Source organism: Beta vulgaris, chromosome 8, assembly GCF_026745355.1.
Source record: "Beta vulgaris subsp. vulgaris cultivar EL10 chromosome 8, EL10.2, whole genome shotgun sequence".
In the NCBI taxonomy this organism is placed as follows: domain Eukaryota; kingdom Viridiplantae; phylum Streptophyta; class Magnoliopsida; order Caryophyllales; family Amaranthaceae; genus Beta; species Beta vulgaris.
In genome coordinates this window covers 49,774,292-49,846,232 of record NC_079209.1, presented here as the reverse complement: position 1 = coordinate 49,846,232, position 71,941 = coordinate 49,774,292, and the positions used below count along the sequence as shown (strand labels likewise).

General features: G+C 35.3%; 5 protein-coding genes across 9 annotated transcripts; 3 read left to right on the top strand and 2 right to left on the bottom strand.

Annotated features, from left to right (window-relative positions):
• The first annotated feature begins 4,950 nt into the window (after positions 1-4,950).
• Positions 4,951-9,729, top strand: LOC104883960 (endochitinase). Its single transcript, XM_010668540.4, has 3 exons — positions 4,951-5,746; positions 8,287-8,443; positions 9,077-9,729. The coding sequence occupies exons 1-3, from the start codon at positions 5,005-5,007 to the stop codon at positions 9,495-9,497; spliced, it is 1,320 nt and encodes a 439-aa protein (XP_010666842.2). The 5' UTR covers positions 4,951-5,004; the 3' UTR covers positions 9,498-9,729.
• Positions 9,730-15,956: 6,227 nt separating this feature from the next.
• Positions 15,957-18,473, top strand: LOC104883961 (40S ribosomal protein S4-1). Its single transcript, XM_048634895.2, has 5 exons — positions 15,957-16,102; positions 17,082-17,159; positions 17,240-17,420; positions 17,685-17,782; positions 17,871-18,473. Exons 1-5 carry the CDS (start codon positions 16,100-16,102, stop codon positions 18,297-18,299), a joined length of 789 nt encoding a protein of 262 aa, XP_048490852.1. The 5' UTR covers positions 15,957-16,099; the 3' UTR covers positions 18,300-18,473.
• Positions 18,474-23,722: 5,249 nt separating this feature from the next.
• Positions 23,723-29,565, top strand: LOC104883962 (protein LAZ1 homolog 2). Of its 4 annotated transcripts, XM_010668542.4 has the most exons (9): positions 23,723-23,781; positions 25,250-25,473; positions 25,718-25,774; positions 26,169-26,277; positions 26,960-27,144; positions 27,217-27,305; positions 27,958-28,207; positions 28,946-29,182; positions 29,297-29,565. In XM_010668542.4, exons 2-9 carry the CDS (start codon positions 25,351-25,353, stop codon positions 29,519-29,521), a joined length of 1,275 nt encoding a protein of 424 aa, XP_010666844.2. In that variant the 5' UTR covers positions 23,723-23,781; positions 25,250-25,350; the 3' UTR covers positions 29,522-29,565. The 4 variants fall into 4 exon arrangements, with proteins under 4 accessions (XP_010666844.2, XP_048491058.1, XP_048491057.1 ...); XM_048635101.2 differs by lacking the exon at positions 25,250-25,473 and having other exon boundaries at positions 23,759-23,781; XM_048635100.2 differs by lacking the exons at positions 23,723-23,781; positions 25,250-25,473 and adding an exon at positions 25,563-25,606.
• A 1,498-nt stretch (positions 29,566-31,063) lies between these two features.
• LOC104883963 (uncharacterized) lies at positions 31,064-50,196 on the bottom strand. Its single transcript, XM_010668543.4, has 13 exons — positions 49,625-50,196; positions 46,381-46,530; positions 46,085-46,297; positions 45,917-46,006; positions 45,616-45,732; positions 44,986-45,255; positions 44,263-44,419; positions 43,088-43,165; positions 42,014-42,114; positions 40,999-41,169; positions 40,049-40,123; positions 32,554-32,658; positions 31,064-31,637 (listed from the first exon to the last, which is right to left on the bottom strand). The coding sequence occupies exons 1-13, from the start codon at positions 50,021-50,023 to the stop codon at positions 31,287-31,289; spliced, it is 2,277 nt and encodes a 758-aa protein (XP_010666845.2). The 5' UTR covers positions 50,024-50,196; the 3' UTR covers positions 31,064-31,286.
• A 5,981-nt stretch (positions 50,197-56,177) lies between these two features.
• On the bottom strand, positions 56,178-71,405 carry LOC104883965 (protein trichome birefringence-like 16). Of its 2 annotated transcripts, XM_010668544.4 has the most exons (6): positions 70,996-71,405; positions 69,135-69,365; positions 65,715-65,849; positions 59,738-59,860; positions 58,175-58,370; positions 56,178-57,769 (listed from the first exon to the last, which is right to left on the bottom strand). In XM_010668544.4, exons 2-6 carry the CDS (start codon positions 69,283-69,285, stop codon positions 56,929-56,931), a joined length of 1,446 nt encoding a protein of 481 aa, XP_010666846.2. In that variant the 5' UTR covers positions 69,286-69,365; positions 70,996-71,405; the 3' UTR covers positions 56,178-56,928. The 2 variants fall into 2 exon arrangements, with proteins under 2 accessions (XP_010666846.2, XP_057247375.1); XM_057391392.1 differs by lacking the exons at positions 69,135-69,365; positions 70,996-71,405 and adding an exon at positions 61,220-61,379 and having other exon boundaries at positions 65,715-65,842.
• Positions 71,406-71,941: the final 536 nt, after the last annotated feature.

Sequence of the window (71,941 nt, the reverse complement as noted above, 5' to 3'; positions counted from 1 at the left end):
TGAAACCAGACACCTCTGCAATTCTTCTAACCTCAACTGGATCCATACCAGTAGTATAGATCTCAGATTTGTTTTCATTGATTTCAAGCCCAGACACAGCAGAGAAATGCTTAAAACCTTGTAACATTATGTATGCTGATCTATATTCTCCTTTATAACACAAAATCACATCATCTGCAAAACACAAGTGGTTCAATTTCATCCCTTTGCACTTTGGGTGAAAATTGAATAGAGTATTGTCTCCCACCATTTTCAGTGTTCTTGTGAGGTACTCCATGCAGATCACAAAGAGAAGAGGGGACATGGGGTCACCCTGTCTAAGTCCTCTTTTGCCTGGGAAGAACCCACAGCTTCCACCATTCACAAGCAAGCTGAATCTTGGAGATGTAACACATTCCATCACCATCTGAACAAATTGATCTGGAAATGCTAAAGCTTTCAGCATACTTTCCATAAATTTCCAATCAATAGAGTCATATGCCTTCCTCATGTCCATTTCAATGATACACCCAGACTTAGAGTTTTTCCTTCCATAACCATGCACAATGTCTTGACAAACCATAATATTATGTCCAATGAATCTCCCTTGTATGAAGGCACCTTGATTCTCTGCTATTATATCAGGTAGTATCTTCCTCATTCTATTGCATATAACTTTAGTAATGCATTTATAGACCACGTTGCAGCATGCAATTATTCTATAGTCAGAAACATTACTTGGGCATTTAGACTTAGGCACCAAAGTCATCAAATTATTATTCATATCTTTCAACATCTTCCTATGAATAAAGAAATCCTTGATAGCAGTTATGATATCATTACCTATAATTTCCCATGCAGCTTTATAGAAAGTTGTACCAAAGCCATCAGGACCAGGTGACTTATCAGCTGGGATTAAAAAAAGAGCTTGATGAATCTCATCATCAGTGATTTCACTCATGAGCTCTTCTTGTTGTTCTGAGTTCAAACAAGGCCCCTGTGCAATTATTTCTGCACTAATCACACTGGAACCCTCTTTTGCTGTCCCTAGTAAGCCTTTGTAATATTCAATAAAGGCTTCAGCAACCTTTTCTCCTTCCACCCAAGTACCATGAATGTCATGTATGCCATAAATTGCATTTTGAGTCCTTCTCTTCCTTATTGCTCTATGAAATAAGGAAGTATTCTCATCACCCATTTTAAGCCAGTCATATTTTGACTTTTGTTGCAAGAATGATATGTAATGAGCATGTACTTTCCTATACTCACTTGCTGCCGCTTTTTCTATGAAATAAGTAAGTGTTCATAGGCTTTGCAATCAACAATTTGTATGTCTTTGAATCCCACTTTATTCAACTCTTGCATCTCAGCTTTAACTCTTTTTAATCTTTGCATCACACAAAACATAGGAGTTCCATTCACTGTACTACTCCAAGCTTCTCTTACTCTTCTCAGGAAATCAGGAGCTTCACACCACATTTTATAGAATCTAAATGGACTTGCACCCTTTCTTTGCACTTGGTGAGTCTGCAACAGCATAGGAGAATGATCAAAGAGGCCTTCAGGCAGGAATCTAGTCTCAGCTGTAGGAAATTCTTCACACCATCTCACATTACAAAGCACTCTATCCAATTTGCAAAACACTATGCTGCCTTCAGTTTGCTTATTATTCCATGTATAATAGCATCCTGAATACTTCATATCCTCCAGCTCACAATTTGTGACACATCTTCTAAAAGGGATCATATCATGATCTCTAACAGGACCCCCAATTTTCTCCTCCCTTTCTAAAACACAATTGAAATCACCTAACACCACCCAAGCCTCCTTCATGTTCCCTGCAATCATCTCCAAATCTTTCCATAGCTCCTTCCTCAATTCTGCTGAGTTAAAAGCATAGACAGAAGTACAATAAAACTCCTTTGTATTACTGATTGCCTGTACTTTGCAATGAATCATTTGAGAAGATATATAACATATATCCAACTTGAAAGAATCATCTTTCCAAGCCACAATAACTCTACCACCAGGATGATGAGAAGAGTTAGTGCACAAACACCAACCACTGAATATATTTTGATACATCCTACCCATTTTTGCTACCTTGACTTTAGTCTCAATGAGACTAACTAATCCCAGGGTCCTAGTACTAAGCAAATTCTTAACATCTTTTTGTTTGCTTATACTAGAGATTCCCCTGACATTCCAGCACATGATGTTATCCATGTTCCTTTTGAGGAGAATCCCTTCCCCTCTCTGCATCACCTATATTTCCATCAACTGTATACTGATTTTTCACTCCATCATCACCCATATCTCCCAACACCTCAAATGCATTCTTCAGTTCTGTATCTTCCACACTCTTCTCAGCCTCCTTTCTTCTATACTGCTGAGTAACTACAGTAAACTCCTTCTCTACACTTCCAGAAGCTACATTCACCTTAGTTACACCACCAGAATCAATATTCACCTTAACCACACTGTCCTCTTTCACTATATCTGCATTCTGTTGTGCAGTTTTTACAACCCATTTTTTACCCACCTCAACCTTCTTCTCCTGCTTCCTACACTCCTCAGATGGATGTCCCAAATTCTTACACACTTGGCAGAATTGTGGTTTCCATTCATAGTGTACTCCAGCCACCATTTCAACACCTTTCTCATTTATGAATGTGATTTGATCAGGAAATTCCTGATTCACACTCACTTCCACTAAAACGCAAGCAAATTGCAATCTATCACGTTTAGCTGTTGCTTGATCCATACGCACAAACTTTCCAACGGATTCCACAAGTTTCATCAAACACCTTTCATGCCAATATTTGAAGTCAATACTCAATTGGATCCATGTAGGAAGTATATTAAAATCTTCCTTCATCACATTCATCTCTGCATCCCATGGTTTCACTATAACAGGTTTATTATCAAAAAAATTTGAATTCCCCGCCAAAATTTTATCTCGCTGTTCCATTATTGCAAACCGCACAATATACACCCCTTTTTTAAGCACAGCTACCTTATCAACCCCCTTGTTCCTCCAGATTCTTCTTATGTAACCTTCCATCACCATAGGAGGTGGATTTGCTCCAACCACATAACAAACCACCGATGAACTCCAATAATCAACCTCAGGTTGAATATCCTCCATATATATCTTAACAATTCGTCGATTACTCAATTCACTATTATGATCATGATCAGAGTTAAGAGTGTGAGTAATTACCTCTTCATCTACATTTTCTTCATCTTCATCCGAGAATTGCAGAATTGGTACCGGATTAATCACACCACAACTTCTATCCACCCAACTAATTCGCTTCTCGCCACTATTTCTGCCGTCCTTAGTTACTGAATGAATAGATGACAACCATTCAGAGAAGATTCGATGCGTTTGCTGACTTTGTTTTAAGTCACGAAGGTCCTCCTCCTCAGTTCGTTCCACTGTCTCTACCTCCATAGCTGCTACACCAAGCAACTCCTCCATTGATTTTGTCTTCTTTGCATTTGAATCAGACGTCGGTCCTTTAGGCTTATTATTGTTTTTCCGATTCTTCGAAGTTCTTGCCATGGCAACGATTTTCATCGAGAGAACTTTTCTAGAGAGAGAAAAAACAACGCCATGTGACGGTTGGGGTGGGACAAGTTCGACCCGCTAATATTAATGGGCGGATATGGACAACTCTTGAACCCCTCCCTGGCACCTAGAGGTGGGTATGGGCCGGCCCGGCATGATTTGGGACCGCTCGAGGCCCGACCCGTTGTCCGCTACGTGGGCCGCGGGTCTGTCATGGTCAAGAAAATTTATTGAAACTAAATATTAAATTTATTTAACCGGTAATTAGTTAACCTGATCATTTTTTCCAAAATACCTCAAAATTATTGAAACTAAATATTAAATTTAAATTGAGAATGTTTTTGTCAAGAGAATCATAGTTAAAAGGAAAATTTGGCAAAAAATTTTTTTTTACGAGTTCATTTTTGTGAAAAAAAACCTTATAAAGCATTTTTTGCGAAAACAAACAAAAATCAAATTTTTTTTGGGAAAACAAACCAAAATCAAAATTATTTTTGCAAGATGAAACCTAACCACCACTACCATGCATCAATCCCCAACCCCTCCCTCCACCCCCTCGGGGGGCACCCACACCCCCCTTCGCCCCTACCCTATCTCCACTCTATTCTTCCCTCCTTCACGCCTCCTCTCTCTCCTCTCCCTTCGTCCAACCCCCCCCCCCCCCAACCGTTGTGCCACTCAGAACGCACCCCACCGCTGCGCCACTCAAAACCCCCAACCGTTGCGCCACCCAGAAACAATGGTTTTCGTTCTTCGATTTTTGATAGTTTCCGTTTCATTTGTGGTGGTAGTGGATAGTGGGCCGTGTTTCGTGGTGGTGGTGGGGGTTTCATGGTGTTATGGTCATGTGATGGTGGGGGTATCATGTTGTTATGGTCATGTGATCGTGGGTTGCGGAGGGGAAGCTGCGGAGGGGGTGGGGTGGACTGTGGTTGGGGGGGTGGACAAAAGGAGAGGAGAGGGGGGAGGGAGCTAGGGAAGAAGGGAGAGGAGAGAGAGTAGGGGTGAAGGGGGGTGGGGGACTACCGCCTGAGAAGGTGTAGGCAGGGGTTGGGGTTGCTGGTGGGGGTGGGTGGGGGTTGGGCGCAAGTGTTGGTAGTGGTGGCTAGAGGTGGTCAATGCCGGAAATTCTATGGTCAACGCCAGAAACGACACTAGATTTGTTTTCGAAAAAAAATTTGATCTTGATTTGTTTTTACAAAAAATAATTTATAAGATTTTTTTCGCAAAAGTGAACTCGTAAAAGTTTTTTTAAAACAAATTTTCCTAGTTAAAATGATTCTTTTCACTTTTTACTATGTTACATACATAAATTTTGATAGATATCTCTCTTAAATAAGCTTGTCATTTCTCCCTTATCCCAAAGACCCAAAGCCTCTATAAATTGGCTACAAACTCTCCTCACAGTCACACATGACACAACGCAAGTTTGAAAGGAAAAACAAGAGGTGATGAAAATAAAAACCTCTCCTAGTTTTCTACTAGGATTAATATGTTTAGCTCTAGTCCTCCTACTAGGAGAAGGTGTACAATGTGGGCGGCAATGCAACACAACCGATACTAATTGTCTTTCCGGTTGCTCAGTCGGCCGCCCATCACGTCCGACACCTCCTCGTCCTCCCACCCCGAGACCGCCACCTCCTCGTCCTCCCACCCCGAGACCGCCACCTCCTCGTCCTCCTACCCCGAGACCACCACCACCTACACCAAGACCACCACCTCCTCGTCCTCCTACCCCGAGACCACCACCACCTCCTACACCAAGACCACCACCTCCTCGTCCTCCTACCCCAAGACCGCCACCACCTCCTACACCAAGACCACCACCTCCTCCTACACCAAGACCACCACCTCCTAGTCCTCCTACCCCTAGACCACCACCACCACCACCTCCTAGTCCTCCTACCCCAAGCCCACCATCTCCTCCTAGCCCTGAACCACCAACTCCGCCCGAACCTACGCCACCAACTCCTACACCACCAACTCATCTTACTGACATAATCTCTGAAGAAATGTTTAATGAATTCCTCTTGAACCGCATTCAGCCACGTTGTCCTGGTAGATGGTTCTACACTTACCAGGCTTTCATTACTGCAGCTGAAACCTTCCCTGAGTTTGGTAATACTGGGAATGATGAAATTAGAAAGAGAGAAATTGCTGCTTTCTTTGGACAGACCTCTCATGAAACCTCTGGTTCATTCTTCTACTTCTCATTCTTCTTTACTTCCGTACTGCTTCACTTTACTAACATGCATGTTTTCATACTATATCGTATATTTATAGATGAACAAGTAGTACGTTATTATTTGCTAGTGCCTACTTCCTAGTGTTTATTCTTTGTCAATCTAATGATCTTTATAGTTTATGTTGGACACAATAAATTATATAATCTTAACGTTAAGTTTAGACGATATGAATTATTTTCTTTTTCACGTATCTACCCTAGTTATTATAGGTTGTTATTACCAGTTTTTTTACTTCTACTATTTTGACTTTTGACCATATTTTATTCTTTATGCATAAGGAAATATATAATTATATAAGATCTTGTTGTATTATTTACTTCGATATATATATTTTGTTGGATTATGCTCCAAAATTAGTCAAGTTTTCCTAATAGTTATGATTAGTTGCTAATAATTAGTTAGTGGGTTAACAAGTAGTGGTCTAGATAATGGTCTAGCTAGTGGGATAGCAAGTAAGTAGTAGGCTACATAGTGGACATGTTGTTAGTAGTGCTTTGTATGCCTATTTAAAGATGGTTTTGTTTATTCATAATGTGTACATGAAAAATATATAAAAAATGTAGTCTTTCTAATTCTCTTCAAGTTTCTCTTTCCTCCTCTAAAAATTCTACATGGTATCAGAGCTCCAGGTTAGATCCGGGAAAGGGAAAGAGATGAAGCAAAAAAAAGAAAAGAAAAAAAAGAGAGAGATAGAGAAAGAAAGAGAGTATTAAAAACAAAATTGAGTAAAAAGAAACAAGCAATGCAGCTTGATTTCATTGTTTGTGAGCAATTTTTTGTTTGAGTGAAATTTTTTGTGTTTAACCATGAAAGTAATGGTTGGGTGTGATGTGTTGTTGGGCTCCCTTTTAGCCCATGAAAATGGATTTTAATCCTGTGGAAAAAAGGGCATAAAAAATTGTTTGAGTTGAAGATCGAGTAATCTTTACGAGTGTGTGGAAGTCGTACTCAACGCAGAGACGATTTCCAAAGTTGTAGTAGTGGATGTGGTCAAATTTGCAAGACTACGTCAAATAGAGTTTATGGAAAGAAGTGCTCCATTTATTGAAGGTTGATGAGAAGTGCATCAATAAATTTAAAGTTGGTAATGAGAAGTGCATTACATTAGGAAAAGAAGTGCTTCCATGTTAATGGAGAGAAGTGTTCCATGAAGATAAAAAAATGAAGGTCCATCATGTGGGAAGAATTACCAAGAATCAAGATTGTGACATAATGTTTAATGTTGGCTCTTACAAATTTTGAAGCAAAGGGGTGTGTTGGATTATGCTCCAAAATTAGTCAAGTTTTCCTAATAGTTATGATTAGTTGCTAATAATTAGTTAGTGGGTTAACAAGTAGTGGTCTAGATAATGGTCTAGCTAGTGGGATAGCAAGTAGTAGTAGGCTACATAGTGGACATGTTGTTAGTAGTGCTTTGTATGCCTATTTAAAGATGGTTTTGTTTATTCATAATGTGTACATGAAAAATATATAAAAAATGTAGTCTTTCTAATTCTCTTCAAGTTTCTCTTTCCTCCTCTAAAAATTCTACATATTTCAAAAATATTATTAACTTTTTGTAATTTTTACTTTACCTAGCTAATTAAAGATATAATTGTATAAAGTTGTGCGTCAGCAAATGTGCAAAAAGTAAATGAGAGACAAAAACGGAGTACTACAATACTCCCCCCGTCTCATAATATAAGTCTTGATTTTGTGTTTACACGGAAATTAAGGTAAAGTGGCATCTTGTTTTATATGAATAAAAAGATTAATTTTTATTGAGAAACACCTACATTGTTTTTTTCTTTTTAACAAAAAAAAAATGAACATTAATGTTGCATGGTTTAATGTATAGAAGAGTTCAATGGGGTAAAAGATTCCATTTTATCATTAATAATGATGCATTAAAAGCTGAAATTATAAGGACTTTTTGATAATAAAATTATTTTCATGAGGATATTTTGGACATACATAATTATTAATTGAAAATAGAAACAAGATTTATATTTTGGGACAATTTAAAAAGAAAGGGGACTTATATTATGACACGGAGGGAGTATTATTTTTTGAGTTTTGTTTGTTTTGAGAGGAAAGACTTACCTTAGCTTTTATTCTAGATTGACTTTGTAAGTTAAACTTACCAAATCTTGATATATAGTAATTTACAAAGTATCTTATAAGCTAAGTCGTGATGTCTCCCTCCATCTTTTTTTTACTACTTGTTACATTTTTCTTAAATGAATGTCTCATTTTACACACTACATTGCTTTATTTGCATTGGTAACTATGACCCATCAAAAAATAACAATATTCCCCTTTATTTTTCTCATCTTCTTAACTTTAACTCTCAAATATTTGTTATTTTCAACAAAGTTAACTCTCAAATATTTGTCATAATAATGTGAAATACCTTCGGTTGATAAAGTGTCCAAAACAAAATGGTGTCATTTAAAAAGAAAAATGAGAGGACATATATACTAATGGATTTTTGAATTGACAATATAGGAGAACCGACCGCACAACATGGACCATTTACATGGGGGTATTGTTTCATAGAAGAAATTGGAGCCGGCCCTCTCAGCCAATATTGTGCACCCTCTGTAGAATGGCCTTGCATTCGTGGGAGGTTTTACTATGGTCGTGGACCAGTCCAACTTACCTGGTAAGTACTCCCTCCGTTCCAAAATATAGTTCTCATTTTCCTTTTTTCACAGTAATTTATGCAAGTAGAATATAAGAGGGATGGTAAAGATTTTTTTTTTATTTAAATAAATGTTGTATGGGAAAAGATGATTTTAGGAGAGAGAGTGGAGAATAATTAGTGAAAGAGCATTAATTGTAACATTTTGGTTGAATAAATAAAGGAAAAAACAAAATTCAAGAAGCAAATGAATGATGGGACACGGTTTTTCTAGACAAATTACGGAAAAATGTGGAACTAAATATGAAAATGGGAACTATATTTTGAGACACCCAAAATAAAAATGGGAACTATATTTTGGGACGGAGGGAGTATTATTATATTAGCTTACTCCTATTACTTGCATCGCATGTCCAAATTTTTATTGTTCATAGAAAAGTCATTTTCAAGAATTTTGCTATTCGACGTCTTAAAATTTTTTACTACGCTTTCTAATTACATATTTTTATAGTGTACTTATTTTATACCTTTCCATTTCTTCTCTTTTTCCTTCCTTTCCTTCACTTAAGTTTTAACTTGATACATATAGCTAGCAAAATTATCTTAGGTATTTTAGCTAATTTAAAATTTTTGGTAATGATAAATAATTTGCAGGAATTTCAACTATGGGAAAGCAGGTGAAGCACTAGGTTTGGACCTCCTATTCAACCCAGACATAGTAGCACATGACCCAGTTATTTCTTTCGAAACTGCAATTTGGTTTTGGATGACTCCTGAAGGAAACAAGCCTTCTTCCCATGAAGTCATAACTGGGCAATGGACACCAACTCCTGCAGACATAGCTCGCAACAGATTGCCTGGATATGGTTTAATCACAAATATTTTTAATGGTGCTTTAGAATGCGGCACTCATGGACCAGATAATAGAGGGGAAAATCGAATTCAGTTTTACAAGAGATACTGTGATCTTCTAGATGTTAGCTATGGAGATAACCTTGATTGCTACCGTCAAACTCCCTTTGATTGGGGTCTTAAAAAACTTCAGGGAGCTAGAGAATCATGGTCGTCGAGCTAAAATTATACGCATGCATGTAGTCTCTAAGTCCATACATTATTGTCTTCATGCGTGTATGATATTGAGTAAGTTGGTATGTTCAAAAATATGTGGTGTCTGAAAATATGCAAACAGAACCAGCAATAAGTAATAAGCAAGGTTTACTTGCACCAAATCTGGATCTGTTCTAGTGAAATTGTTGTATGTTCGTATTGTATGGTAATGAATAAAAGTTTGTGTTGTATTTGCATTATCGTCACCTTATTGATATTAATTTTTCATATTCAGGCGTTTACAATCATAAGGATTACTGTAGGACCATTGAACATGCAGTTGAAGTTAGTCTTTAATATGGTGTTCAAGAAGAGTATGGAAAATAGAAATGAGGAATGAACGTACTCTATATTATAAGAGACTACTAGTGTTGTTTAGTCAGTGCTATTGTTACACCTAAAAAAGACAATAAGATTACATTTACATTATGGTCAAAAGGTCTTATGTCTACCGTCTTATACCAGTCTCGCCGGTCGGCCCAAGCCCACTACACCACCAAGTGGGAAAAAACGGGCCAATAATGAAATTCATATGATAAACTCATATCCCAATCTTGGACACATCATTGGATGTGTTGGTTATTTTAGCAAAAGTTCTAATAATGGTAATCACTTTGTTAATAATCACAAAACTAAGATAATAATATGTTGTACATGTTATTTGATTTAAGCACACAAGTTTCATCTTTACATCATCTCCAGTCGTTACAGTATTATAATGAGACTATTGGTTGTATACTTTTAGTTGTAGTTCCCTCATGATTGCTTTAAAAGGGGTTTAGCAGACTACTTATACTAACAAGTAACAAACTACATCTTTATTTCAAAAGGCTCATTTTATAAGTTAATTGAAAGCTAAGCGTGCTTGAACTTGTGTTGATATGTAAAGATGAAAAAGGGGAAAAATAGGTCGTTGCTAATTCCCCTAAAATCAAATAAAAGTCCTAACTATCCACATAAACTAGTCAAGTGGTAAGCAAGGTTTGAACCACAATGATCAAAGGTCTCACCAAGGTATAGAGTCACTAAAAGTACGTGAAGTCAAAGAAAATTCAAATTTTTGGTTAAACTAAGGTCTAAACTGTTGAAATTCAAAATTAAGAAAAGTACTAGAAGTAGGAGAAACACCATAATTATGAAATACTCATATTCCGTATATTTTTGAATAATATTGGACGAGTTGGTTCTTTTAACATAGAGATCTAATAATGGTGATCACTTTATTAACAATCAAATTACTGAGATTATTATAAATATGTTGTACATATTATTTAATTTTGTCGTTTGAGCATTGTTTATGTCTTTTCTTGGAATAAACATACATGGTGATCAAAAGCAATAAATAAATTACCAAAACAACGAAATAAAGATTAAATATATGAAAATATGCAAAACCTCATGCGGGTATGAACATGTTAGAATATACAAGACATAGGAAAGAGTGGACAATATCAAGATCTACATAAATAAATGATTTTTAATAGGATCAATTATGCAAGGTATGTATCTCATCATCGGGTAATTAAGTGGAGAAACAACATTATGTTTCTACACTGACCTCACCAAGTAAGCACACAAGTTCCATCTTTACAACATCTATAGCCATTACAGTATTAAATGAGCCCATTGCTTGTTGTATACTTTAAGTTATAGTCCCTTCATGATTGTTTTAAAAGGGGTTCAACAAACTAATTATACTAACAAGATGCATCTTTCTTTTAGGTAGTTTTATTTGTTGATGTTTTATCCCATATCATCCTTGAGGATCACACCAACACACACACAAACAGAGGCAAAAAGAGGCAAACAGATGCAAAAGAGGCAAGGAAGCATAGAGGCAAACAGAGGCAAAAAGAGGCTAACAGAGGCAAAAAGAGGCTAACAGAGGCAAGGATGCATAAAACCAACTACCTAACACAGGCAAATAGAGGTAAACAGAGGCAAAAAGAGGCAAACAGAGCCAAGGAAGCATAAAACCAACTACCCAATACAGGCAAAGAGAGGCAAACAGATGCAAACATAGCCAAAAAAAAAAGGCAAACATAGGCAAAGAGAGCCAAAAAGAGGCAAATTGAAGTAAAATCAGCCAAATTAACTAAAATAACATGAGTATCAACTTTGTAAAGAACATGAAATCAGGTTACATGAACCAATATACGAACCCTAAGTCTCACCTATCAAGCCTCGGTCAACTTAAATCAACAAAATCAAGCCTCGGTCAACTTAAAACAACAAAATCGAGCTTCAGTCAACTTTAAACAACATAATCAAGCCTCAGTCAACTTAAAACAACATAATCAAACCTTAGTCAACTTAAATCAGCAAACTCAAGCCTCAGTCAACTTAAAACAACATAATCAAGCCTTAGTCAAACAAAGTCAAGCCTCAGTCAACTTAAATCAACAAAATAAAGCCTCGGTCAACTTAAAACAACAAAATCGAGCCTCAATCAACTTAAAACAACATAATCAAGCCTCAGTCAACTTAAAACAACATAATCAAACCTTAGTCAACTTATATCAACAAAATCAAGCCTCGGTCAACTCAAACAACATAATCAAGCCTCAGTTAACTTAAAACAACATAATCAAGCCTCAGTCAAACAAAATCAAGCCTTACTCAACTTAAAAAAATAAAATCAAGCCTTAGTCAACTTAAAACAACAAAATCAAGCCTCGGTAACTTAAAACAACATAATCAAGCCTCAATCAACTTAAAACAACAAAATCAAGCCTCAATCAAACAAAATCAAGCCTCAATTAAACAAAATCAAGCCTTAATCAACTTAAATCAACCAAATCAAGCCTCGGTCAACTTATATCAAGAAAATCAAGAGAAATTTGCATAAATCTAGTATAATCAACTTAAAACATCCAAACATAACGAAAATCCAGTTAAATCTCCTTAAATCAACCAAATAAATTAAACTCAAATCATAACCTTAAAACATGCAACCTAAAATGCAAACAAAATCAGGTTACATGAACCAAGATCTGAACCCTAAAGCAACAAAATCAAGCATCAGCTAACTTAAATCAAGCCTAATCAAGCTTTAATCAACAAAATAGAGCATCAGTCAACTTAAATCAACAAAATCCAGAGAAATTTGCTTAAATCTAGTATAATCAACGAAAATCATCCAAAAAGAACGAAAATCAAGCAAGATCTCCTTTTATCAACCAAAAAAATTAAACTGAAATCATAATCCTAAACATGCAACCTAAAACGCAAACAAAATCATGCTTCTAAACCAATCCCACATGTATTTCATTCAAAAATAACTTTTAAAAAATTTAAAATAGAGAATAAAGTTAAGGAGTGGATCATCTCCCGCAAAATCACTTAGGGGACGTTCAAAAACCATTTCTTGATGGTTTTTATACCACCGAAGGTAAGATCGCCATGAATCGAAGCCTTCTGGTGGGGGATCTTCATTTTTTCCAATTTGTTTTTTGCATTTTTAGACCACCAAACTCAAGATCTGGTGGTTTCTTTAAAGGAGAACCGCAAGACCAACAAAAATTCCCAAAATCGAGCACCTTTTTTGAAACCCTAGACTTTTCTGCCTCGGCATCAAACTCATCAAGCAAAGAAAAGAGACGTTTCTTCGAGTTTAGAGTTAACTCGTCCATGAAAAACCGAAGAATATAGGGGACTCAAAATCTAAACTCACTTAAAAAAAAGAAATTTTGGTTTCAGAATAATCGCAGGAAGGCGTAGATTATTAATCTACGTTTTTTTGAGAAATTTGAACAAACAAACCCTAGATCTGAGGGTTTGAGGAAGAAGCAGAGAGAGGAAAGTGAGAGTCAGAAGGAAACTGAGAGTCAAAAGCAGAGAGAGAGAAATGACGGTGAAAGGGTAATTAGGGTTTTGGAGGGAGTATTATAGGAGCGGTTGGGGAGGGTTAAATGGGGGAGGTGGGTAGTAAATGAGGTTAAGTGGGGATGTTTGATTTTAGTTGGGCTTATTATTTTATGGGTAGATGGTTTAGGAGTGGGTCCTTTTTACCATTTGTAGTATATTTTGCAAATGTAGTAACTACATGGGGACACAGCTAAATGGCAAAATGTAGCAACATTTGTGGGACGCATGGAGTATTTATTAATTACAACTAATTATTTAGGTGTAAAACATACTCTATAAAAAGAAAACGACAAATAGTTTTAAATTTGGCTAAGAGATATGGCAATAACGTCTCAAGCGAAAACAATAATATTGTTAAATAGAAAAACTAATCAAAATGCGCAAATAGTTAAAAATCAAATGAATATATCTCTTGTATTATCTAGTTAAAATGTAAGTACGATGCAACTTTAGGTTTACAATTTACAAATGATAATCCAAAGGTTAATTTATGATAAGATGAAACTCAAATTTGAGCTCAAACCTGATTTCATAGAAAAACTAATTTTTTGAATAATGTCCATGATTGTTTTAATAGAGCCCCTAATTATTTTTTGTATTACATTTCAATAATGCAAAATATCTAAAGTCGATTTCTTAAGCTTGTCTAGAGAATGCAAGTAACTTTACTTATTATACATAGCCCTTGATGGGGCTGCGCTGTATTGCTCGATCTGGTTCATTATAGTTTCTTCGAAGACGAATTTGATTTAACCTTGTTTAATTGTATCTTGTTTTTCTTTAATATCTATTGTAGATGCCGTTTGGCCTTCAATTAATGAAATTTCTCTTTCAAAAAAAAAAATACATAGCCCTTGATCATATGGTCAAGATTATGTTAATGAATCGTCGTGTCACTCCACTTTTTTATGCCAAAGTTATTTTCGCTTAATATATTTCCGTAGTTCAAGATAACAAAACCACCAACTATCTAGTACTCTTACATGTTGCCAAATTTTTTAAAAACAACTACTACGAAAGTCATCTGAAGCTTAATCATTGAATCATATCATTACTCAATCGAAAAAATATACACTTTAGAAATAGATGATTCTGTTTGCTGATTACGTGCGTTATTTGTGTGTGTGATCATGGCTTTGCCTTATTGATCCTGTGATGATCATTATGGTGAGTAGAGTATAACATTGACATTACATGTTCACAAATGTGCATCATTGGGAATCTGGAGTGGAGAGATTTGTGTAACTAGCATAGTTTAATTTCTGCTTTCGTAGGAACATGTTTTATTTGAGTTGGTTGGTTTGTTTAAGTTGGTTTGTTTAAGTCCTAAACATTTGTTATTTGCTTATTGAGTTTTAATAATGTTAAAATTTAGTTAATTGTTTTCCGCTGCAAAATTCTGAATAAGCCGATACGTTATCACACGAGCGATAATGCTTTGGTAATTCTCTAAGTTTTATATTATAAAAGTATTTTCTAAAAAGAGAGAATTATCGGGGTGTTACGATCTTCGTCAAAGACTCAACCATTTTCTTCGTCACCTCGTCACCACCGCCAATAGCAATTTGGTTTTCTTTTCAAACGTCGTCCCTTGATTCTGTCCAGATCTAGTTTTCGTTCAAGATTTTTTTTTTCCATTTTTTAGTTTAATTTGTTAATTTTTGTGTTGATTGATTTTGTTTTTGTGTAATATCGTTCAATTTCGTCCCCAGATTTATTGACTTTTGTGTAATTTTATATAATTCCACATTTATTCTTTTTGTGTGATTTTTATGTAATTTCACTAAATCCTAAATTTTTGTATAATTTATTATAATTGCAGATTTTTTATGAGTTCATATGTTGTTGTTTAGTGTAGTGTTACGAGAATTTGAGATATTATTTGATAGAATATTAAAATGGGATAATTTGGTAGAATATTTGGTAGAAAAATGAGGAAAATTTAGTAGAATATTAAAATGGAATAATAAATTTGGAGTATAGGGTTTAATAAGATATTTTTTAATATTATTTGAAAATAGGGACATTAGGTAATTATAGAAAATATAAACAAGTACATGGTATTTAAAGTTTAACTCTTAAATTAAATATAATTTATTTTTATATTTAATTAATTATTAAGTGTAAGAAAATTTATAAATTTATATATTTGAATGATGTTATAGATATAAAAAAATAATTGAATTTTAGTAATATCTGGTTGAGTACGATCGGGTTCTAGTTTGAATGCAGGTCTGTCTGGTTAGGTCAGCATATAATCTTATCAGGTGCCAGTCAGGTATGGTAATCCCAGGTCAGGTTTCAATCAGGTCTAGAGACTGACCCTCACAGGTCAAGTCGGTCAGAATCAAGTTGACCAGCGGTCAAATCTGTTTCTGATACCGCATTTGTCAAAATGAGTCATAAAACATAACTAATTTTTTGTGAGATGAGAGAGAAAATTGATAAGAGAGAGATGAATGTCATGTTTTTTTTTTGTTCATCAGTAGACTATTAACATAATGGATAATTTCTAAACAAAAATCATTTCTATCTTAAGCTATAGTAGTCTTTTTTTTTTTTTTTTTTTTTTTTTTTTAGGGGAAGCTATTGTAGTCTTGTAGAGGCATAATGCCATAAAGTCACAAAAACACAGTGAGCGAAGGTGTTACATATAGCGGAGAACCGGCGGCCACAACTGCATATTCACACTCCAATTTCAACATGGTTCGTCTCTCTCTTGCTCTCTATCTCCTCTTATGCTGAAAAATTTCTGTTATTTTTCTTGTTTCTATTTTTTGTTTGCTTTTTTCGATTGTATAAGTGATCGAATCGCAGTTTCATCTGACCTAATTTTGCTCGCATTTCGTTATCTACGTTGCTTGATTGATTCACTGGTTTCATCGTTGTTCTTTGTTGTCATTCGTAGCAGTTTCTTTGATATGTATAAATTTGTGTTTTTTTATTGAGTTTTCTGTTCATGTTAGATTTTGATTTGTTTTTTCATACATTCTGTTAATTAGAATTAATGGTAGAACTCATCTTGTTTCTTTTTTCAAACTTGTTTGATTCACTGCTTTCATCGTTGTTTTTGATTTTCATTCGTAGTATTTTTTTTAATGAGATGTATGAAATTGTGTTTTTTAATTGAGTTTTCTGTTCATGTTAGATTTTGATTCTTTTTTTTTTTTCATACATTCGGTTAATTAGAATTAATGCTAGAGCTCATCTTGTTTTGTCTAATTCGCAGTTTTTTGTTTATTTAAATTATCTCTTATAAGAGTGTGTAGACAGTTTTATCCAAAAGCATTCCCTACAATACAATAGAAAATTACTCTATTTTGAATCGGACTGAAGTCTTAGAAAGATGTCCCGTGTCATGTAGTAGCCGGTAGACCTGAATCGTATGCACGAGCAACGAGACGTTGAAGGGAAAAATGGTAAAGGAGAGATGCGAATAGTTTTTTAGCTAAGTATTGTGTTCTTTATGTAGCATGGAAGTGGGTGGGGTGTTATAATTGGATAAATTTCAGGTTTGAGGTGTTTGTGTGTTTTCTTAGTTCGGTGAAACTTTACGATAATGAGGGGTGGGTGGGAATTACAGGTTCTAAAGGAATCCGTGCTTTAAAAGCTATCCTTACAACTTCTACAGAAAGCATTGTTAGAGTGGGCAGCTGCTAAATATTGATTTTACTATTTGTTTCAGGCGAGAGGTTTGAAGAAGCATATGAAGAGGCTCAATGCCCCCAAGCATTGGATGCTTGAAAAACTTGGTGGAGCTTTTGTAAGTAAAATGTTGTCATCACTTGCATTTTGATTCATCTTTTACATGTTTGCTTACTGGCTGTGTTTGCTACTGTGTAGGCCCCCAAGCCATCCTCTGGGCCTCACAAGGCTAGGGAGTGTTTACCCCTTATCCTAATTTTGCGTAACAGGTTGAAATATGCTTTGGTTTACCGTGAAGTTATTGCTATATTGATGCAACGCCATGTTCTGGTTGATGGGAAGGTAAGGACTGACAAGACCTATCCTGCTGGTTTCATGGGTATGCAACTTTACTCTGTTTAATGCTTTCTGGGTCCATCTTGTTTTGCTCTTAAGTTTTGATGCTTGTATTTTGTCATGGGATGAATTTGTGGTCATTACATCAGTCTGGTTCAATTGCTGATGGCTTTATTTCAATGTTTGGTTGTTGAGTACCTTTCTAATCCCTTTGGTGGTTGTTGGGTATCTTCCTATTTCTTTAGTTTTAGGGTGACCTTTGTGGCTTCTTGGGGTTTGTAATTTACAAATTGTTCCTTCATTCCAGATGTCATATCGATTCCCAAAACAAATGAGAACTTTCGTCTCCTGTACGATGCCAAGGGTCGTTTCAGGCTGCACTCAATCAGGGATGAGGAAGCCAAGGTTGGTTTTTGTGAGACTTGACAGATATTACATGATTTTTGACTGTTCTCACTAGTACTATTCTAATACAGAAATTCTGTTTTGGCAGTTCAAGCTTTGCAAGGTAAGGAATGTGCAGTTTGGCACTAAAGGAATTCCATACCTTAATACTTATGATGGGAGGACCATCCGTTACCCTGACCCCCTCATCAGGGCTAATGATACTATTAAGCTTGACTTGGAGGAGAACAAGATTGTTGACTTCATCAAGTTTGATGTTGGAAATGTTGTTATGGTCACTGGAGGAAGAAACAGAGGCCGTGTTGGAGTCATTAAGAACAGGGAAAAACATAAGGGAAGCTTTGAGACAATCCACATTCAAGATTCACAAGGTCACGAGTTTGCTACTCGTATGGGAAACGTCTTTATCATTGGTAAAGGTACAAAACCTTGGGTGTCTCTCCCCAAGGGGAAGGGTATCAAGCTTACCATCATCGAGGAGGCACGTAAGCGAGCGGAGAAGACTGCAACTGCTTGATCACAATATGCAAATGACAGGATCCAGTTTTTGTCCTTTGGGACACTTGAGTTTTTTTGCTGTTTGAGGAAACCCTTTTTTATTTAATAGCTTATCTAAGTAAACATAGAATAGAGTTGCTACTGAACAGCTCAGGGTTTTGTTATGCAACCATTCTAAGCTGCTTCTGATGAATCCTTTTTGTTGCTGATGCATAAAGTCTTGCTTTAAGTTTCGGAGACCTTTGGTATCTAGCGAGATTAAAAAATAGTTTCTAGAGCTATGTTTTGGACATGAAAGTAGTAAAATGAGTAGGAAAGTACTTATATTCTTCAAATTTAGGGTATTTCCAATTATTTCTATATAAATAGTTATATTATTAGAATGTATTCTACTAATCACATTGATTTTTTTAATTGGGCATAGGATGAGTGGAAAAGGAAAGAAAAGGAAGGCTAGTTTGTTCTAGGTTGGATGGATGATGCTCTATCACGTGCTCTAAAGAAGAAAGATTGCCCTAGGTGTGTGTTAACAGCTAGGCGTAGCATTAGGATTACAACTATTTGCGGAGATCAAAGTAGTATTGCTCGAAAGAGTATGCGCATGGATGATCTGGAGATGCAGGAATTCGAGGCTAGAGTGACCCAAAGAGTTAGAGAAGAGATGATGGAAGAGATGAATTCGAAGTTGGATGCTTTAGTTCAAGAAATATTAATGACTTTTGCGGTGCAATTTGGTATTCAAATACCAAATCAAACAAGAATCAATGTTCGCTAGTCATATATTAAGGGTACACGGTGAATCTTACAAAAATTTAAGGAGTATATAATGTTTTTTGAAGGTTGGAATGCATGTAATGAAAAAATATTATTCAAGGATATTTGGTGAAAAAATCCATTTTCTAATTTTTTTTTTTTGATGCAAATGGAGAGGAGAACCTCGAGAAAAATAGACAAAGCAAAAATAACCAAAAGAAAACTAAAAAAGGAAAAACCTAAGGAGGGATGAAACGAGGCATAGCAACACCTACAACATCCTCAAAAAGAAACGACCTAGATTTAAAGGTGGGACTTGAATCAACTCTGTCTTGTTGTTCTGACAAACTTCTTGATTGGCTAACCAATCTGCAGCTCTGTTTCCTTCTCTGTAGCAATGTTTGACTACCACTATCCAGCTCGGATCTCCTAACATCTCCCGACATCTGCGGATTATATGAGTACAAACACCTCCATACGTTTCAGTCCCTTGCAAAGCTAGCACAACAGCTTGATTATCCATCTGAACTTGAAGCTTGCTAATTCGCATCCGTTTGGCTAAACCCAAACCAAACTCCACAGCTTTTATCTCAGCCATAAAAGCATGACAGGCACCAAAATTTAGAGAATAAGCACACTGCAGCGCGCCCACATTATTTCGTATTAAACCACCCCCCAGCTGGACTCGGAGCACCTTTTGCAGCCCCATCCGAAATCAACACCAACCATCCTTCCGGTGGTGCCATCCACCTGATAAAAGTCTCAGTGCGAATAGGCCTAGGATTATCCAAGCCTTGGTCATCTACAACCAGTGACCTCCAAGCTTCCTCAAAGCGCGCCATTAGGAAAGCACTCGTATCAGCAGGTATATCGTGTGTGTTATTAAAGATCACACAATTCCTCCATCTCCAGATCCACCAGAGAATAATAGCAAAAAAGATAGGCCATGTTTCAGCCGACAAATCATCTTTAGCTTGATATTTAACATTACGAGTGATCCATTGCGTAAGTGTACCAGAATAAAAGGACCTTGCAGGCTCACCAAGCTGCCTCCAAACTTCTCTAGCTGCCCTGCAGTCCCTGAGAACATGCAGCACTGTTTCATCCTCATTGCAACAGTGTATGCATCTTGAATCATCTGTAATATGACGCTTGTAATGATTAGCATTACACATGAGTCTGTCATGCATCACAGTCCAGAGAAAAACTCTAATGCGCTGTTGCACCCGAAGTTTCCAAATGAATTCCCAACAGCCATCATTCGGTTCCAAATCTTCACGCCTTATAATATTAATCGCAGATTTAATGGTGAACTTACCTTTAGGCGAATTTGCCCAGTAAAATAAGTCACCATACTCTGAATCCTCCTTCAGTTCATGAGCATCAATTTCTTTAATCACATTGGGCGGCAATAAATTTGCAAAAGTATCCCACCTCCATCCAACATCTTTCTCCCAAAGTTCAGCAACTGTGGCCCCTTCAATCTCCGGAGGAATAGCGTGCAATGCAAGATCCCTGAGTGATTTATTTGAAGCCCAACAGTGATCCCAGAACAAGGTTGATTCTCCATTGTTAACTGCTATTCTTGTTCCATTGCGAAGAGTAGTGGCGTTTTCAGTAATTCCCCTCCAAACATTAGAATGTTAGTTTTGGGTCTAAACATATCCACATCACATCGACCCTTACAATATTTGCTTCTTAGGACCCTAGACCACAACGCATTCGGTTCAGTGAGCACCCTCCAATCCATTTTCTAATGGTTGAACATAAAACTATTTTTAAATTGACATATAAGAACTTATTAAAAGAGCATTCCCATCATAAAAATCAATGATGATGTTTTGGTCAAACTTAATTACCTCCCTCGTCCTCGAATAGTCTGAACACTTTTCTTTTTATGTTTGTCGCGAATTAGTTTGAACACCCCCACTATTATTATTTCTTTCACTCTTTTGGTCCACATTTTACATTTTTTCAATAAAAAGTTATCCAACTTTCTCTTTCCTTTCATAAAAAATACTCCCTCCGTCCCAAATTATTTGCTACATTTGCTTTATCACAAAGACCAAGGAGGGAGTGGGGACCATTGCCATAACAAGAATTAACAAAAAAACAAATAGATAAATTGTGGGACCTATGTACTATATATGGAAATATTTACAAAAACCAAGGAAGGAGTGATGGCAAATTTGTAAATAAAGTGTGGGACCTATGTACTATATATGGAAATAGTTGCAAATGTAGCAAATAAATTGGGACACACCTAAATGGCAAAATGTAGCAAATAAATTGGGACGGAGGGAGTAACACATCAACTCATATCACATCTACTTTTTAACTTAAATAACATTTGATAACCGCACTATTATCACCTCCAAATACGTGTCATAAACAAGTGTTTAGATCTTTATGATTAGGAGGGAGTAATAGTTTTATTGAATTGGACATTTATCTATATACCAATCTTATATGCACTCGTGCCCTTCTGGTCGTGCATGCATGTGCACCACCTACTCATTGAATTTATGGTTGTATGACCATCCATCTTAACCATTTGTCAAATAGTGGGTAGAGCTTCTTTAGATCATTATGGATCATTCTTTAGGAAATGGATACTTGAAGTTGGGGTAGTAAGTTATTTGGTTAAATACCCCAAAACAGACCTAACCGAACCAAATTTTACAATTTGGTTGGAATTTTGAATCCTATTTTGGTTTGGACTGAAAAACAACATAATTTGATTTTCGGTTTAGATTCGATTTTTAATCTGAAAAATCGAAAAAATTGAATCTAAAATGAATTCATCTATGGGCCTAAAAATTACACTAATCAACATATGAGGGCCATAAATAAAAGCTCCAAAAAAACTCACTTAAGTAAGTTCTCCAATCAGGTATATTCCTTTTTCAAGTTCTTTTTATTATTTTCATTATGTCCATAATAATTTGCAATTATCGTTATTTTGCACAAGATGAGTTGTGCAGTTAAACATGCACATGAAAATACGTAAACACTTTAATTATGATAAAGTCACGAAATTTTTAAGACAAAATAAATTTGCATAAAGAAATTCAATTTTTTCCGTTTTGGTTGGTTTGGTTTTGGTTTTGTAACTTCATTTTCATTTACTTTGGGATGAATTTTAGTTTGGATTTGGAATGGAATTGTGAAGACCTAATTTATATGGATTTGGTTTTCCCAAAATCAAACCAAAAATCGAACTTGCATCCCTACTTAAAGTGTCGATAGTTCTCTTCTTTCTCGCTAAATTAATTTAAGTTTATTACTTTTGATTTGGAATTATGATTATACATAAATTCACCAAATAATCATTTAACAAACTAAATCTAAGATTGAAGCAATCTACAAACTAAAATAATAATTTTTGGAAAATTTATAAAAGTTTCACTCTTTCAGACAACTAAATCTAAGGTGGAAGCAAATAACCCAAATTAAGTCGAATGAAATCCAGAACCACTTAACAATAGTAACTGCCCAGGCCGTTCGTTATTGTTTTTTTCTTTTCAGTTTTCAGTTTTTTTTTTTGAAAACTAAAAACCAAAAACAGGTTATCAGAAAAAGTAGTTTTGACTTTTTAGTTGTCAGTTTTCAAAATCATCATATTTCCAAAAAATTTGACTAATTTTTTATTCATTATAGGACATATATCATATGACTTTGAAAATAAAAAAAAAACCAAAAAAGTAAAAACAAAAAACTACAGTAATATCAAACGGGCCCTTAACAAGGCATTTTGTTTTACTAACTCAAGATGATCCTATAAGTAGTCAAACTCAAATTGACCCAAACCAAAATTGATCAGATCCTTAAAAATCATATTATCGACACTTGATTGCAACCTAACTTGATCAAAACTAACCTTAACCTTGTCAAAACTTTAATTAATTCCAACAACGATCTCATCCAAAATTCTCCCAAATTTGCAGTAAATCAATTTAACTTAACCAACCTCACACCTAAATCAGCTTGAACTAAACTTGACCTAATCTAATCATAATCATAATAAAAAAGACAAATGACCTGAATTAACCCAACTTCACATGAATTGATCTTAAACTCCAATCCGTTTGGTAGGGCGTAATAAATTTTCCGGGAAAACTGTTTTCCTCTATTTTTCCATAAGAGTAAAATTGATCTCCCAATGATGGACAACCATTTTTCCTTCAAAATAAAGGAAAAACTGTTTTCCTTCATTTTTCTTATCTCTCTTGTACACTCCTCTCATTACCTCCTTACTTTCTCTTTCATTTCATCATTTTTTTTTACATCCAACCAAACAAGGGAAAAGTAATTTTGAAATTGTGTTTTCAATTATAAATTATTTTCCACGAAAATCATTTTTCACTGAAAATAATGTTTTGCAATTGGCATAATCAAAAGGAACCCTAATCAAACCAACAAAATTGACACATTAACACAAGATAACCCGACCTAAATATAACCGGATCCGAGATAAAAACGAGCCAAACACCCGAATTGACAGCTCTAGGCTTGGCAATTGGCATATACGGAATGTTATGTTGTGGCCCTTAATTTGGGCATCATCACAATTCACATATGGTAGAGCAAAGTGACGTGTGAGAATTCAAAGCCCGTATATGAAAACGTGTCATGCAACTAGAGCAAACTTATATATATCATATATGCACCTCATACTACGCAATGCATTTTCTGTTTCTTTCTTCCTTTTTTCGGTTTCCCACCATTTTACGTGAAGAATATCCCAGGTTAGAACCACCACCTTTTCACCTCCATTTTATTTAAGCCATTAATTATGGTTTCAATTGATTTTCGAATTTGTTGTTGCAATATAGAGTATACCAACGTAAATACGTAATGTTGTAGTCTTGTAGATGTCATCTAACTTAGTTGGTATCGTGGGTGGTATGTGCGAATTAAATATTGTCATCTAACTTAATGAATAGAAACTAAACACCCAAACTTGACCTCGATTCGGATGTAAATCTAACTTAATGAACCAAACATACTGATGAGACAACAAAAGGAAAGGCTTGTGTTTGCATGGCCAAATCATAAGGAATCATTCTTTTTCTTTGGTTTCACTACAATGGACTGATTAACATATGGGACTATGTGTATGTGTTGTTAGGAGTAATACTATAATTCGCTGGTATAATGAGGTTTCCATGGAAAATTTTGGTCAAATTTTTGTTTGATTGGTAAAATAATGAAATTTTAGATTCACTATAAATATTTGTAAACAAAATTGTATTCGATTTGGAAATTCAAGAACTACTACATGCAGAGTTGCTAAAGTTTGACATTGAATTCAATCTATACTCGATATCATTACCATGTATGATGTATGGCTCTCTATACACGAAAAATGTAGAACGTGCCTGGTTACTTGGTAGATTTCCCTTTGGTCGAACCGAATTTTGCTTTGTCAAGTAGCTCTCTTGCCATTTTAATTTGAAGAAGAAATTTATTTTGAGTAATTTGGCAAAAATTAGATCATAGGATTGACATTGCTGCTATTGAAGAACCTTGAAATAATAATGTTGTCTCATTGGAAACTGCACTCAGGCAAATGATAATCTTTGCATTTCATATATATCATGAGTTTGCTATCTTGATAATTTGGTGCTGATTTTACTGCTTTAGTTTTAGTTTGGAATTTATATAGGATAACCCAATACTTTAGACATTTTTCTAGAATGACCTTAATTATTATACATTCTCCAGATTAACCCCAAACTTTGGATAACACTCCAGAAAATTATCGATGGTAACCTTGGAGAGATCTCCTTGTAAAAAATAACAAGGTGTTTTGGAAAGATATCTGAATCTCAGGGTTACCATGATTTCCCTGATTTCTTGTCATGGAATACTTATAAACAACTGGCCGACGATAAGCTTTAGTGGATAACCAAATTTCGGTTTAACAGTGCATTACAATAGGTGACAGCTACGATTAATGAATGGTTTTATATACATATAACCAACAATAATTTGCAAATCTCAAAACGTAGAGCATGCAAAGTTTTGAACCTTTGTTACCCACGATGGAATTAAACATGTTAGTAACAAATATATTGATTTTCTACTCCAGCAGTAGGCTTGATGCTACTGGCACCCATGTTTTAGGCTAATTAGTTAGATACCATGCCTTTTTCTTTGTGAATACAAGTATTTCAACAGTCAACGACATAAATTAGCTATTTTCCTCTGCAGTTTTATAGTGATGAAGAACTGGATGGGGAAGACTTACAACCAAGAAATCAATCATCTTCCCAGTGTGTAAACTAGGTCTTGTCGGCTTAATTGTACAAGAAATGAATCCATATAAGGAATTCCATGGACCAGCCACCATCGTCGCAGGATTCTTTGCGTTGATGGCATCAGTTCTCTCCCTGATTTTGATTTGTCAACATCTAAGATCGTATAATAATCCTGCGGTAGGCTCTTCATTCTTCACCAGTGCCTTATCTTTAGATAAGTTTGGTGTATTAGATATTGGTATGATTATTGATTTGAATTTTCACAGCATAGACAGAGAAAAGATGACATTTCTACATTGTGTTTGCTAACGTAATTCTTCACAGCCTTTGGTGTTAGCTACTCATATGGTCCTTATCTTTCTCACTTGGAAATGCACGGTAAAGAGTATTTGAAATTTTGAATGTGAAATTATTTTTCCAGGAGCAAAAGTGGATTGTTGCTGTGCTTCTCATGGTTCCTATCTATGCCATTGAGTCAGTAAGTATCCATCTAGTATCTGCAATCCAAGTTTTGGCTTCAGTTTATCGAGGGGTGTGTTACTCGAACTCAGAAACTAGTATCTGACACAGGTGTGTCTCTAAGTGTCCGGCCTGACTGTTTGATGAAAAAAATTTGGGCTAAAATGAAGTGTCGTAGTATACCTATGTTGGAGTGCTGGGTCCTGACACAAGTACTTCAGGTAGAATGAAGATTCCGAATAACAAAGTTTGAGTGAATATATTTTAAAATAAATAGATGTAAAATGAAATAACTTCCAATTATACTTCTCTTGTTTCATCTAATGGAAGATGGTCACTCTGAAAGGGTACGCAAAGATATTTTATGAAGTGATCTTGCACAAATCATCTGACCAAATATATTTCTTTCCCAGATCATATCCTTGTCCAATCCTAAGACTTCCCTAGCCTGTGACATTTTGAGAAATTGTTATGAAGCATATGCGTTGTACGCTTTTGGGAGCTACCTCATCGCCTGCCTTGGTAAGCTCCATTAATTATTAGAGTTATATGCTGTCAAGGAACTAGTTCTGTATTGTTCTATTAGTTGTTACTATTTTAAATTCCAAGATAGTCCAAGTTAAGATGCAACTATGCATCTGCTTCAAGCCCTTTATACTAATTGTGGAATCTTATGTAATTGTATTTTCCAGGGTAAGTTTTCTTATTGAGTACCTAGTCCTATATGCACGCGATGCATTCGTTGATGTAGAGAGAACATAATTTGTAGAAAAAATAGCTTCAAAATTTCATTTCATCACTATAACAATGTCTTTTAACAATTTAAATATCAATTATATATGGGTGTTTTAGGCATTTCAGGTCTGGGGAACGTCAAAGTCCGCAGGTGTTCCCTTATAGAACAGAGATACCAGATCTAAGACATGATGAATGGACTTGTTTTTTACCATTTTCTGCTTCCATATTTCAGCTTCTTTGGAAACTAAAATAAGATATGTAAAACCAGAAAAAAGTATACTACAGTTTTTTTGAAGTAATTCAAAACAAACATGATTAGGATAAGTTTGGCTAATGTTAGGTTCATTATGCAAAATATATCTGCCTCAGAAAATCTCAAAACCAAAAATTGGAAAGTTTTTGAACATTTCATGCTTTTGATGATAATTGGGTAGTTAAGATTGTATGGAAAAAATTTTTGTGGCAGGTGGAGAAGAAAGAGTTCTAGAACTATTAGAAGATAAATCAACAAATGTACTTAACAAACCACTGCTGGAAGGAAGAGATACAGAACCAGAGTCACATCCAAAATCATTCCGCGACTTCTTTCTAGACCCATGTGCACTTGGAGAACAATTGTTCTCAATTATTAAATTTGGTCTTGTACAATATGTAAGTGAAAATACCTGCAACTTCTGGAGTTTATTTTGAACTTGTCAAGACTAACATTTGCTTAGTAATCAGATGATCCTGAAGACAGTCTGTGCTTTCCTGGCTTTTGTTCTGGAGATATTTGGTGTATATGGTGACGGTCAGTTCAAGTGGCATTATGGGTATGTTAACTGTGAATATACACTTATATGACTATATTGTTGATATCGCTGCACCTATATCCAATTTTGTTGAACATTAAGAAATGCAGGCTGTCTTTTTCGCATTTGTTTGAAAGTTGATTATTACTCAGAATCTTTTAAGTTACCACTCGTAGTACCTGTGTCAGATTTTCGGTATTCTAACACGGGTATGGCCGCTTGACATTTCAATTTTAGCCAACGTCATTGAGAGTTTTCATTTAAATTTTCATGTCAGATACGTCTAATACAAGTAACCGAGTCCGAGTAAAATAGGGGAACCCTCAATAAAGGTGCGTTCTTTTCAATTGAGCTGAAATTAACCTGATTGGACCTGTCAGCCCTTATTTCACCTAATGTTATTTGAACCTGATCAACCCTCAAAACTATTTTTAAGGTGAAGAAAAGCACCCTAAGTCAAACTTGGAAATTAGTTTGTGTTAGTAGCTCTTTGTCTACTGGTATGCTGATAAAAAGATATAGGACTTCTCCATATCATGTCTTACTTAAGTACCATTAGAAACTTCCATTGTCACATCCTTTCAAAATACTGTAATTGCAACATTTGTGGAACTTGTGCTGGCAATTCGCATCCGTGCATTATTCTCATTTTAAGCCATCAGTGTCTTTTCAGGTACCCATATATTACAATTGTATTGAACTTCAGTCAAATGTGGGCACTGTATTGCCTAGTTCAGTTTTATAATGTGACTCATGAGAGACTTAAACCAATTAAACCACTTGCAAAGTTCATCAGCTTCAAGGCTATTGTGTTTGCTACGTGGTGGCAAGGTGTAGGAATTGCACTGCTATGCGCACTTGGAGTTCTACCAAAAGAAGGAAAAGTTCAGACTGGTTTGCAAGATTTCTTGATCTGCATTGAAGTAAGTCTTTCGTTGATGGAGTTCCATAAGCAAAATGAATCAGAATGTTGCCTCTTTTAGGAACTTTATCCAAAATTACCCATTGTTTATGCCATGTCCATGCATCTACCCCTTATTTTGGACTTTTCACATAATTGATAATTGTCATATTTTTGTTAACGATCATCTAATCATAATACCTCCTATCATAGTCGACTGCTAAATACAACAAAAGCAATGATCTAGAGAGGTCTAGTTATGAAACCTTAACCCCTTCTCCTCCATCTCTTCAATGGAACGAGATAAAGGTAATACATCAGTCTTGAAAAGGACAAACATATTTTTTCTTTTCGAGGGGAAAGAAAACAAAATATTGGTATAGACGGTGGATAGTTAAGTGCAATTAAAAAAAATTGAAATTGTGGTCTTCTTAAACCTTAATGGTGTAGTTGTGGTTAAATTGTTACAATCAAAACAGCATACATGTGAAACAAGGAGGGAAAAAGTCAACATCGTTGTATCTGGTTAACTGGGCGAAATTCGATTGGTGGCAACTTTTTGCCACCAAATTGTAATAAAAGGTAGAATCCCACAACTTTTGTTGTTTATATGTTAGTTTTTGACAAAAACAGTGTTTTCTATGGTTATTTCACAAATGTTCCTCAAGTAAAGATTGCTATAATCGTAATTTGTTGCATCTTATATAACTTGACGATTCATGGAATACTCACAAGTAGTTATGTCTTGCTGTCTGCACAGATGGCAATTGCGGCAATAGCCCATGTGTGTGTCTTTTCTGCAAAATCCTATAATTTCTTACCAGTATCAGAGTACGGGAAAATCAGTACTCGAACTGAGAAAACATTGATTAACTTAGAAAAGGAAGGTAAGGGCAAAGGACCAACTATGATAGAGAAGACTGAAACTGAGATCAAAGCTCCTGGAACAAGCATCACTGAGAGTGTTCAAGACATTGTCGTCGAAGGTGGTCAGCAGGTATGAAAATATGTTTCACTAGATATTTTATCGATTCACAACACCAAGATATTGTCATTTCATAACTAAGTAGATAATGTTTTAATATATCCACTATTGAATGAGAAATGGCAGGTGGTTGAAGATGTAAAGCTGACCATAAATCAGGCAATAGAACCTGTCGAGAAGGGCGTAACGAAGATCCAAGAAAGCTTCCATCAAATAACAGTGGGTTCTGACGACAAGCAAGAGTCGGATCTGGAGATTGAGGAACACGTTGAGGACGATGAACCAGGAAGCAAGTCTACTGTAGCATCCCAAAAATTGAGTGTCACCAAATCTGTAGATGAGACTTCTTGATATATTGATAGACTTCTTGATATATAGATACTTCTTTTCTTTCTCCTGTTGACCCTTTTGGAAGGTGAGTTGGTGCTTGAAAAGAACTGTTTTGGACGTTGGCTGATGGGACATTTAATCATTGGGACCATCACATCAAGAAATTTGGCCAAATCATGAAACATGTACAGTTAGTAATATGGAATATTCTCTACCTCTTTTCATTAGGAGTATATAGATGTCTGTCTGACTTGAAAGATACTTTGGGACAGACTATTGCTAATATAAGTTGTGGGTTAGCGAGGTATGGTCAACCCAAACTTACAAAAGGACTTCTTTGTCCACTGCATAGAGGAAAGGGTGATGCATCCTCTTCCTCTGATACTCACTCTTTTAAGTATGGTTCATGTTTCCCTGTTACACACTAGTATCAATTTTAGACACCAAAATTGACAAATGTTAGCACAAAAAATAGCTTATCAATCTTTAGGTTTCTGTTTAGCACAAATTTTTGACACAATTGTAATGATAACAAAGCTCTGATTGCGGGGACCTATGTTATTCAGACACTCTCTTCTACCTCGAGTGTCGCGTGTCGACTCGACACGACGCGCAACACACCTGGAATTTGGAAATGGATGTCGATATGCGTATCGGAAAAGCGTCCTCTGTCGGATACCCATTTAGCAAAAGTGAGAAAGAAACGAAGGGAGAAAAGGGGGAATAATTACCTAATTCATTGCACTTTCATTCAAATTTTAAAATTTAGGATTTATATGTAAACCCTATATCTGTTAATTGATGTACGAAATCTCTTGATACCATGTTGGGGTTTTTGTTTGGGAGATTGAGCCGCACCCAATGATGTGATTTCCTCCATTAGACACAGGCATAGCCATGGATTACCTTCAGTTTCTTCTCTGGCAACGGTGGAGAGATGAAAACTCTTCGCGGCTTTGTCAAATACTATGTAGTATGTACACTACTATGTTTAAAGTTGTCAAATTATTTGGTACAACAGTACAACTATCAAATAAAATTATTTAATAATGTTTTAAAGGTGTGGTGTTAATGTGTTATGGTGTACAACTAAGAAGAGTCATGTGATTGCCGGGAAGAATTCCAAGAGTTGTACTTTTTGTATAACTTACCTTTTTCGATTTCTTCTAAAATATAATAATGAATATAATATAATACTTAAACTTTTTGTACAACTGATAGTACTATTTAAAATTTTATCATTTTTTACCGAATTCTTATTATTTTTTAATCAAAATAAAGTGTCGGAAAGTTTTTTCCGACACTTTCAATGATAGATGTGTCTAAAAAATTGGTCAAGACACTCTCTTGACCGTGTCGAAGTATCGACTAAATTTTTGAAGTAGAGTGTCGGATCTTTTGATCCCTACTTGGATACGACACCCGTATTCGTGTCGGAGTAACATAGACGGGACAGTCATACAGAAACTAGGGAAAGTAATGACATGGTATGATTAGGGGCTCCAATCATGGATGGCTGGTTATGTACATTAAGCAAAGGTTATCGTCAGGATCAAGAAAAAATCACCCAATTGAACTTTAAATTTTCTGATCAATGGACTTCTGTATACAATGTTTTTGCTAATGGAAGTTTACATAGATTGTATAAGCCGGCTATACGCACAGAACTGATCTTATTTACTCACATAAAAAATAAGAAATTAGGGTTGGAACCAAAAGAAAAGATAATTTACACTTAAGAACCAAACCTATAACACATTTTTTCCTGGAAGTGGTGGAGACATATCTAGTTGTCACCTCCTGAGCAGCATATTTGTGTGCAACACTCAAGGCAGCCAAAACAAGCGAGACTTGTGAATAGCTGAGTTAATGTAATTGCACATTGGTTATTGATCTTTGAGCATGCCTGTATGCAGCACATACAGCAACAGTATCCACACATCCTGGTGCAGCAATCTGAGGCTGCCTTCACGATGATTTCAGCTGCTTCTGGTGGTTTTGGTTCAGTAAAACCTGGAGCGATATTTTCAGCAGTTGCCTTCACATTTCCAAACCCAATACCGATGTTTTTCAACACTTTTAGTTTCTGGGGTTTAGGATCAGGCTTTTCTGCTCCATTTTTGCTCGATGTTTTCTTCTGCTCAAAAACACCCACTATAAGTATATGCTACAATGCTCAAATATAGAAAAACATGTGAAGAATGCTCATGAATACATCAAGTTCTCTCAACTATACTTGTCTAACTGAGATTTTTGTTCTTTCTAGCGTTAAAAATGCCAGACCATAAAATGTGAACTCACTTAACTAAACTTGTCAATCAAGTCATTGTTCAGATTAGTTTCGGGTCGACTTAATTTTAGGTCTTCTACATTCGGTTTGAGTACTTGACTTATGATTGGATCGGGTCCATTTAGTTTTGAGTTTGCTTTGGTTCCATGGATGATCAAATTGGATCAGGTGTTTGTCAATTCAAGTCAGGTTCATCTCGTTCAGGTAGTTATCCTGTCCGTCCAACCTTTAGATCTTCATGTTTTTAGGGCACTGGTTCTAGTGTTCTACTGATTGTACTCTTCTAAATGTGATACAAAAACAAAATTAATAAACCATTATACCATTGTCAAAGTGTACCCCAATTACCCAAATTAGAAAAAGGAATAGCGTATCTTGGATAGGTGTGGTACGCTCATATGTTTGTGGTGGGCCTCGAAACCTCAAATGGATGTGGTGGTATTTTAGGCAGTTGTTGGAGGTGCTCAAGGTGCATAAGCTGGTATCTCCCTTGGAAGAAGCTATTACCTATAGTTTCTCATCCTAGGGTTGTCAAATCTACTAGACCACAATATACAAGCTGATACATGATCTTAGCCCCAAAGACAAGCTCTAGTTACCAATCTACTACCCCCAAGAATTATCTGACAGCTATTCTCTATGTCTTCATATTAGTGCATCAAACTCCAAACTAAACTAATATGTAAAAATTTATTTTATTGAGGAATACAAAAGAGAGCCAAATTGTATTATCATGATAGCCATAGACCTTCTCAAGCAATACCTGCTTAATGGCAACTTCTGCTTCTTTCTTCAGGGTCTCAGTCACGAATAAGGCCATAGATGTATACTCTGAGACGATGCCACTGTGAACGCTCATTTTTGCAACCTGCCAAATAATAGAGCGCAATTTCCGCTATTAAATTACAAACTGTTTTCATTAACAAGGCATAGTACTAACTAGTAATGAACAGCTGTAATAATGATAAAGCCAAAGAACTAATATGGTCTTTTATGGTCTGTTACAGAGCTGTAACAGATCGAGTTCATATAGCATCAAAGAGCTTATGGCAAACGACATGATATATAGATAACTCCACATTGTTTGAACATCTAATCACAATGGTATATTCAGAGAGTGCATATAGACCTAACCCTTTAGAAACAGGTGACAATTATTTTTCTTACAAGAACTAATATCAAAATTTTAGAAGTTCTTCCCAAATCCCATCAGTCGTCACTTTCTGTCAAGCATTTCTTTAGTAGGAAGAGATTGACAAATATTCTGAAAATTTAAAAAGTCCTCATCTCATGTCAACACAATCAGTTTAAACACACAAGAGGTTAATACCAACACAAATGTCGCTTCACATAAAACTCCATGGTCGAGATTGCAGAAAGCACAGAAGTGCAAACGGTCAACTAAATGGCCGCTTGCTACATTGAAGGACTCGAGAAAGACAAAAAAAATCCATACAGCATGACTCAGAGTATAAAGTTAAAAAATATGGTACCATTAAGAGCTTGTTGCAATTTTAGTGATCAGAAATACCTAGAGAAAATGAGGAAAGATTTAACTGTCAAACGACAGAAGGCTTGAAAACAAACATCAATATCACCAACAAAGTCCGGGTCTTCTAAATAATCTCCATGATAATAAAAAAGGGGTTGACTGTACGCAGCCTTACCCCTGGATTAATAATAAAAACGGCCTTGATGTTAAGACTAAAGTGCTTTGAACACGCATAAACACAAACATACTCAGCCTCACACATGCACGCTTGATAAGTGTGTTTCAAACGTACTTTATGGACTCCTTTTAGCTCATTTTGATCCTCTTTCTCCCATTTCTTCCCTCTTTATTCTCCCTTTCCCCTTCTATTTCATTCACTTGATCATACTTGATCATAGTGATATTTTGCTAGATTTTTAGTCATTTTTGACCGAATTTCTAGTACATTTGCTTTCACCTTGTTTTGCCATGTTCTTGATATAGGTGAAACTACTAAGAGGCTACGATTTGTAAACTTGGAAAAGGTAGCAATGGAAACAAAGCACACATTGATAAATGGTGCGCTTGCACCATTCCCCATGTCCGCTCGCACAAAGGAGCACATTGCACAATGAAATCTTGAACGGAAAACTTCAAATGGACATAACTTTCAAACCATAAATCGGATGTAGGTAATTCCAGTTGGAGGTGAAAGCTCGTTTCGATACTTTCCAACGACTGGTCATAAGCTTGATTTGGATATAAAACGAAGAAGTTATGCTCGTTTTAAGTTGAACTGTCCAGTTTGAGGCAGAAGGGTTAGGTGCGCCCGCACCTATTTTTGGTGCGCCCGCACCTCTGTTTGGTGCGCCCGCACCAAAAACAGGTGCGCCCGCACCAGTCGTTTCCGGAAAATGGAGCTCGTGGCTTCATTAAACGAGTTTTTGTTTTATTTCGAAGACTTACGCTTTATTCTAGTTTTCACACAATATTTTAGGGTTTTGTATTAGAGAGAAAACACTTGAGTTTTCATTGGTAATTGAGATTAGAGATCATAGTTTGTGATTCAATTTACATTCAAGGTACTTTTCATTCAATTCAATTCAAAGTTTCAGTTTTATTTCATTCTCTTGGTGTTTGTTTATGTTCTTATATTATTTAAGATCTTCATTCTCCTAGTTTAATAATTGTGATTTCTAGTAGTTTAATAATTTCTTAATCATGTTTAACCTTAGATTAGTGATAGATTTTATGTTTAATTGCTTAAACTCCATGATTAGTGAGTAGTTTCATATCTAGGGTTAGGGTGAAAGTATGAATTAGGGTTTTAATTACGATGTTGATGTGATTGTGATGTATGGAGAAGTTTATGCATTGATCTTGGTGTTTTGAGACCTTAGGATAGATATTGATCACATTTATACTTTGGTATTTTGATTTCAAAGTTCTTAATCGGATTTTGAACTCTTTTATCATCCCCAAGAATCAACTTAATTTCTATACCAAGATATTGGTGGAAATTAAGGGGATCCTTCATTAGGGGTTTTCCAAACTTATTGAATCTCTTAATCAATTAACTAAAGACCATTCGAGAGAGGATTTAGTTGATTGATTAAGTGATTACTCTTGAGGACCATTCGAGAGAGGACTCAAGTATATTTAGAGGGAAACTAAACCTTGCATAATCGTCTTTGTTGCTTCCAATCGCATTAACAATCATCATCCGTTCTTATTCATACTAGTAACCTTAACTCTAGTGTCTTTTATTTGATATTTAAACTCTGATATTTGTTGTTCTAGTTGTTAGATAGTCTTAATTGTTACCAAACATCTTTCAAACCCCAAATACCTTTCAATTAGGTAGTCTAGACTTGATAGACTTTAACAATCCCATTTTCCCTGTGGATCGACCCTTGACTTGCCCTTACTATTTCCTTAGTAATTGCTTGTTAGGATTATAAATATTGTTTGGAAAGCGGTTCTTAGTGCCTTAACGACACACTAAAAACCTCTTATCAAAATGGCGCCGTTGCCGGGGAAATATGCTATTGATTGAAGTTTTCTTAAGTTTGAAATTGCTTAATTGATTTTTTTTTCTTTTTTTTTACTTTTCTTTATTGGTTTTTTTTCTTGTCTTTATTTTATGTGGTAAGTGCTGTTTATATGAGTCTAGGGTTTTGTACATAATTTTTTATTTTTTTTTTTTTTTTAAGAGAATTTCAAAAAATGACGAACTTTTTTTTTTCCTCAATATGAGGATGAACCATTTTGGAATTATTATCAGAGATTTGAGAACACTCTTCTAACTAAGTATAGACTTGAGATTTGGGAGATGTGTGAGGTGATATATGATGGTTTGAATATGCATACAAGAGAAATTGTGGAGTCTATGTTTAATGGTGAATTTCGATCCCAACACTTTGATGAAGCATGGAGTTTCTTTGGGTGGTTGTCTAGAGATACTTATGAGTGGGACATGGAAATACCACTTTCTAAATTTAGAAGATGTTCTAGCTGTGAACGCCATGTTTATTCTGAAATTCTTAATTCAGTTGAAGAAAATATGGCATTATTAAAGAGATGTGATTCTATGATGGACAAAATTGTCGAATCTAGCAAAATATCAATTGAAACATTGGGTCAAATTATCAATAATCAAAATCACTCTTGTATGACCATAACTAATGAAGATGATGAGTGGGATATGGATGAGAATCCCAGAGTAGAGGAATCATTTGTTGAGAAAGCTTACACTATAAAGTCTAATGATGTTGAAAAAGTAGTTGATGAGACTTTTGTTTCTACTCGTTCTCTTCATATTCCTTTTTCAAGGAAAATCGACTTAGTTCCTTCCTTTCCCATCTTATTCCCTCGCCTCAAAGTTTCACCATTGGAAGAGCCTTTGACCTCTTTAAACCTTCACAAGACCCAAATGAAAGTCATCGAGGATATGACCGAGCTTAAAATTTGCAAGGATCATCAAAAGGAGAACTCATTGTTTTCTTCTTTTTATTTGAATCTTAATGTTTGTTCTTCATACTTTCCAGGATTCTCTTGGAAATTTCATTATTTCCGGCACTCATTACTTGGTAAGCATATAGACGCATTGAAATTTGTGCATGCTCTTTATCTATATCATACCTATTTGATCCATTGTGAAATGTGTGCTAATGCTTATGACAAACTATTGAGATCTTTGTCAAATTATTTAGTGATAAGGTCTAGCTAATTATCCTAAAAGAGCTCTTTTTGCCAGGTATGTTGAGACCCTTCTCCTTATCTTACTTGGTTAGGATTTTTGCTTGTTTTTCTGCCGTTACCTCATCCCTTACTTTCTCTTTGCTTGTACACTCCGAGGACGGAGTTTGTATTAAGCTTGGGGGAGTTAGTTAGCATGTGTTCTCTCCATCTCAACATTTTTTTCCCCTTTGCATTTAGGTTCTTTTTAGTGCTTTTGCATGTTAGGTTTGCATAAAAAAAAACACACAAAAATATTTTTTTTCCTGCATTTAGGATAGCTTGGTTGCATGCATGATTTGTGGCTAAAAATGTTCATAACTTGATTGGAAGACCTTCCCTACATTAGACTTGATGGTTTTGGAAGCCCTGTTGTGACTTTAAGTGACTCTTGAGAACGATAATTTTGGTAGAGTCTCTTTGAAATTAGGCGAGTTGGATGAATGGATTGCCTTCCCCTTGTGCGACGAATCCCGAAGGAGGGCCAAGAACCTCGTAAGACTCATTCCCAACCCTCACCATTGATCGCCTAACTTGTGACTTGCATTTTAGCTCCCCAAGATTGCATAAGACCGAGCCTTTAGAAGAATGATTTAGGGCGTTTCTTTTTGCTAGAAATAGGAGCTACAAAGCCAAAAGCTTTAATACCGGCATAATTATCCGCTTCTCAACCCATCTGAGCCTTTCTATCCTATTTTTGCTTAACCCTCATAATAAGTCATGGCCAAACTTTCCCCAAAGTGGAGTGCATGTCTAGTTTGTGTTGAGTTGAGATTGTTTTGATATTGAGTCTTGGTTGAAAGTTAGTTAATATGCAAGTATTGCAAAAGCTAACAAAAATTTCAAAAGAAAAAAAGAAAAGAAAGAAAAGAAAGCTCTTAGTGTTTCATTTGAATTTCTATTGAAAGAAAAGAAAGAAAGAGCAATTTGATGAGAAAATGAAAAATATTCAAAAAGTGAAAGAGTTCAAAAGGTGAAAGAGTCAAAGTGGAAATCAAGGTTATGTGTGAGTTCTTGAATTGAGATTGGTGTTAGGACTAGCTTGGGGGAGTATTTACCCCTAGTTTGTACTCCACTTACCCTTTTTGCACCACATTCCTAAACTATCATCCACACCCTTAACCTAGCCCCGTTACAACCTTAACAAAGTCCCTTTTGACTTCTAGATTGGACTTGGTCGATTTAGTAGTGGCGGGCGAGATTTTGTGCAAGTCATGATAATGGTCATCAAAATGTGGTAGAGGCGAGCAATTATGGTTGAGCATCCCTAGGGAGGAGTCAAACTTGGGTCTTGGAAGTGGAAAAGAGTGAGAAATCACTCTTGGAAAGCCTTCTTTCAAAAAGACTCGGTTGATCGGTGGATTGAGCCTTAGAGTCACTCTTGTGCTTCCTAATCATCATCCCTCTTGTGTTTGGTTGGTCTCCTAAATCTTGCTATGAACTCATTTAGCTTGCATGTCATGTTTGTAACCTTGCATTTAGAGCATATAGTGTTGCATGTTTCCCTTTCTTTTTATTCTCTTTTTCTTCTTTCTTCATTTCTCACTCTTGGTTTACTTGAGGACAAGCAAAACGCTAAGCTTGGGGGAGTTTGATAAGTGTGTTTCAAACGTACTTTATGGACTCCTTTTAGCTCATTTTGATCCTCTTTCTCCCTTTCTTCCCTCTTTATTCTCCCTTTCCCCTTCTATTTCATTCACTTGATCATACTTGATCATAGTGATATTTTGCTAGATTTTTAGTCATTTTTGACCGAATTTCTAGTACATTTGCTTTCACCTTGTTTTGCCATGTTCTTGATATAGGTGAAACTACTAAGATGGCTACGATTTGTAAAGTTGGAAAAGGTAGCAATGGAAACAAAGCACACATTGATAAATGGTGCGCTTGCACCATTCCCCATGTCCGCTCGCACAAAGGAGCACATTGCACAATGAAATCTTGAACGGAAAACTTCAAATGGACATAACTTTCAAACCATAAATCGGATGAAGGTAATTCCAGTTGGAGGTGAAAGCTCGTTTCGATATCTTTCCAACGACTGGTCATAAGCTTGATTTGGATATAAAACGAAGAAGTTATGCTCGTTTTAAGTTGAACTCCAGTTTGAGGCAGAAGGGTTAGGTGCGCCCGCACCTATTTTTGGTGCGCCCGCACCTCTGTTTGGTGCGCCCGCACCAAAAACAGGTGCGCCCGCACCAGTCGTTTCCGGAAAATGGAGCTCGTGGCTTCATTAAACGAGTTTTTGTTTTATTTCGAAGACTTACGCTTTATTCTAGTTTTCACACAATATTTTAGGGTTTTGTATTAGAGAGAAAACACTTGTAGTTTTCATTGGTAATTGAGATTAGAGATCATAGTTTGTGATTCAATTTACATTCAAGGTACTTTTCATTCAATTCAATTCAAAGTTTCAGTTTTTATTTCATTCTCTTGGTGTTTGTTTATGTTCTTATATTATTTAAGATCTTCATTCTCTAGTTTATATAATTGTGATTTCTATTAGTTTAATAATTTCTTAATCATGTTTAACCTTAGATTAGTCATAGATTTTATGTTTAATTGCTTAAACTCCATGATTAGTGAGTAGTTTCATATCTAGGGTTAGGGTGAAAGTATGAATTAGGGTTTTAAATTAGATGTTGATGTGATTGTGATGTATGGAGAAGTTTATGCATTGATCTTGTGTTTTGAGACCTTAGGATAGATATTGATCACATTTATACTTTGGTATTTTGATTTCAAACGTTCTTAATCGGATTTGAACTCTTTTATCATCCCCAAGAATCAACTTAATTTCTATACCAAGATATTGGATGAAATTAAGGGGATCCTTCATTAGGGGTTTTCCAAACTTATTGAATCTCTTAATCAATTAACTAAAGACCATTCGAGAGAGGATTTAGTTGATTGATTGAGTGATTACTCTTGAGGACCATTCGAGAGAGGACTCAAGTAATTTAGAGGGAACTAAACCTTGCATAATCGTCTTTGTTGCTTCGAATCGCATTAACAATCATCATCCGTTCTTATTCATACTAGTAACCTTAACTCTAGTGTCTTTTATTTGATATTTGAACTCGTGATATTTGATTGTTCTAGTTGTTAGATAGTCCTAATTGTTACCAAACATCTTTCAAACCCCCAAATACCTTTCAATTAGGTAGTCTAGACTAGGTAGACTCTAACCAATCCCATTTTCCCTGTGGATCGACCCTTGACTTGCCCTTACTATTCCCTTAGTAATTGCTTGTTAGGATTATAAATATTGTTTGGAAAGCGGTTCTTAGTGCCTGAACGACACACTAAAAACCTCTTATCAACGCTCATCAAGCTTTATGACTTCAACCCTATATACATACAAAAAGGCCTATATATATGACTTTAATCTGTGCACAAACATATATATGCACACACATAAACACATGTATATTTGTGTGTGCGTTTGTCAACTGTCGAGGATATGCACACGGCAAAAATGAGTAAATAGAAATCCAGTTTCAACCATTCCAGGCATCATACTCGAAAATGACCAAAGAAAATAAGGTACCTTTTCCTCAAGTTGTTTATCATCCAAAAGCCATGCTTGAGATGTGCACATTATGATATGTTGCATGGCCAATATCTGTAAATTTCAAAAAAAAAAAAAAAAAAAAAAAAGCAAAAAGATACAATACCTCATGAGTACAAATGGTTTGGGCCCTTCAGACTACAAAAACAATAGATCTGCCAAGCTTCTCTCTACTAGTCGACTCAACTTAATAATCCCGGAATATTAGACAAAAGTTTTAAGTTTTCTAGAGAGTAAAACCAGATTGATGCCAAACCAGATCAATAATTCTTTCAGAAATTATTTACACAGCTATTCCCTTTAAACAAAGATGCTTAGTTGTAAATTTATGTTGCTTTAAAACACCTTTCTGTTTTTCCACCACATATAATAAGTAAAGATGAGATTTTCAGATTCAGAACAATTGCTGTCAGCACGTAGATCCCATATTTCATGCATCTATTGTGCATCATGGAGCTTTACACCTTAAAGAAAAAGAAAATAAGTTTAAGGTCTAACAAGTTTCAGCCCTATGGTACAGGTTTTTTTTTCCATTATTAGGTCCATGACATTTGAGAAGTTGATCTAGATTCGAAAAGGTTTATTGGATGGACTTTTCGATCAAAATTGTCCAAACAATCACAAGACTAGTGAAGGCTTTCACTGCTATTTTTTTAAACAAAAAAAATGCAGAATCATCTAAAATTACTTGTGGAAAGATTGAAAGTTGTGAGTTCAAAGCTGTACCAAGGATATGATCTTATCTAATTGCTTTTATTATAAATTCATTGTAGATGTTGTGTGGGAATTCTATAAATGGTATCATTCTTTCCTGTCAGATTAAAGTTCTGTTAACAGCTAATAAGTCTTAAGTTTAATTCACAACTGAAAGGAAGAGTCACTAAGTTTTGAAAAGTCAAATAAGCAAGATCACAGCGACAACATCTTACTTTCTCAAGAGGGAATGCCTTTGACTTGTGGACCTTCAGTTCCAACTCATAGCTTGTCATACCAGCAATAATGCCCCTCGCTTTGAGGACTTCAGGAAAATTCCCGCTGTATCTTCCGGATATTGTCAATGGGCTTTCCAATGAGAGATCTGGAACATTGATCGGGTGCACCTGATGTTTCAATTGGAAACATAGCAACATTTAAGCTGATTAAGAGGGCATGCTATCAGCTAGAAGCAAGTCAAATTTGTAGCACTAAGACACGGGAGCTAATCAATTGATGTAACAGGATGTTACAAAGACATACATAACTAAATTGTTTGCCAGCCCGTCAAATTCAGGCACATAAAACAATTTTGACAAGTATAATGCTCGGATTTGGATATAAGTGTCAAACTTAGGTATGTATCCAAGGATGTAACATAAATAAATTCTCAACTTTCTTTTAAGCAGTAAGGCATGGTTCTAAAGTTATGATATTGGCATACAGGGGACAAGGATACATTCCTTATCTATTAAGGAGAATGGTGTAAGCAGTAAGGTAAACAATATGCTGTTTGTGACCAAAATTAAAGTGCCCAAGTGTCCATATCCTTTTGCACTGTCGAGTATCTAGAAACAAAGAATCTAAGAGGTCAAATGGATTTCATCATACAGTATTACTTATTTCTAATTAAAGGAACGATTACAGAACTCTCAGGCCAGTCTCATGTACAGTAATTAAGACGAGATCTGCAACCACATATCATCCTTACACAGTAACACCCATATCACAGCTATGCACACATAGGGACAGTAATTAAGAAGAGACCTGCAACCACATATCATCCTTACACAGTAACACCCATATCACAGCTATGCACACATAGGGACAGTAAGTAAAGAATCAAAGACAACTAAAATTTTGTAAACTAGTATTAACAAAGTCTTAAAGCAAACTATAATAACTAAACATGATAGATCTACAGTTGAATGCCAAGATATGATGCATACAGGACAAAGACTAGAAGAATACCTCAGCATTATCAAGTTCGTCTAATGTGTCGAAGGTTATATTTGCAAAAACAGTAGACGAGGCTCTAGTAATTAGGTTCTGCAAACGAGACTCTATCATATCTGAACCAACCAAAAACAATGAAACAAGAATCAGATTGGACAGGTACTTCCTGCATAAACAACATATTTTCTTCTCTTTCCTCCAATATTTATCTGTAAATTAAAATAGTACTGCAGACTGGAAACTTCAAAAATAACACGCCAACATAAATTATTACTCACTCCTCTTCACAATATCTTGCTATATGTGCCACAAAATTGACCAGTAATATTTTTCCAAAATAATATAATAGAGTAGTGTAAAATATAAAGATCAAAATAAGTCCTCAAAAATGGAATCAAAAGGGTTTCTTATAGAGTAAAAGCTTCCAAAAGAAGCTACAAATCAAAGATATTTGCCAATGCAAGTAAAGGATAAAAACTTGGGGAGTAATCTGGGATGAAGGAAATGTAATTTTCCATTCGTTACCGGAAAATGTGGTGCAAACATTTTTCATTCGTTCCATTAGATATCAGCATGAAAACTTTTCTTCCAGTTTCATTCCATGTTTCCCACAGTGATTCCATTTCATTTCAAAATTCTTTAATCTTCATTACTCCTCTTAGCCTTTTATTGTTTTTAAATTTAATACTAATATAACTGTTTTTTATTTCTACAAAGTTTTCCTTAAAATCACCAAATACACCTAAATCCCAGAATGAGATTGACAAAAAACTTGGAAGGTAGATATTTAGCACAAGGAGAGTATACTAATCTCCCTATATTATTCAATGTTCTCTTAAGGTTTATAATATATTTTAATCATGTTAAACAAACTGAAAAGACACCTAGTGTAGAATGGAGGATGGATTTCAATGGGAATACCAGCAGGGGGAGGGGACAAAAGAAGTATGAATGCCAGTATAGATATACAGGGAATATTAATATGTTAGGATACTAAGAGGGATGTATTGGCTACTCTATCGTATCACATGACTGCAAGAGGAATTTATCAATTGAATTCGTTTGTAATGAAAATACAATGAGACTTACCTGCATCGTAGGCAGCATCATATTGACCTTGCCCAATCATTGCTAACATTCTCAAAAAGTAATGATTACAATATACACCTGCATCCAGTACGATATACAAGTTTGAGATACACCAGTTAGGATCTAAAAGCACAAAACAAAATAAGCAACAGCATTCTCTAGACGTGCATTCTAGACACTTGCTTTATTTGAATTCTCCTTTTCAATCAGCAACTATAACAGCAGCAGTGTGGACTTGGGGTGGATGAGAGAGTGAAAAAAGGGAAATATAATCCTTTGCATCAACCAAAAAAAATAATACACGTAACTTTGAGATTTATGCAAAGTACAAGAAAGTGATGGACCATTTTCTTGCATCCAACTGCATTATGAGTAGGCTCAGATGTTAGAGCATGGAAGCCTTGATCATTATGTTCTAAATGGAAAACCAAAGTGGCCCCTCTCCTTCCTCTCTTTCAGACCCCAGATAATACGCAAAATGCAGTTTACACATTCAGTAAAATAAGCAAGATATCACAACAACCAAATTCTCCACCCCCAAAATTGCCTGCCACAGTAAATCCAAATGGGAAACTTTTATATCTTATCATCGTTCTTCTTGCCTCTGAAAGCAGGGAATATCTCTCAAAAAAAATAGCTGGGTAATGTTAAGCAAAGATGTCATAATGTGCAACATCATCTGCAGGAGGAAAGAAGCCATGGGCCTTGTAAACAAGTCAATACAACCAACCAAGTCCAACCCCAAAACTCTCAGCGCAGTAGATCCACATGGTCAATTTTTACAAACTCCAAAAGCAGGGATTATTACTCCCAAAAGAAGGTAAACAGGGTATAGCACACACGAAATGGTCCAACCCCAAAACTCTCAGTGCAGTAGATCCACATGGTCACCTTTTACGAACTTCAAAAGCAGGGATTATTACTTCCAAAAGAAGGTAAACAGAGTATAGTCTAGCACACACTAAATGATGAGGGACAACGCAGTTTGTGACATTTGTACATACATATAATTCTTGAAACAAGAAATCATTACCAACAGCACCATCAATGCCTAAAAAACTTTTTTCAAAGCTAGAAAGTAGACTATTTACCGATTCCAAAGGTGTGTAATCATTACCAACAGCACCATCAATGCCTAAAAAACTTTTTTCTAAGCTAGAAAGTAGACTATTTACCAATTCCAAAGGTGTGTATACGTGGACTTATTTGTTTCATATTGGATAGACGACTCTTTGCAACATTACATATACGTCTCTCATCTTCAACAGCTCCATCAGTAATCAGGATAATCATAGGCAAGGAATCACGCGTATCTGATAATATTTCCATCGCCTGCAAGAAAAAGAGGTCAGTACTTAAGCCAAGGTCCAGGCAAAAAGAACAAAAAACATGTTAAATCTGGCAATTGCATGATCTGGAGTATCCAGTATAAGAAAAATTGGCAATCTCAACGTCAACTTGCACAATCGCAACAATCTTCGCATCAATAGTCCACAACAACAGCAATCAGTTGGTTTCCAGTTTCCGCTACAGCCTAAATTGGCATAAAATTAAAAATCCCTTGAAAAAAATTGATTCAAATTTTCAACAAGCTGACAGGAGGAACATACAATACACAACTACAAGATCCCGAACAATTTTTTGTTGGTCATACATATTGCCAATGCCACAAGATACAGAAATTAGCGACTCAAAGTAAGGTAGACAACTAATTTAAAAAATAGAAGGTAGGTGACACCAAAAGTCCAGATTTGCTGAAAGTATGCATATGCAAATCAAGAGGTCCCAGTTTCTTAGAAATTAACCCATACCAGATTTTTTCGTACCAGATCGATAACAGATTAATTTAGTAACTTGTGAGGGAACCCCATCATGTTTAATTGGAGAAGAAAGAAAACCTTGTCAAGAGCAAGAGAGATATTGGTGCCATCCCCAACCAGAAGGTTATCATCCATCCACTGTATGGCTTTTTCAATTGTTTCCTGGTTAGCAAGCTTCATGGATGACGAAAAGGGAAAGATCTCTCCGTTAAAAGCTATTACGTTGAACAAATCTTCTGGATTAAGCTCAGTCATGGCTGCACTCAACGATTTCTTGGTAGCCTCAAGTGGCCTCCCTTGCATGCTACCACTTATGTCAACAACATAAACAATACTTCTTGCAAAACCCTGGCAAAAAGGACGCAGTGTATTAGCAATATTAATTTTCCAGAGGAAAAAGCAGCTCAAGAGAGAAAAGATTCAGTGTCACACAATCCGCAGCTCACTCCAGAACACGGAATAGGTTCGAGAACGGAATTCACGTTTTAGGGTAATGCTTCTAAAAATAGGCCTCTTTCCTAAGCAAAATGTCAATTGCAAAGTGGCACAATGGAACCGGCAAATCAATTCCCAATTCGCGGGGCAGGTGGGTGATTTATTTGACACTGAATAAGATGGGGAAGAAACAAATCTCCAAACTAAAGAAACTATATTTCTCTCCTTATCGGGCAGTAATATTGCAGAAACTATACAGATTTGAAATGGAACCTTTTTGCCTTGCTGGATTCCTGGAAAAAAATGCACGCAGAACATCTCTCTTTGATCTGTATCATCAATTGATGGCGATTGCAAAAGCACACTGCCAAATATATGACTTGTAGGAACCTAGAAAGAGAGAAAGTACCAATTAGCTGATGCTTCTCTATAGAGTACAGATGCATCAAAAGATGTGTGTTATAAGCAGTACCATCCCACATAACTTCAATGTATAGTTCCATTATCTACAAATAAAATCTATGCATGACTATATAAAATAATCAGCAAAAACTCGTGGCAATAGATATCTTACGCTGTATGAGAAGCTAAAATCTGTATTTGACCACGTGAGAACATCTGACTCGTACACGAATGACAGAAATTCCACTTGTCGTTTTCGTTCCTGGAATGATATCAAAGAGATTTGAGGAAAACCATATCATGTGCCAACAAATTCTTTAGTTTATAGGAAGAAAATTACCTTTAGAGGGTGACTAATAGTCTTACACAAAACTTCACTTTCATCACCTGGATGGACATTTAGCTGTATCTTCTCTCTTTTGGGTATCTTTTTACTTGCAGGAGTCACATACTCGGGAAAAGAGAATGGTACACACAGAGAAAATTCACCATCATGATACTTCAACTTTTGCGACCAACTTATTTTGATGGAAATGTTAGTTCCGCCATCAACCTTACAAAGTTGGAGCACACATGAGATCCAGTTATTCCAAAACAAAAAAGCTGGTTTCAATATTAGCAAGATTGATTGGTCACCTGTGGGATTGTTATAGAAAAAATATCGGGTTTCAGAAATGCTCCATCATCAGCACCTGATTCATTCTCATTCCTTTCATCTTCTGTGGAAATAATTTGAGTACGAAATGATTTTCTAGAAACATCGATCTCAACACCTAGAACTGAACCCTGTTAGAATGGTAAATTGTTTGAGAACAAATGGATGGAGAAAGCCAAACAGCAGCAAACACTAGAGACTATTATATGAAGTTGAAAGAGATAGAAAGAAAATGAGAGATCGTTCATAATTTCAGTTGATCAAGTACATTAACGACCAGGGTGGGACAGTGATTGGAGATTTGAGATTTCAACAGCACCGGCACATGAATCAAAGAAAGAATAGAAAAGAAAATTTATTTTGAATCTTAAAGATATGATCATATGGAAGAATTATTCTTCTTTGGGAGTTGGGACAGCAACACTAACTAATACAAACTAGAAATAGAAAATTAACATATATTCCAACTCAAATCAGTCAGACGAAAATTACATAGATAATTACCACTAAGAGAAGTCAAGATACAAAATTCATCATGTCATAACAACATTTCAGTTTGTTCTAGAAGGCGATCAGAATGGAGTTGCAAAATCAAGCTATAGATACATAGCATCAGAATATTTGCATACACATGCTTAAACATAAGTGCATCCATTAAACCAGTACAATGAAAATTCCATACATTTCTGTAATCTTTCAATTGGTAAAGTTCAGAGAGCTTAGAAAAGTCAAGATACAAAATTCGTCATGTGATAACAACATTTCGTTTGTTCAAGAAGGTGATCTAAATGGAGTTACGAAATCAGGCTATACATACTTAGCATTGTAATGTTTGCCTACACATGCTTAAACTTAAGTGCATCCGTTAAACCAGTACAAAGAAAATTCCATTCATTTCTATAATCTTTCAATTGGTAAAGTTCAGAGAACTAAACCCCACTCACCCACCCGTAAAAATCAAAAACAAAAGAAAGCTTTACAAAACGGAGAGGGAATGGAAATGGTTCTATAAATGAAAATCACTTCCATGATCCTAAACCAAGCAACATTTTCACATAAGTAAATCTAAACGATCCATTGCACACACATAAAAAAAAAAGTATTTCTAAATCTCATTGACAAACTTGCATGCACATACTAAGGGCGTGTTTGGGGGTAACTATTATCCTCATTTTTGGGGGTAACACATGACCCTACAGGGATGGTGGATTCTTGTTACCCCCATATCAGGGTAATAATTTCGCCCTCCTTACACAAACAATACCTCATGTTATTTACCACCCACCACCTCCCTCCACTTTCAAACTCTTTAAATTCTTCTATTTTTACCTCCCTTGAAACACAATCCAAGCATGGCCTAAAAGTTAAATTATATATCAGAACAATGCACTAGGATAAGTGGGGGGAAAAAGGATGAGTAAGAGGTGAGGTGCGGGTGATGGTATAACAATTGAACTGAAAATCAAGATTCAGATTGTATAAGAAAGGGATCCAGGGGAAAAGGTCTAGCATTCTACAATATTGTCATATCAAAGGCTTCCACCAAATGCAGAAATCACAATAAGAGACCATGAATACGAAAAAAAAAAAAAGAACCATAGAGGCCAAAGATTGATAAGTGCTATGTTCTCATTACTCATCAGTGGTGGATCATCTAGATTTTAAGTATAGGGACTCCTGTCTCCCTACATTGTAATCTGGCCAGGTTGCAAACGAAAACACCTTATACTCATACTCATGATTCGGGTTCCCACTCAAATTAAGAGTTCTCAACTGGTCTAACATCCTTTCAATATGATATTCCTTTATTTTCTCCCAAATAACTTCACGGCATTTTAGCATAGCATTGGTCAAACCTCACTTTTAGTATTCCATATCAACAGGTAAACCTCAATGACGAGATCCGGCAACAAGAACTAGATAAGTGTGGATTTGAAAAGTAGAACCAAAAGATAATCAAAGAGTTCCACATATTCGGCTTACTCTGTAATCATGTTTGGTCATACTAGGAAATAAAATTTTACTGATAGCGTCCAGAGCTAAGGCTGACTGTAGAGATTCCTACTTAAAGATTAACTTAATTAAAGGGGGTCTAGAAGCAACTTATCCTATTTTGCGTAAAATAAAACATCCTAGGACGTCCAATTTATTGCAATTTTGTGAGACACGGTCCACACAACCAAACAAAGCATCGCGCCTTTTTTCTTGTCAACCAATCAATCACTATGTGTAACATTATGCCCTGGATTCAGAAGGTCAGATTCAAGAGTACGAATAACATAGCTCCTCATGTTAGACTTGTGTAATACATCAAAAACACTTCCATTGGTTCTCTCATGCACTTCTCCATTCATCATGACAGCTCTGAAAGTCTTATTGGATAGACCACAACATACTCAATCTCCTAGTAACTACCTCAGCAGCCATTATTCGCACCAAAACCTTAACTTTATACAGTATGGTCCCACATCATCTACATAATTGTTTCATTCAATCCTCAAAGAAGCAACTCATTCCTCTTTGTTTTGTCTAACTGCTAATACGAATACAATTTCCCGCAACATGAACTAAAAGTTACTCCTATCAGTGACCAACTCCCATAAATCCCCAAAATCATTTCACTGTAGGTTTCCATTTTAGATAGTCCAAAAAATGACACACTTTCCCAAAATAGTAAGTACATACTAGTAGCTTCTAATTATTGATAACCATTACTTATCTTCAGCTGAGTTACAACACTACTCCATCAACAATACCATGTAATTCTGCAAATTTCACCTTGAACCATACAAAGAATCATTAAACTAGTACGTGTTGAAGATTACCAATCCATAAAATTTTCAATATCCAATTGAAACCACAATACACAAACATTTTAGACTGTCCCAAAAAAAGACACTTTCCTAAGATAGTAAACAACATACTATTCCATCAAAAAAAAGAACAAAAAAAAAACCATGCATTCCTGCAAATTTCACCTCAAAACACAAAAGAATACATTAAAATTATCTATGTTGAAACTGTTCTACCAATCAATTCAACTTCCAAAATCCAATCAAAATCACAATACACAAACATCAAAATTGGCCACTAGTTATCATTTCTCAGTAAAATGCTACATAGACTCCGCCTCCCTAATAGATAAATCCTGTTTACGCCACTGCGCGAAGCAAATAAATAAACACAAACAGTAACATAGGGAAAAAAAAAAAAGCAGAAGATCACCTGCTCTCCCATGGGAACAGCAAGACGGCAATCACAGGACTTACTTCCCATAACACAATGCACTCTCCATTCACCAGAAACCGAAACAAAAACCGTGTCCAAATAACAATCAACCTCCATTGAAACATTATTCATTTGAAGAGGAATCAACGCAGGAGGATCGCATCTACCATAAACATACGGCTGGTAACTCGGAATATCAGGATTATCGACAATTCCAGGGTCGGAAACTACAGCGTAAACCATCGGAGCTGTCGGAAGGTAAAACCTCGGAAACTTCGACATCGGCGGCGGAGGTTTCGGCGGCGCAACTGATCTGTCTTTGCCGAAGTACAACCTCTTTGAGAGCTTTAAACCTTCTTCTACTGCTTCCATGAAATCTTCTTCTGTCATCGCCATTGATTTTTGATTGCAATTTCTAGGGTTTTTTCTGATCGATGAGAGAGAATTTTGGTGAATTACTTGTGTTTTTCAGCTGAAAAGAGGAATATGTTCTGGAAAGAGAGAGATGAGAGATGAATAGAGAAATACAGTTGGGCATCTATTCTAGAAGTTATGAACAAAGTATGGACTTTGTAGTATGGACTGTTTAAAAGATAAGGTAAAGTTTTAATGATATTATGAGTAATAAATTTCTATCATAGTCTCATAAAAAGTTTAATCATGGTTTTTTGGAGTTTTTTGTTTTAGTAATTTTATTGAGTGTGATTGTAAGCATGAGATATTAATGTGTTAATTATTAGTACTATATTTGGTATGTGACTTTTTCTAATTAATATGGAGTTAAGATTTTATAATATAATAGTAATATGTTTAGTGTGTCAATTTAGGTAAATGAAAGTGACACTTTAAAAAAGAAGGTAAAAAAGTGAGAAAGAGAATATTTTGTTTTTGAGAGGAAAAAGGAGAATATTGATATAAATGATAAGGATAGTAAAATTATAAGAATATTAATATTCTCTATTTTTTTTACTTTTTTTTTTATATGGTTACCTTTGAATATTGAAATAAAACTTCTTAAGATTAGCCAACACTAATTACTTGTTATAATAAAGACTATAGGTCATTGCATTGTTATTGCCGTCTTAATTGAGTAAATGGCATGGATTTTTGTATAATCCCTTTTTATTTTTTGCAATTTCGTCAAATAAGGTAAACGATATTGTTATATGAAGTACTGAACTTTAGCATCGTAATATTTTATTTCTTGAAGTGTTACCGTGTTAACATTACACATTGTAATATTTTTTTTTTTTTATTCTAGGGAGGGCACACACATTGTAATATATAATGCACATATACAATCATAAATCACATATTCACAATATAAATGAGGTAGACACGGTAGTGATTTTGGTTAATATTTTTTCTTGTATTAAATTCAAGATACTTGATCTTATAATTTAGTAAAACTTGTAAAAGTCATTTTTCATAGGAGATCTCGAAACTTTTCAATCACTCGAAAAAATTGCAAAAAACAATTTTCTCTCTTTTGAATCAATTTAATAATCCTCTTTCTATAAAAATAAATGTGCACATTATTTTAAAGAAAATTCACCCAAAAAAACTATTATATTAATGATTTAACTCCAGACATTTTCGACGTCCATATACATTATAATACATTTTGATGAGACCAACATAATTAAATCATAAATCTCTAATCTTCTAATTGCTCATCTAGAATCACCTTTAGCCATAGTGGAAAAATATTTTTTTTTTTTTAAAAAAAAAAAAAAAAAAAAAAAAGTGCTAATTGAATGACCTACCTACCTAAACAACTTTCTTGAAATCTTGGAAAAGCCAATGAATCTTATTTTGTTTAGTTCCATTTACCAACGTCAACAGATACTTTGATTAATTTAATCTACAAAAGCAAAGCATATACTTTAAAACTATAAAAAGAATGAAAACAAAATAAATAAATAAAAACAGAAAAGAAAAAGAACAGTAGAGGTGACCGTTGGATAACGTTATAGTCACGTGACGTGGGTGAGGTAGCTTTTTCAAAATGACGTTAGTGGGTAACGGTAACATTGGCATGTGAAGTGTGAACACTGAATGAACGCGGGATTGTGAGTACCGGTAAAATGGCGCGATATATATGGTGTGCTGATTGATGAGCACGTCGGCAAAATTATTTGCTGGAACTTTATGCGTTGGATCAATATTCAATATTCAATAATCAATTCAAGTGGAAGTGGAAGCAATACACTGTTTCAGCCTTTTTATTGAGCCAATATTTTGCGATTTTTGTCCTCACATTCACATTTATCTGTATTAAGTATAGTATCCAATTTTTATTGGTGGGAATTTACTGTTTTGGATATTTATTGGACTTTTTGGGTGGTTTGGTTGGACTTACTCTAAATGTATAATTGGAGGTTGGTGGTGTTCATACATCATGGGCCAATTCCTTAATAATTAAAGGTGGATTTTATTGTTTTAAAGTTAAAATATTTTTAACTCGTTTTTAGGGAGAATGAGTTTATCCTTCAAACTTTAGATTGTGTTATCTCAGTTTTCCACTACATTTTAATTTTACAGTCTCACTCTAAACTCATTTCAATTTTATATTTCATCCGTCAGATTCTATACGGAGTATGTTTAGATGGATTTTACAAAAGAAAAGACAAATGTCAACTTTTAAGCGGGTAGAAATTTAACTCCTTGTATGTTATAGTCTTGGATGAAGTCTTTAATTATCAAACTCACTCCAAGACTCTCCATGTATTACTTTCAACATTATTGCATAGTCTTTGCTCAAAACTATCAAAGTCTTTTCCCAAGACTCCCTCTCGTACTACCAATATTCATATCCTAACAATTACTCTCCCTATCCCATAATTAATATAGTATTCCGTTTTCTTTTTACACGGTCTCCAAAACTTAACTTTGACCATTGATGTCTCCTATTTGTATTTGATAAAATATGAAAAATTAATATTATGAACATACACATTGAGGCAGATTTTTCTAGACTTTGATATTTCTAACACACACTAAAATATTCTAAACTTAGATTTTTTTACATAGATATTTTACAAGATTTTTCTAGACAAGTTAAGACATGCATATAAGATTTTTCCTTATATTACATGACCTATCTAGAATTTTCTAGATTAATTAACTTTCATCAATATGATCTATATGTGTAACTCTTCAAAGTAATGAGAGAGAAAACAAAAAGAAACTAAAAATTACAAAAAAGAAAGAAAAAAGTCACATCATTATTTGTAATTTACCTTGTTTAAAATTGATAACTACTAAAGGTAGACCGTAGAAGAATTGTAATTTAGATTGATAAATTAGGATGTATTTGAAGGAGTTGGTTAAACTCCTCTTTCTTGGGTGTGGATTCACTATAAAAGTTTCCTTCTTGGAAGGAATACCTGGGATTGAGTTGAGTTTCCTTCTCTGGAATTTTATGAAATGGAATAAAACTAATTTATCAAAAAAAAAAAAAAAGGTAGACCGTAGACTTATTCAGAAAATAATCAAAATATGACTTATTTTGAACAGACGGGACAAAGGTTAACTTGTTATTGACAATTATTCCTATAATCTATTTTATGAGATACAGGAGTACTATTTAGAAATTTAAATAGATGTGATTTTGTACAGTGATCCAAAAAATGAGACTTATGGCTTTCTTTTGATACTTTTGCTATAATCCATATAATCATGGTGGAAGACGACAGACACATAATTGTGAAGATCTGATAATATAACAAGGAAAATAATAAAGCATGGATTTTCACACAAAGGTTGGAAAATCAAACTAATTTATAGGGTAATTAAACTAAGTTTGTGACATTACTACTCATTTCTTGTTTTAGAGTAATTGTGGGCATTGGTTTACATTTGCAACTCTTTTGGTGAGTGATCATTCCAAGCTTGGATCCACCGGCACAATCTTACCAATACCAAGTCTTGAAGTTCTTCTAGGGAGGATACCTTGTTATTGAATAATCTCGCATTTCTCTCCTTCCACAAAGACCAAATAATGATGGAGAAGAATAGATAGATCGTCATACTTTTTGAAAAATTCAACCTTTCATATCTTTAACTTTAGTAGTATGTCATGAATACTTTTTCATAATTATCAATAAGACAATCAATTTATCAATTAGTGTTGATTCTCCCTACTCTCTATGAAAAATTATGGTCTTTTTCTATCACTAAGGGGAAAGAAACGGCCCAATTTTTATTATAAAACAGAAGCCTGTAAATATCCAAGACAGCCCTGCCAATACCAAGTCTTGAAGTTCTTCTAGGGAGGATTACCTTGTTATTGAATAATCTGGCATTTCTCTCCTTCCACAAAGACCAAATGATCGATGATGGAGAAGAATAGATAGATCACCATACTTTTTTTGAAAAATTTCCCACCACCAAAGGCATGCCACTGAAGAAATGTGTCATTTGGAGAGGCAGGAAAAGGCCATTGCAAGTCCCAAATACTTAACCACCAGCTCCAAAGGCGCTAGGAGGAGCAAGAGAGGAGAAGGCAAGGTCGATTCGAACTATATAGAGGCCCTATGCGAATTATCAAAATGAGGTCTTTTAGAAAAAGTTCAAAAAAATAAAAATATCAACGTTAATTTCTAAATAACTTATAAACATTCAGAGTATCAAGGAACTTTTTTCACGAATTATGATGAGTATTTCATTTAGAGTGAAGTTATTTTACTTGTGGATCACGCAATAAGGAGTAACCATTAGCGAAGTTGTTTGCGGATCTTCGAGCTAGTGAAGGATTTTGCCACTATATGTTTAAGGATGACGCTGCAGATATTTTTCCATGGAACACCATTAGATGGGATGGATAAATCTATCATGGGTCAATTGCTTAATAATTTAAGGTGAGATTTTTTTGTTTTAAAGTTAAATATTTTTAACCCATTTTTAGTAAGTAGTTATTAAGTCTGGGATATGGCTCGGTAAGAATCTTTTTCATTTATTAATATAAGACTTTAAGATGATAACAATAAATATCACTTGGATATTGGTTAAGACTTTAGTATAAACTTAAGTCACGAGAGCAAATATTATATTGTGCAATTTCTAACTTTTTTATTGGATCACATGGAGTAAAACGCCCTTAGGTAGTGCGCCACGTGGCACCGTTTCTTATTTAGAAACGCCTTTTAATATATTAGTATAGATAGATTACTATTTAGAAATTCAATTTGTTTAGTAATACAAAAAATGAGACTTTATTGCTTTCTTTTAGTTGTGTTTTTGTAATCCATATAATCTATAGTGGAAGACAATAGATCTAAGAGCACCATTACTCACAATCTTAAAAAAAGATCATCCCACTCTCTTTCTAACTTTCTTTCTCTAAAAAATAACATTTCACAATCTTTTCTCACTCATCTTCTCAGCAATGAACCAAAAAAAAATCATCCCAACTACTTTTTCCTCTCTCTCTTGCTTTTTGACCCCACTCAACTACTTTTTTCTCCCTAAACACCCCACCACTATTATACAATATTTTTATTATTTACTTTTTAATAATATGAAATATTCATTACTAATTGATAAAAAATTAATTAAATAAATACATAATTAGTGTTTTTAGCATTAAATAAATTAAATGTACAAAAAAAATATTTTTTTCGAGTTGAAAAGTGAAAGATATTTCATATAAAATAAGCAAAATTATAGAAAATCAATAAATAGCTAGAAAAAAATTGTCCAAAATATTACAAAATGGGTCTCTATTTGTAGATCTCGCAAAAATAGTACCATTGGTAATTTTTTTATTTTTTTGGCTTTGTATTTTTTAAGATATTGCATTTTTGATATTTGTAATGTATTATTTCTCTCTCTTGTCAGAAAATTTGACACGCGCGTCAGAAATCTGTCAAAATTATTTTTTTTTTGCTTTTTTTCAGCTAAAACACTGCGTTTTGGCTACGCTACGACGTTTTGACTGGGAGAAAAGCAAAAACCATAGTGACACGTAACAAGCCCTAAGTTCGTTCCCCTCAAAAAAAAAAAAAAAAAAAAAGCCCTAAGTTCGTAACCTTACTACTCATTTCTTGTTTTGGAGTAATTGTGGACGTTGATTTACATTTACAACTCGTTTAGTTAGTGATCACAAATCGTAGTAATTGTCATGTAATTAAATATGCATTTGTACATAATTCTAACTCTGGGTACCCATGGTCATGGAACTTCATCACAAAAAATTGTTTTTTATAAAAATAATCCGAGTTTCAGAGTACCTTTTCAATTCTGAACTTGAAATCGAACGAAGAATTGTTATTCTATGAAAACAATCCTTAGTTTCATAAAACCTTTTCGAAATAATTCAAATGTCATTTTCCTCATGAAGTATATAATAGACCCAAAAAAAAACATGTTATAAACTACTTTTCTTTTCAGAAGAACAGTTAAAATTTTCGATTATTTATGTAATCATGTCAATGTCGTCCAGAAAATTGTCATATAAAGACCATGTCAGCTAATTAGCTGGAAGATGTGAATTATAAAGATAAAAAAACTATATTAAGAATAAGAGAAGATAGCCAGATAAACAATATACCCAAAAAAATATTCAATCACTAAAGAATAAGAACGTACACCTCATCACTATGTTTGTGTATACAAGTCAAAAATCAAGTTGGAATTTGAGGTGATAATATCTGTAACACTATTTATACAGGCTAGCAATATCAACTCTCAAGAGTACCGCATAATCTTGCAGTTCGTTACGATTTATCCACATTCCCCTTCTATTACTGTTATAGTATGCAAACTGGAGTTATTTTCTACAAGCAACATCTGATCTTCTGAGTACCCACCACACAATTGACCAAGGCAAGAGCAAAAGTGGTACAATAAGCCACAGATGAACCGAGTTTAGCTGCTTGTACTCTGTGAATTCTCATCTCGTGCAGCCTTCGATAAAAAGCAAAAAGAGGTGGTGTACCTATAGGACTCTTACTTCCCGTTTGATAGGCGGTACTAGATGGCGGTAATGGTAATATAATCATACATAATTTGCAAGGAAAACTCCCTTCTCATTACCATGGAATCTCAACCCCTAACATGTGATTTTCTTCACAATTTTCCATTATCACAAAACACTGACTGAAAGTGGCATGGAATTTTATGAAGAAAATTACAAGTTGGAGGTCGACAAGCCTTATCATGGACATTGACATGATATTTTCAGTACAAAAGTACATATGAATTCATTACCATTACCACTTTACCAAACGGGCAGTAAGTGTTATCCTCAATAATAAAGGTGAAGGATAAAAGTGCCCAAAATTTGTAGGGTGGTAGCCCTAAAATCTGCCTAATGCTGACAGCTTAGCGAAAAGGATTTCATTCCATGTATCAGGAACCCCAGGCAAACACCAATGCAAGCAATCTTGTCCAGACGCCTGCCTAGGTCTAATAGTATACCTGGATAGATGACCTTCATCTCTAAGCTCGGATAGAGCAGTTATATCCAAAAACGTGACGTTAGTCCTTTTTACTGCCATAGCAGATATTGGATCACCACTCTCCTCTTTGAGAACTTCTTTCCCTTTGGAGAGTGGATTAGTGTTATCACAAGATCCGCCGGTATTCCAATCTCCATTGAAGAAATGTCGTGGAGACAAAGAACGATAGAAAGCCCGCAATTTTGGATGCTCTGGGAGCTGTGAATCCACCCACTTGACTATACTGTGGATTGTGAAATTTTTCGCGTCCACCATACTCTTGTTCGGGGTAGGTACACCTCCCACATGCATGACCCAGTGATTCCCATCAAACTTTCCCCTATTCCAGTGGTGTCCAGTGTTAAGAACTATTACATTGAATCTATCAAGGTACTGTTTAAGGAAAGCTGGAGGACGATCAAGGTGCATCGCAACTTCAGAGTTCCGTTTAGATGGGTGGAGAGGCTGCAGGTCACAAAGACATGCTGACCAGTAAAAGAGGATGGTTGTATTCGTGCGGGTGAAACGATAAGCCCATCCATCAGGGCGTACAGCACCCCGGGCTTTGACAAGGCCATACTCCCAACCCACATCGTTGACATCATTTCTGACTCTACCACCTGATACCATGCACATCAAAGACTGAAATTGCTGTCGGCCAAGGGAATCCCCAATAAAAGCCAAGGTTTTATTCCGCATCCTGGAGTGCAGAATTAAACAGATTCAAGAGGATGGAAAAGGCATAATACTCCTAGAAGTGCACAATAAAATCGAATACTGAAAATTAATATGAATAGCACCTATTATGACATTTTTTCCAAGTAAAAAGAGGGACTATTCATTTTTGTCAGCAGCAAAAAGGACTTCTTTTGCTGTTTGTTTTCTTTTCTTCAAATATTTATTATCAAAGAGAACACTTGTCAAACAATATATGACTGTAAGAGAGTGGTGTTTGCTTTATCATAATGTGAGTGCAAACTTCACCTTGTAGCTAAATAAAGGCTAACTAGAATTTAGATACCCCCGTTCTTCCCAAAATGTGAAGAATACAATAGCAAACTGCAGGGGACACTACATCACATGGAAAATGCAAAGAGAAAAATACCTTCTCAAAAATTTCTTCCCACTATATTCCTCCATTTCACAATCTTTTGGTTGCCAGCGGAACTTTTCATATGAAAAATCCGTACGGTCTGTCAATCTACATGCCCACATCTCTGACAGCCATTGCAGGCAACGACCTCCAGAATAGAAAGGCCGGTCATCATCTGCAACCCAATTTCCTTTGGCATAATCGCAGGCTGGAAAATGAATACAGGAACATGAAAGAGATTAATTGGACAAACATCTAGATGCAAAAAACAATATCAGCAGGTACGAAAGCAAATAGTCTCAACCATTCACTTCCAGAAATTATCCTTTAGGGTACACTTCCCCTCACAGTAGTACTAAAGCCGAGAAAGATTTACCACCAGGCGGAAAAAAATGACCAAAAACTATAGAGAATCCAAAGCACAATCGACCTCAATGTCACAAGAATATTCAGGCCTGACCTATGTCCTATATAACAGGCTAGTTCAGCGAATGGAATCTACACCTGACATTTAGTTCAAGTCATTGCCAAAAAGCACACCAATAGGTGAGCTGTGCCAGCAGCTCCTGTCCTTTAAGGAGGCCTGTTGTGGGAACAGCATACAGAAACATGGTCAAGAAGACACAGTGCACAAGAGTCTTGTTGATAAATATGGACCCAGGCACTGAACCTGGGTACAAGATCAGAAAGCCACCTGCTTATTATATCAAGTTAAAAAGTAAATTCAAGTTTTACAGCTTTATTTTTTTTACAAATAGCGAAGAATACAGCTTGTGGGTCAGATCATAAACTAGTCTTAAACAAGCAGAAAATCATTCCACGAAATCCGATCAAATTTAACTATTTAAGTTCGATTAGTAAGACTTAGAACTTAGAAAGCAGTAGAAGAATTAATAAATCTGCAATCCACAATTAGGTTTTAAATAAACAAGGTATGAATAATATAATATATATGGAGTCTCAAACAGCCTAATTCAGACGTGGGACACCAACTGAAAGGCGAAGGGACAGAAATTAAGACTCAGTCACTCGGATACTCAATTTGACCATAATTTAAACTAGTGAGCTGATATGAAGACCTATTTTATAGCCTGCTCAAGCAAAGATGAGCTGCGTATAGTACAACACAGATTCTACAACCATGTCCAAGTATGTTATCAAGAGCAGGAGAAACTAACATAGAATGGGAAGAAGTAAACAAATTAATATGATTCTTTTGTCCTTCTAAACAGCTCACTGATATGCATCTATTTTATAGCCTGCTCAAGCAAAGATGAGCTGCGTATAGTACAACACAGATTCTACAACCATGTCCAAGTATGTTATCAAGAGCAGGAGAAACTAACATAGAATGGGAAGAAGTAAACAAATTAATATGATTCTTTTGTCTTTCTAAACAGCTCACTGATATGCATGCTTCACGCAATTGATTCTTGAATACATCTTCCCTTAGCCTGTTAGATCAACTCTAATGAGAACTTCCACAAATGCAAAACCAAACATAAGCAAAAAGGACTATTCATGGTCATGCACTGTACTGAAACAAAGAGTTTGACTAGAAGATTTACATCATACTTTGCTTGTTTTCTTGAGATGAGAAATTCCCTTTCCTCTTCCAGGTCACTACTGAGCTTGTATTTGCAGACCCCACTGGCACAGATGCATCCGACACTTTTTCCTTTGAGTTTTTTCCATCCTCTTCACAACAAAGTAAATACAGATTAGATCCTTTAAAAGATCAGTAACATTTGTTGGATTTATTAGGTATATCAAGGCTACAATAAATTTTGTGATGGAGAAATCACCTAAAACAATTAAAGATGGAATTGGTATGTGATGCCATGGTCTAAAACCATTGCCTTAAAAACGAGATTCGGCCCGTCCAAGGTACAAAACGTTATGGCCGATTTGATCCCCAAGGTTAACATCACTCCCACATACTCATGTACTTGAGTGTGAGGGATTGGAGTCACACAAGCTCTTGCTCAAGAGAGAATATAAAATAGATGAATGGAATTGTTCTCTCTTACATACTAGAGACCAAACACCTATTTATAAGGATACCTTATAACCAACAAGAGAAGATAACAAGTACAATAAAACACAATAATAATTTATTACATAATATTGTAACCTCCATATTAATGTGAATTATTGCCATGTTTAAGGCTCATAAGTGGGGGTTACTAGTTGTTAGCAATTCAACTAACCATAACATTTACAATGGAATCCTAAGAGATTGCCATTTAAGTTTTGTTAAATAAGGCTTTTAAAGCCATTATTCCAACAATCCCCCACAAATGGCTTTGAAAGCAATGAATACAGATTTAAGCAAGAGAAGAGATTAAACACTTAACATTTGATATTACTTAAGTAATTTGAATCAAATGATTAGTGAAATGAGGCAACAACTTACAAGTCCTAGGAGTGAACACAAGTCTTGAACTCCCAAAACTCTTGATCAAAGAGTGAACGGATCTTGAACTCTAAGATTTAAGTTAGACCCCCACAACACATGTTATTACTCTTAATATTGTATGAACTCCGCGATAAATCACATTGCGCTTTAAAATGGCCATGCGCTCTACCTTGGGTCTCATGAGTGCTCTAGAAAAACCGCCCAAGTTTCTCATAGGAGGTGGCCAAACCTTTACACTCACGTAGGTGAATCTATTAGTGCATCTCAACAGCACTAAAATCGAACAAAGTATCATGGGGTTAAGAAAGTTTCACATAACTTGTCAAATGCTTCTCATTATTAGCACCCCCACAATGATCATAGATTCATTAAGAGCAATTTGCTCAACCTCATAAAAAGTGGTGACTCCATCAAGTCCATCTCATATAGGACCACCCATGTTTTGGGCTATGGATTCATTAAGAGTTTAAGAACTTAAACTCAACCATCATACAACGGTGGATCCCTCAAGTGCATCTCAAATAGCACCTACCACAAGGGGTATTAGATCCATTAAGAGTTCAATGACTCAAACCTCATATAAGCATTACAATGTATGTATGCCATAGGGATAGGTAATGTAATGCTTATTACCATACCAAGTGGGCTCAAGCCTATCCCCCTCGACATCTCAATAATTTTTAAGGATCAAGATTTGTCCCAACTTCTTTCCATAGTACAAAGCTTTCCTTGCCATAAATTTCCATTAAGGAATATACAACCACAATCAAGCATGGATTCTCAAACCAATGTGTTCACCTACAATGACACAAATGGTCAAAAAGTACTTTGGAAACCTGCTATTATTTCCACCAAATTTAGAACACAATATACAATAATGGGACAATTTATACAATCAACTCATTATATAATCTTCATTTTATAAACCATATTATATATGATCCTTAAAATAACATAGCAACTTTAGTGAACTCTATCAAAACATTTGCATCACAAAAAACTCTAACACAAATACACAATAGATATATTGTAGGATGCAAATATATAACAATTGTACTTTCCTCTAACGTATATATAAAATATGAAGTAATCATAATTGTTCACTAATAACTGTGAGAATAATTCAAACTCAAGTTATTCACACAAATAGCTATATCATATTAATATGTAATACAATACATAAATATTTCACAACTCAAATCATTCTCACATAAATGCTATGTAAAGCATTACAAAACTCATATCACATTCGAAGTCATTTTAGCATACTCACTCAAATCAACATCCTCTTGAGTTCTTTAATTTATTAAAAGAGAGATTCATGCTAAAATATACTCCCTCCGTCCCATAATATAGTGCTTGTTTCTTTTTTCACGGTCTCCAAAACGTAACTTTGACCTTTAATATCTTCAATTCCTTATTGATAAAAAATATAAAAAGTTGATATTATGAAACTACACATTGAGACGAATCTAACAAGAACCTACATGAATATGTTTTTTTATATATACAAATGAGAATATTCGGTCAAAGATTTTAAAGTTTGACCACCAAAAATGAAATAGGCACTATATTATGGGACGGAGGGAGTATTTCACATACTCCGTAAATAAATTGACTTTGAATCTTCAATACCTTCTCAAAATAAGAATAATGACATTGTTATGAAAAACCCAACATTGTTTTTTCTAAACCATGTCAAACACACACTATAATTTTGAGAAGAACATTTGGTCTATTTTCATCTCACTATCAATCATTTGGTCTTTTAGTCAAATAAAACTTTTAAGTCCAACAACTTTAACATCATAATATTTCCCCCACATTGGACGAAAACTGTTGAATTAAAATCCTTGGTAAGGTATCTAAACATCATCACTATAGACCAAAATTATTTAATGGCTTTAAAGAAATTTACCAAAAATAAGGATAAAAAGTCAAATTCCTTTAAGTCTCCAATGATCACACATGTTCACATACATCTAACGTGGACTTTAACTTCAAGAATTTGAACCACAATAATGACTCATTACAATTAAATTTGTAACGTTAGAAATTAATGTGGAATATTCACTATGTATTAAACGTCACCATGTATAAAGAACATATTGTTTAATACTCAACCAAAGACATTAAGAGAGAATACCATAGTCCAAGAGACTCAAAATAACTCATTGCTAGTACTAACTCATCCCCACGTTGCTTACACTAGCAATTATAAGTATTACTCGTCAAATACTAAACCATGGGGCAAATTATACATTTTATATGTAAATTTCGAGTTTGACAATAAATTATTAGAGCGAGAACTTCCCTAAATTTGTGGGAGTTGGTTTAGTAACCATATGTACTATGATCACTTCCCTTTACATCTCCGCTCTTTAAAAAAGTGTGGCACTAATTCACTAAGTAAAGACGTAATTGATGTGAACTTGTGCGATATGACTTTATCATTCTCCAACAATTTATTCATTCATACATATATAAACATACATCACTTGCTATGTCTCTTGCCACAACACAGAAAGTCAAGTATTATATACAACTCATGTAATAAGATAACTACTCGACCATGTAATAATAAGAATCAAACACATCACAAGAGTGAAAATAAATACTTGCAAAGGTAAATCACACAAACATGAAAGCAAAGCTTTCCACCATTCAAGTACCCATTTCAACAAAATATACCATACTTATTAAATTATAAAATAGTAAAGTTCTTCCACAAGTATTTTGCTGAATTGATTACTAAGTATGAGACTAATGCCATCAAAGGACATATATAATTTACTCTCAAATATCATGATCTATCAAATAATGGGCAATAGTTTAGAGGAAAACTTAGCTTTTCGGAGGGACACTTAACGTTGTCAAGTATGAATTATCATTTGGTACGCACGAATCCACAAATACATGCCGCTACCCTTCCAACATCTTTGATGGGTCACCAACTGAGGATCAATGAAACCAAATATCTTGAACCATCTAGGCCAATTATTCTCCGTCCCCGTAATTTGTTACGCAACTTTTCTAAAGGATTTATTCTAATCTCCACCATATCATTGATAGCCTTGATACAGAATCTCGTTTTTAGTTGTTGGATTTATTAGGTATATCAAGGCTACAATAAATTTTGTGATGGAGAAATCACCTAAAACAATTAAAGATGGAATTGGTATGTGATGCCATGGTCTAAAACCATTGCCTCAAAAACGAGATTCGGCCCGTCCAAGGTACAAAACGTTATGGCCGATTCGTTCCCCAAGGTTAACATCACTCCCACATACTCAATGTACTTGAGTGTGAGGATTGAGTCACACAAGCTCTTGCTCAAGAGGAATATAAAATGATGAATGAATTGTTCTCTCTTACATACTAGAGACCAAACACCTGTTTATAAGGATACCTTATAACCAACAAGAGAAGGTTACAAGTACCATAAATCACAATAATAATTTATTACATAATATTGTAACCTCCATATTAATGTGAATTATTGCCATGTTTAAGCTCATAAGTGGGGTTACTAGTTGTTAGCATTCAACTAGCCACAACACTTACAATGGAATCCTAAGAGATTGCCATTTAAGTTTTGTTAAATAAGGCTTTTAAAGCCATTATTCCAACAACATTTAAATAGATCCAGTGTCACTGCCCAAAAACAAAGAAAAAGAAAGAGATCTCACTACAGCTGTTCAAAAAGCTGGGGGTCATTGAAAGCCTCGGCTTGGTCTGATTTTTACTGGGTCAAGCCCACTTATGTTCTACACAGGACGGGCCCTAAAAGACGAGGAGCGGGACTTGCAGAGTCAAGCTTTTTACACTTCACGAGCCTTTACTTTGCGCTTAAAACTTTCTGCATTTTAGCAGGCTATCCAATTATTGTATACACGTTTCTGTTGTACTACATCTGAATCAAAATTATTCAAGTTCAACAATCTAAAAGCTTCATGCTGAACATTCTTCACTCTTCACCAAGTAATAAGATACCAGTAAGATTGATTTATAGAATTTCTCAGACAACTGAGGCGAGATAGAGGATGAGAGACTTATCATATCTAAGAACTTTGACAGGAGAGAGAGAAAACAAATTGCATATATTATTAGGGATTTGATTCTGAAGTTTCTGACTACTCTTGAAGTTCGAATGTAAAGAATGCTATTGACCTTGGCATGCGTTGTTGCCTACCAAATCAAATTTGAGTATTGCTAATCCTGACACATGCAGTGTTTTAAGAGTCCAAACATGTACAAAAGGACAAGGCATGTTTTGGCAAACTACAGCTTACTGTTGAAAATCACTACGGTGAATCCCTGTACAAAAACACAATGGCTTGAAGGCTCCCCCCCCGTTCATGAAGTTGACCAGACTGGCACAGTAATCTCTTGGCCAGATTGGTTCGTGAGTGTGTGACATTCTTTCTTATTTTAACAAGAAGGGTCTGGTTGGGGAATGTTAAATGGCATGGCCGGCACCAGCCCATTTATTAATAGTCTTCAGCCCACCCAGTCCAGACCCATTAAGAGTTCACCATCCGGGTCCGGCATTTTTACTCCATCTAGGACTTTGCAAATATAAGTAAGACCTAACACATCTAGCGTTTGAACTATTAAATTTCATCTCAATCTATCTTTAGATTGGAAAAGTCTACTATGAGCTCAACATAATATATACTGCCCTCAGGCCCCTCACAGAAGCTATAACGGCAAAGCAGGATAGATTATATTCATTGGAAGTAGGAACAGGGCAACAGGCTACTACTTCAGTGATCAAACTAAGTCAGATTCCAATATAATAGAACCAATATGATCTACATTTTGACCCATAAAAAGTTTAATAGAAAAGGCTGATTCAGTTTCCATATCTCCCACATGTGCTTATCATACAGCAAGAGTAGTAAAACCACCATACTTCATCCCATAATCTGGCAGGTATAATCTAATGTTGCCACATAATATATAAAGAAGGAAAAATCAATATAAAGCTTTACTGCTAGAACCAACGGCAGCTTTCTTCTTTCACATTATTTGCTCAACAGAAAAGCTCAATTTAGTGATCTACCAATTTTAAATGTTTGCCTATGCGATGGACATTTCTCTAATTAATTCCTTGATCCCATTAGAATTTACCTCTATTGCTTTTCTCGTCATATCCTTCATGCTTATCTGATGTTTCATTTTTTGCAGAATTGGAGCGGTTATTGTCGGCGTCCTTCATATATGAATCCGAAGGAATGTCTTTTACAGGGGAACCAATAAATATTTCTGCACAACCAAGAAGGGAGAAAACACATTAGCCAAAGACAATTGTACACCAGTCCAGGGTCTGCACCTGGCAGAAACTAAGACCAGAATGTGCGATTAACCTAATTCGTGAAGACTAGTAAAGGTGTATCCAGAAGTTGCCAAAAAAAAGTTACCAGAAATGGATGGTTATAAAGATATAATATTAGTTATACACTTGTACTTGTACCCAAAGTAGTACTTAAACATAGTTTAAAACAAACAGAAGTAGTTGCAGCAACAAGGAATATTATTATTTTTACGTGAAGTAGCAATAGTGGTATATACTAATAATAGCAATAAATTTAAAACAAACACAATAAGTGATTAAGCACAAAAAGGAACAAAGTATTAAGAATAAACAGCAGAATCATAAGTAACAGTCAGGGCTAGGAAGAAAAATAGCAAAGATTATAAAAGGCACAGGTAGAATGGTGCAGGAAGTAACATCCAAAGGCAAGTAAAATACTAACTTGGCGGCTCTGCCCAACAAAGTTGGTTATGGTTTGAAATGGAAACAGAATAGAAAAATCCATTTAATGCTCTACTGAAGTATGTGTAGAATTAGAAAAATACACCATCTTTTGGGGAGCAAGAAGTATATACATAGTATAAGCTTCCAAAGGCGAAAGGGCGTAACCTCTACGGAAAAAGCCTAAGATGGAGGACATCATAGAGAAACCCAAAAAGATATTACTTCTCCCTGTACCCCAAATTTCATAGTCCTATCCATTGTGCAAACACATTCAAGTAAACTCATTCTAGTAAGTTTACATAAGCCTATTGTTGTTTATATTGCCTGCAATTGGCTTTATCTTACGATTATATTTCTTTTGTTTTATATTACTTGCAATATTAGAGTATGGTACAATAATCTAGGAGAGGAGAGAGAGAGAGATAACAAAGATCCCATGTGCTAGGAGAGAGAGAGAGAGAGAGAAAATATAATACCAAAAATGTCAATCTTGCAAGTAATATGCAACTTGCTAAAATGGGAAATTGTTGCAAGTTAAGAAAAGGAGGAAGTAACAGACAAAAAAGGCAATCGTCCCATTTGCCTCATATACATACAGTAGTCAGCAGTACTGTTGTGCGATCAATCAGTCAAATAAGCAGTACCCTGTTATCAAAGGAGAGACTGTTGAGTGTTGAGTGGTCACTTAATAACAGGAAGGGGGGCAGGGGGACAAAGATGAGAGCAAATTATCCCCAGCTCCATGCTGCTGTCTCAATGGTGGGTGTTGCTGCAGCCTTCAATGGCTGTTGCAACTGCTGCCCTGTCTGGGTCTCACAAGGATCAAGTGGCTGCTAGACTGATATGGCCATTGCCTGTGCTGATACTCTTGTGGCTGGTCAATGTGTAAAGACTGCTGACTCTATTAGTCACTGGACGGAGTATTTTGCTTCGAATAAGGAAAATGACATTGATTTGAGGATCAATGAGAGGGGGCAAAAAAAGTGCAGATTTCACAATTTCAAATACCGGACAAATTTCTTAATTGTAGAAACAGAAAAGTGACATCTATCTCAGGATTAACAAAGCATAAAGTTTCTTTACCGGATAAGCAAAAACCCCCCTCATCTGAATTATCAGCGTCATGGAAGAAGTTAAGCAGCACAAATCATGTACAAAAGTTATCGGTAATATCAAGCTACATTGAGAGGAATTGACAATAATTGTGTAGTAGATGATTGCACCTTCCAACCTCAATGTTGGGGGTTCAATCCCCATTAGGGGCATTTTGTGGGAGGAGATCCCCTTACCTCCTCTACCGCAAAGTGTATAACCCTACTAACCCGGGTCAAGTTGACTTACGAGGGGTTCCAGTCTGGTAGGCCATTGATCTTAAATTTTAGAAAAATGTGTAATGGATGACAAATTTATACAAGTTTTTGGTGGGGGGAAAAATAGGACAGCTACTGCTAAATTAGAAGAAGCACCCAATAACTAAACAGTCTGCATTCGTTGCTGGCTATAAATTTCTTTAACCCTCACATTGAAGCATTACAAAAGCAGCTCTAAATGGATCGGATAGCCTGAGGTTGCTAAGCACCTCCATTCAAATTAGGAGTTCACAAGTTAATTATGCATATTGTAAGACAATTGAACTCCAACCACCAGGAAATCAGTTACAGCCAGATACATCACTATACTTAATTATTTACTCCTCTTTGAAAGGTATGATGAGATATAATATCCATATCTGCTGATGTTTCTAAACCTAAATATTTTTTGCTCTTTCTCATTAGTTTCGACATCAACTTTGGACCTACATGCCATGCATCATATATTCATATGTGTAAGGCTTCATCGTCCTCATCCCATCTCAGGGACAAATGAGTTTACTCTTGAAGTACCACAGCATAATTCTTATCTGTAATTCATAATTGAAATGACAGACAATTTTTTTAGTATTGTAAAGAGAAATGCCCTATCAAACCGAAAACCTGCACATGTAAACCCAACAAGCAATGCCCCTTGGGAGTAACGGGAATCCCCACCCTCGATATGTTTGATCCTACAACCTCATGAATGTGAGATACAAACCTTTACCACTAGTCCAAACAATACTTGGTACATGACGAGTTAATTGGACTACAAACAAATGAACTTAAATGATTAAATAATGCATTTAAAGAATATTGATAGTCCACTTAAGCAATCAAAGATAGCTAGTTTTCTGCAACGATCAGCTTGGAGACTTGTATATAAGCATCTCAATAGAAGTTGACTAATTGATGAAAATCAAGTGGAAGAAAGAAGGCATAAATTCGAGTGCTGAGAAAAAGGAAAGGCAACAGATAAACCGTACAACGAACATTAAAGAAAATAATCAAAGGTACCAAGTTACCAATAATTCTGTGGAGCATCATATTTCATCCTAGCAATAACTAATAAACACATCCCAAGTGGAGAAGCCAACGCTTACTGAAGATAAAGAGCCATCTTGCACATAAAATTTTTTGATTAAATTAACATGTTCCTCTCAGTTCAGTAATCAGAAATAGATCACACACAAAATCCCATAACAATGTTCATGATGGCAGCACAGAACAGTAATACTCCCTCCACTTTTATCAACTATCTGAAAAGGATAGTGCAACACTGTTCTAAACGACACATAATAGCGCATTGGATTTTTATATGACAAATAATACAGAGTGAGATAAGTTAGCTAAGTATCAGATAACATGGAATGGGGGAATACCATCCACATATAACAAGAATCATGCATTATATAGAATGATGTAAACATTAAAACAAACCTGGAGTAAATTTAAGGCTTTGGCTCTGCGGAAGCAATGACACAAGGTAAGGTGTTTTGTCCCATCCCCATATTAGAAACATAGTACAAACCAAAGTAATTAGGATGAAAGAGAGCTTTGTTGCCCTCAGCCCCAAAATACTCCCCTTCATCCTCCTGTCCGCGTCACTTAACCTTCCGCAAAGATCAAAATCAACCCATCAACTTGCTCAGATCACCCAGCTGCTGATTACTGAAACAAATAATGTATTCGCAATAATATTATAATTGTTACAAACACATCTAAATACCTTCAAACTTCACCATTTTTAGTAAGTACTGAAAATAGACATTGCACCAAATCTCTAACTCCTATAATATAGAAATCCCCATTCCATCAGGGGCGGATCTAGCGTGGGTTCAGTGGGTTCAACTGAACCCACAAAAATCCGGAGAAAAAAAAGAGAAAATTGACAGAATACCGAAACAAAAAGATCTAATATAATTGTTCTGCGCGGTTTTATATCAACGTTTTGATATCTGGCTCAATGGTTGTTGGGCCGCAAACTTTGGCTCTTGTCTACAAACGCGCAGGTTCGAATCCTACGGAGGACTTCCTTTACAATGTTTTTCTTTTTTTTCCCTTTCCATTTTTTTCCCTGCTGGCAAACTCGAGTCTCCAAAATTATTGCTTCTCATTTACTATTAATTTTCCTACTCTACTCAACTTTACTTTTTTCCCTTTTATTTTTTATTTATTTATATAGAGTTGTACTTTTTAGTTCCGTTTGGATTTTAAGTTTTGTAGAGTATTTACTTAATCCGAATTTTTATCCATCTTATAATAATCTCAGTTTTTTATAATTTTCAAAACACACAAGTTCATGTACTATGTTAACGAATACTCCATATGAAGTCAATAACGTCCTCTCTATATATATAATACTCAAAATGTATTAGTGATGCTGTAACGGCAAAGAAGAAAAGAGTTTGGATTATTATGATAACCATCCCAAAATATGAAAACATAAAGTTGGATTATTCACATCAAATTTTTCCTTCTTAATTATTTTTAGATAATACCAAAATCATTCCTGACCATGATTCTACATATTACTTTTAAACTTTTTGTCTTCCAATTTTTAATTTGGAAATAGTTCATACCTAGCTAGATAGTTAAATTTATGTTTCTTCCAAAAAGAAGAGGATTTAGTTATCCGTTTGTACATTTATATTTTTTATATGCTTCGATAAGTATTATATGATTGTTAATGCATAGACAAATTATTAATGCATATATCTCACATTTTTCTCAAAGTAATTCGAACCCACGTGGATCAAATCCTGGATCCGCCACTGCATTCCATCATCATCAAGTTTCGGTTAAGAGTAATGACTGATTCAAATCATAGATTCTTGCATCTTATAGTACAGCATAGTACTTCCAAATCTTCAACTACTCCAAATTCAATAATGGTCTTCTTTTACCAACTCTATTAATTACAATAAACATATTAAAATCTTCCACATACAAACAAGAGCATGCTCGATTCTCCTCTATTACTGTATATGTTTCTATTAATTCCCTAATCAACTTTTTGTTCAACCTACCTAATCAAGAAACCTAATCACCTAAACTTCCATGATTTGAAAAAGAAAAATCAGGGTTCATGTGAAAAGTTCCACTAACCCACTAACAAAAAAAAATTGAAAATCCCCAACTAACGAGCATTGCATGAAAAATTACCATGATAATTTAAGAAACTACCAACTAAAGATTAGAAAAAATGGATCTAAGAACGAATCAGAAAATCATATGAAACTTATTGAGAACAATCACAAAACATAAACAATTATATTAATCCAAAAAATTGAAAAGGTACCTGAATTTGATGGATTGTAAGAGAATTAGATCGAAGTTGACAGATAAAATGAAGTTTGATGAGGAGTAAAGAGAGTGAAAGGAGGAGAGATAGAGGTAAGCAACAGAAAGAATTAGTGGGATCAAAATTTAGTTTGATTATAATTAAATGTCACTTGTCAGAGTTCAAATTATAAACTATAGTTTGGGCTGACATGACAATGGTGGTAGCGTACTAGCGTTGTTCCGTCAGTCTCGAAGTGGCGAGGAAGGTGCGAAAGTAGATGGTTGTGGCCTTGGCCCTTGTGGGTATGCGTATGGGTGTTACAACTGGTGGAGTTAGCGGTTGTGGATGTCGTGTCGTGTAGATAGCAAGGAGCTGAAGCAATGGAAATGAGGCTTTGTGTGGCAAAATACTGATTGTTGGAATTTTGATGGATGGTTGAGATTGGGGGTCTATTCCACATAAGTTTTTGAGGTAACTTTTGAAGGTTTTTTTTTTTGTCTTCGATCAGGTGTAAGAATGTAAGTATATTGGAAAAATTGATTTAAACAGTCTCAACTATGGGCGTCCTAACAAAAACAATTCCAATTATCGTTTTTTATTGTTCAGTCCTAACTTTAGCCCCCCCCTTTACATTGGTGGTCCAAGTCGACTGATGACTTGCTAAACCGGTAAAAAAACCCTATTTTCCTTTTTTCTCTTTTTTTTTGACCTATTTCTTCCAACTCTTCCTTCAGTCTTTCTCTCTCTCCTCCCTCCTTCCTACCACCCCTCCTCTTCCGTCTCCCTTCCATCCAAATGACAACATCTCTCTCACACCCAAAATTTGAAGCCCGTGAAACCTGAAGCTCGTGCTACCGGCGCGGTTGCTGTTGGTTGTCAGTGATGGATCGCGCAAACCTTGCTTGCGTCTCTCTCTCTCTCCTTTAGCCGCAGCTTTGGGGGTAGGGGGAAGTCTTTGGGT

Excerpts from the sequence above, each read along its gene's own strand:
- LOC104883960 (XM_010668540.4), top strand. The coding sequence starts at position 5,005 with ATGAAAATAAAAACCTCTCCTAGTTTTCTACTAGGATTAATATGTTTA. Across the intron at positions 5,747-8,286 it reads GACCTCTCATGAAACCTCTG|GAGAACCGACCGCACAACAT; the intron begins GTTCATTCTTCT and ends TTGACAATATAG. Across the intron at positions 8,444-9,076 it reads GGACCAGTCCAACTTACCTG|GAATTTCAACTATGGGAAAG; the intron begins GTAAGTACTCCC and ends AATAATTTGCAG.
- LOC104883961 (XM_048634895.2), top strand. Across the intron at positions 17,160-17,239 it reads AAAAACTTGGTGGAGCTTTT|GCCCCCAAGCCATCCTCTGG; the intron begins GTAAGTAAAATG and ends GCTACTGTGTAG. Across the intron at positions 17,421-17,684 it reads CTATCCTGCTGGTTTCATGG|ATGTCATATCGATTCCCAAA; the intron begins GTATGCAACTTT and ends CCTTCATTCCAG.
- LOC104883962 (XM_010668542.4), top strand. The coding sequence starts at position 25,351 with ATGAATCCATATAAGGAATTCCATGGACCAGCCACCATCGTCGCAGGA. Across the intron at positions 25,474-25,717 it reads GATCGTATAATAATCCTGCG|GAGCAAAAGTGGATTGTTGC; the intron begins GTAGGCTCTTCA and ends TTATTTTTCCAG. Across the intron at positions 27,306-27,957 it reads CAGTTCAAGTGGCATTATGG|GTACCCATATATTACAATTG; the intron begins GTATGTTAACTG and ends GTGTCTTTTCAG.
- LOC104883963 (XM_010668543.4), bottom strand. The coding sequence starts at position 50,023 with ATGGCGATGACAGAAGAAGATTTCATGGAAGCAGTAGAAGAAGGTTTA. Across the intron at positions 40,124-40,998 it reads AGGCATTCCCTCTTGAGAAA|ATATTGGCCATGCAACATAT; the intron begins GTAAGATGTTGT and ends TGAAATTTACAG. Across the intron at positions 32,659-40,048 it reads ATAAACAACTTGAGGAAAAG|GTTGCAAAAATGAGCGTTCA; the intron begins GTACCTTATTTT and ends ATTATTTGGCAG.
- LOC104883965 (XM_010668544.4), bottom strand. The coding sequence starts at position 69,285 with ATGAAGGGGAGTATTTTGGGGCTGAGGGCAACAAAGCTCTCTTTCATC. Across the intron at positions 58,371-59,737 it reads ATCTCAAGAAAACAAGCAAA|CCTGCGATTATGCCAAAGGA; the intron begins GTATGATGTAAA and ends TTCATTTTCCAG. Across the intron at positions 57,770-58,174 it reads GGGAAGAAATTTTTGAGAAG|GATGCGGAATAAAACCTTGG; the intron begins GTATTTTTCTCT and ends TCTGCACTCCAG.